Source organism: Nicotiana tomentosiformis, chromosome 1 (genome assembly GCF_000390325.3).
Source record: "Nicotiana tomentosiformis chromosome 1, ASM39032v3, whole genome shotgun sequence".
NCBI lineage: Eukaryota > Viridiplantae > Streptophyta > Magnoliopsida > Solanales > Solanaceae > Nicotiana > Nicotiana tomentosiformis.
Window position 1 is genome coordinate 23,150,252 of NC_090812.1, and position 72,089 is coordinate 23,222,340.

The 72,089-nt window shown below is 37.8% G+C and overlaps 3 protein-coding genes and 1 pseudogene across 4 annotated transcripts; 3 read left to right on the forward strand and 1 right to left on the reverse strand.

The window, feature by feature from the left end:
- The first annotated feature begins 21,957 nt into the window (after positions 1 to 21,957).
- On the forward strand, positions 21,958 to 24,219 carry LOC108943062 (disease resistance protein RPV1-like). The gene is made up of 2 exons (XM_018766743.1): positions 21,958 to 22,380; positions 22,489 to 24,219. The coding sequence occupies exons 1-2, from the start codon at positions 22,186 to 22,188 to the stop codon at positions 23,698 to 23,700; spliced, it is 1,407 nt and encodes a 468-aa protein (XP_018622259.1). The 5' UTR covers positions 21,958 to 22,185; the 3' UTR covers positions 23,701 to 24,219.
- Positions 24,220 to 26,241: 2,022 nt separating this feature from the next.
- Positions 26,242 to 28,460, forward strand: LOC138891396 (disease resistance protein RPV1-like; annotated as a pseudogene).
- An 8-nt stretch (positions 28,461 to 28,468) lies between these two features.
- On the forward strand, positions 28,469 to 31,035 carry LOC104121693 (uncharacterized). 2 transcript variants are annotated; one of them, XR_011409104.1, is made up of 4 exons: positions 28,469 to 28,603; positions 28,682 to 29,077; positions 29,193 to 30,104; positions 30,262 to 30,401. XR_011409104.1 is itself a non-coding variant. In XM_070179354.1 (4 exons), the coding sequence occupies exons 1-4, from the start codon at positions 28,601 to 28,603 to the stop codon at positions 30,817 to 30,819; spliced, it is 1,080 nt and encodes a 359-aa protein (XP_070035455.1). In that variant the 5' UTR covers positions 28,469 to 28,600; the 3' UTR covers positions 30,820 to 31,035. The 2 variants fall into 2 exon arrangements, 1 of the variants encoding a protein (XP_070035455.1); XM_070179354.1 differs by having other exon boundaries at positions 29,193 to 29,315; positions 30,262 to 31,035.
- A 6,472-nt stretch (positions 31,036 to 37,507) lies between these two features.
- On the reverse strand, positions 37,508 to 39,058 carry LOC138904473 (uncharacterized). Its single transcript, XM_070192972.1, has 3 exons — positions 38,602 to 39,058; positions 37,703 to 38,475; positions 37,508 to 37,657 (listed from the first exon to the last, which is right to left on the reverse strand). The coding sequence occupies exons 1-3, from the start codon at positions 39,056 to 39,058 to the stop codon at positions 37,508 to 37,510; spliced, it is 1,380 nt and encodes a 459-aa protein (XP_070049073.1).
- Between the last annotated feature and the right edge of the window lie 33,031 nt (positions 39,059 to 72,089).

The following is a 72,089-nucleotide window of genomic DNA, read 5'->3' on the forward strand; positions in this document are numbered from 1 at the left end:
TCTGTACTTGTGTTATTCTTATTATTCTGCAAACTAAAACCTTTGTGGTTTTGTGTACTCCCGTTTTGGAGAGTAAAGCCTTCGTGGCGTTTTGTTGGATATTAAAATCTACGTGATTTTTACTCCAGTTTGAAAACGTGTATTAAACGTTTGTTTGTGTCATTCTTTTACAGAAAAGATGATGACTGAAAACGAAAACCAAGCTGTTCCGATGGCGACTGCCAACGCAACGACAAGCCGAACACCGGCGTTGGCACCGGCAGAAAAACCCGGAAAATTTTCCGGGATTGATTTCAAACGCTGGCAGCAGAAGATGTTCTTCTACTTAACTACGTTATGTCTACAGAAGTTCATCAAGGAAGATGTTCCTGATCTGCCGGATAAAACTCCAGATAATGAACGCTTTCTCGTGATTGAAGCGTGGAAGCATTCTGATTTTTTATGCAAGAATTATATTCTTAGCGGACTGGATGATAATCTGTATAATGTATACAGTAGCATGGAGACATCCAAAGAATTGTGGAATGCGCTTGAAAAGAAATATAAGACTGAAGATGCCGGGATGAAGAAATTCGTTGCCGCAAAATTTCTGGACTACAAAATGATAGATAGCAAGTCTGTTATTACTCAAGTCCAGGAATTGCAAGTGATTATTCATGATCTACTTGCTGAAGGTCTTGTAATCAACGAAGCATTCCAAGTAGCAGCAATGATTGAGAAGTTGCCTCCGTTGTGGAAGGACTTCAAAAATTATTTGAAACACAAACGAAAGGAAATGTCCCTTGAAGATCTCATTGTTCGGTTGAGAATCGAAGAGGACAATAAAGCTGCTGAAAGGAGAGGCCGTGGAAATTCAACAATAATGGGAGCAAATATTGTTGAAGATAACAAAAAGAGGAAGAAGGCTTCTGGTCCGAAATACAACCCAAGCAAGAAACGGTTCAGTGGAAACTGCTACAACTGTGGGAAAACCGGACACAAATCTACGGAGTGTCGTGCTCCGAAGAAAGACAAGAAAAGGGGTCAAGCAAACATGGTAGTAAACCATGATGATGTTGATAACTTGTGTGCCATGCTTTCTGAATGTAACTTGGTGGGAAATCCTAAACTGTGGTGGTTTGATTCAGGAGCCACTCGCCATGTTTGTGCAGTTAGAGAAGCTTTTGCTACTTATGCTCCTGCTGGACCCGGAGAGACAGTTTATATGGGAAATGCTTCAACAGCAAAAGTTGAAGGATATGGGAAGATATTTCTGAAAATGTTTGCCTATATGTGGATGATATGCTGATAATGAGTAATGACATTGCCAACATAAATGCTACTAAGCGTATGCTCAATAGCAAGTTTGATATGAAAGACTTGGGAGTTGCTGATTTAATTCTGGGAATTAAGATCCATAAGACTCCTCAAGGTCTGGCATTGTCACAATCTCATTATATTAAGACAGTACTTGAAAAATTCAAGCACTTGGGCTTTAAAGTTGCAAAGACTCCAATTGACGTGAATCTTGCATTAGCAAAGAACAAAGGCCAAAGCATATCACAATTGGATTATGCTCGTGTGTTGGGATGCTTAATGTATATCATGAATTGTACACGACCAGATATAGCTTGTGCTATAAGTAAACTGAGTCGATATACGAGCAATCCAGGCCAATCTCATTGGATGGCAATGAAACGAGTTTTGGGATATTTAGAACATACCCAGAACTTTGAATTGCACTACAGTAATTTCCCTGCGGTGATTGAGGGATACTGTGATGCAAATTGGATTACCGGTTCAACTGATTCTAAGTCCACGAGTGGATATGTATTCACTATTGGTGGAGGAGCGGTATCTTGGAAGTCGTCCAAACAAACATGTATTGCCCGCTCTACAATGGAGGCTGAATTCATAGCCTTAGATAAAGACGGTGAAGAAGCTGAATGGCTCCGGAATTTCTTGGAAGACATTCCATTTTGGCCCAAACCGTTGGCACCAATATGCATACATTGTGATAGTCAAGCGGCAATTGGAAGGGCTGGGAGCATTATGTATAACGGTAAATCTCATCATATACGACGAAGACATAAAACCATTAGGCAATTACTCTCTAGAGGAATTATCACGATTGACTATGTAAAGTCAAGTGATAATGTGTCGGATCCACTTACAAAAGGCCTAACTAGAGAGGTAGTTGAGAAATCATCAAGGGAATAGGGTTATGGCCGAGAACAAGTCATTGTGGCGGTAACTCTACCTAGAAGACTGGAGATCCCAAGATCTAGGTTCAAGGAGATTAAACAAAGTCATTAATGACGGTTCAACAATGTCAAATAAAATTTTAGTCCGTTCTAGTGATGAGACAATGTTCAGTACCAAGGATAAAGCATTAAGGCTTTTTAATGATTTCTAAATTTGATACGCGGTATATCAAATAGTGCATCTACAGGATGACACGTTTAGGAATCACCTATGCAAGTGTGAAGTGTTAGCCGCTTCAAGGAGAACTTTGTAAGGCCAGTTCTCTATGCACTTATGAAACCAGGTGGTGTTCATGGCTGAATCGAACACAACAATGAGAACCAAAGACGGTTAAGGGTTGATTGTGTGACTTATGGTTGTCTAGGTATACACCAAAGATCGACGGTTCAAGGATATTAAATCTACCAATTGACCGAGTATATCCGATATAAGTTTACTACGGAAAGTTCAAAGGGAAACCTACTTATCCAGATGCGATTAATCCTTGCTTGTAAATCACACAGCTTTTCCATGCATACTTCCGTGATATAGCCATTTCCAATTCATGTGGGGGATTGTTGAGGTTTTTTGTTTTTAAGATGAAATAGTCTTAAAATGAGGGTGAATGGGAAATGGAGGGAAAATAAAATTTTTGAGTAAAATTTTAAGTTTCCCCTCTTGACAATGAGACATTGTCCCATATTGGAAGAGGAAAAGATTTTTGGTGGGTATATATGTAATTGCTCTTCTTGTAGCTCTTAAAGAGTTAAGAAGAAAGCAAGCCTCGCGCCGTCGCCATCGTCGTCGTCGCTCGCTCGGCTCGGCTTCGGATTTGGATTTGTATTTGGATTTGGTCAAATGATCGATTGATTGATTAATCTTTTGGACCAAATTTATTTGTTAATAGTAAATATTAACGTAAGATTATCCGCATTTGTAACGGATATTTTCCAATCCGTGTATTGACCACAAGGCAGCTGCCTAATGCTCTTCCCACCATGAATGTGCTTGCTCCACAAACAAGCTAATGCTTGCTCCACCATGGAGGGGGGACGATTGTTCTTCTTCAACACTGGCTGCTATATATATGTGCAGCAGCTGTTGAAGAAAGACACACACAATACACAAGACACAAAACTGAAATCGCTCAACAGATTTGGCTATACATTGCACTCCTTCCTCTCAGCATTTCCATACGATTTTCTGAGTTTCTACTCCTTCGTTCTGCATTGTTTTAACTTCAAACAAAGCAACTGTAAGTGTGATTTGCTACCGAACTTTGTGTTCGCTGAAACACTGGGGTTTGAAGTACCGCTACACCAGTGTGTGATTCGTTCTATCCTGGGAGGAAATAATCCATTACCTTGGGTACTAGGAGGGGATTAAATTCCTTAAGGAAACACTGTGAATTCAGTGGGCTCGAATTAATTACTGTTTCATTACGATAACTTATATTTTGCAGAATTATTATTCATAAATACAGCAATATTGGCGGGACTAACAATCTTAAGGAATTTAATATTTATTTCTGTATTTGTGTTATTCTTATTATTCTGCAAACTAAAACCTTTGTGGTTTTTTATACTCCCGTTTTGGAGAGTAAAGCCTTCGTGGCGTTTTGTTGGAGATTAAAATCTACGTAATTTTTACTCCAGTTTGAAAACGTGTATTAAACGTTTGTTTGTGTCATTCTTTTACAGAAAAAATGACGATTAAAAGCGAAAACCAAGCTGTTCCGATGGTGACTACCAACGCATCAACAACCCGAACACCGGCGTTGGCACCGGCAGAAAAACCCGAAAAATTTTCCGGGATTGATTTCAAGCGCTGGCAGCAGAAGATGTTCTTCTACTTAACTACGTTATGTCTACAGAAGTTCATCAAGGAAGATGTTCCTGATCTGCCAGATAAAACTCCAGAGAATGAACGCTTTATCGTGATGGAAGCGTGGAAGCATTCTGATTTTTTATGCAAGAATTATATTCTTAGCGGACTGGATGATAATCTGTATAATGTATATAGTGGCATGGAGACGTCAAAAGAATTATATTCTGTGCTTGAAAAGAAATATAAAACTGAAGATGCCGGGATGAAGAAATTTGTTGCCGCAAAATTTTTGGACTACAAAATGGTAGATAGCAAGTCTGTTATTACCCAAGTCCAGGAATTGCAAGTGATTATTCATGATCTACTTGCTGAAGGTCTTGTCATCAATGAAGTATTCCAAGTAGCAGCAATGATTGAGAAGTTACCTCCGTTGTGGAAGGACTTCAAAAATTATTTGAAACACAAATGAAAGGAAATGTCCCTTGAAGATCTCATTATTCGGTTGAGAATCGAAGAGGACAATAAAGCTACTGAAAGGAGAGGCCGTGGAAATTCAACAATAATGGGAGCAAATATTGTTGAAGATAACAAAAAGAGGAAGAAGGCTTCTGGTCCGAAATACAACCCAAGCAAGAAGCGGTTCAATGGAAACTGCTACAACTGTGGGAAAACCGGACACAAATCTACGGAGTGTCGTGCTCCGAAGAAAGACAAGAAAAGGGGTCAAAAAAACATGGTAGTAAACCATGATGATATTGATAACTTGTGTGCCATGCTTTCTGAATGTAACTTGGTGGGAAATCCTAAACTATGGTGGTTTGATTTAGGAGCCACTCGCCATGTTTGTGCAGTTAGAGAAGCTTTTGCTACTTATGCTCCTGTTGGACCCGGAGAGAGAGTTTATATAGGAAATGCTTCAACGGCAAAAGTTGAAGGATATGGGAAGATATTTCTGAAAATGACTTCTGGCAAGGTCATGACTCTGAACAATGTCCTTCATGAGTAATGACATTGCCAACATTAATGCTACTAAGCGTATGCTCAATAGCAAGTTTGATATGAAAGACTTGGGAGTTGCTGATTTAATTCTGGGAATTAAGATCCATAAGACTCCTCAAGGTGTGGCATTGTCACAATCTCATTATATTAAGACAGTACTTGAAAAATTCAAGCACTTGGGCTTTAAAGTTGCAAAGACTCCAATTGATGTTAATCTTGCATTAGCAAAGAACAAAGGCCAAAGCATATCACAATTGGATTATGCTCGTGTGTTGGGATGCTTAATGTATATCATGAATTGTACACGACCAGATATAGCTTGTGCTATAAGTAAACTGAATCGATATACGGGCAATCCAGGCCAATCTCATTGGATGGCAATGAAACGAGTTTTGGGATATTTAGAACATAACCAGAACTTTGAATTGCACTGCAGTAAATTTCCTGCGGTGATTGAGGGATACTGTGATGCAAATTGGATCACCGGTTCAACTGATTCTAAGTCCACGAGTGGATATGTATTCACTATTGGTGGAGGAGCGGTATCTTGGAAGTCGTCCAAACAAACATGTATTGCCCGCTCTACAATGGAGGCTGAATTCATAGCCTTAGATAAAGCCGGTGAAGAAGCTGAATGGCTCCGGAATTTCTTGGAAGACATTCCATTTTGGCCCAAACCGTTGGCACCAATATGCATACATTGTGATAGTCAAGCGGCAATTGGAAGGGCTGGGAGCGTTATGTATAACGGTAAATCTCGTCATATACGACGAAGACATAAAACCGTTAGGCAATTACTCTCTAGAGGAATTATCACGATTGACTATGTAAAGTCAAGTGATAATGTGTCGGATCCACTTACAAAAGGCCTAACTAGAGAGGTAGTTGAGAAATCATCAAGGGGAATGGGGCTATGGCCGAGAACAAGTCATTGTGGCGGTAACTCTACCTAGAAGACTGGAGATCCCAAGATCTAGGTTCAAGGAGATCAAACAAAGTCATTAATGACGGTTCAACATTGTCAAATAAAATTTTAGTCCGTTCTCGTGATGAGACAATGTTCAGTACCAAGGATAAAGCATTAAGGCTTTTTAATGATTTCTAAATTTGATACGGGGTATATCAAATAGTGTATCTACAGGATGACACGTTTAGGAATCACCTATGTAAGTGTGAAGTGTTAGCCGCTTCAAGGAGAACTTTGTAAGGCCAGTTCTCTACGCACTTATGAAACCAGGCGGTGTTCATGGCTGAAACGAACACAACAATGAGAACCAAAGACGGTTAAGGGTTGATTGTGTGACTTATGGTTGTCTAGGTATACACCAAAGATCGACGGTTCAAAGATATCAAATCTACCGATTGACCGAGTATATCCGACATAAGTTTACTACGGAAAGTTCAAAGGGAAACCTACTTATCCAGATGCGATTAATCCTTGCTTGTAAATCACACAGTTTTTCCATGCATACTTCCGTGATATAGCCATTCCCCATTCATGTGGGGGATTGTTGAGGTTTTTTATTTTTATGATGAAATAGTCTTAAAATGAGGGTGAATGGGAAATGGAGGAAAAATGAAATTTTTGAGTAAAATTTTAAGTTTCCCCCTTTTGACAATGAGACATTGTCCCATATTGGAAGAGGAAAAGATTTTTGGTGGGTATATATATAATTGCTCTTCTTGTAGCTCTTAAAGAGTTAAGAAGAATGCAAGCCTCGCGCCGTCGTCGTCGTCGCTCGCTCGGCTCGGCTTCGGCTACGGCTATGGCTTCGGCTTCGGATTTGGATTAGGATTAGGATTTGGTCAAATGATCAATTGATTGATTAATTTTTTGGACCAAATTTATTTGTTAATAGTAAATATTAATGTAAGATTATCCGCATTTGTAACGGATATTTTCCAATCCGTGTATTGACCACAAGGCAGCCGCCTAATGCTCTTCCCACCATGAATGTGCTTGCTCCACAAACAAGCTAATGCTTGCTCCACCATGGGGGGTGGATGATTGTTCTTCTTCAACACTGGCTGCTATATATATGTGCAGCAGCTGTTGAAGAAAGACACACACAATACACAAGATACAAAACTGAAACCGCTCAACAGATTTGGCTATACATTGCACTCCTTCCTCTCAATATTTCCATATGATTTTCTGAGTTTCTACTCCTTCGTTCTGCATTGTTGTAACTTCAAACAAAGCAACTGTAAGTGTGATTTGCTACCGAACTTTGTGTTCGCTGAAACACTGAGGTTTGAAGTACCGCTACACCAGTGTGTGATTCGTTCTATCCTGGGAGGAAATAATCCATTACCTTGGGTACTAGGAGGGGATTAAATTCCTTAAGGAAACACTGTGAATTCAGTGGGCTCGAATTAATTACTGTTTCATTGCGATAACTTATATTTTGTAGAATTATTATTTACAAATACAGCAATATTGGCGGGACTAACAATCTTAAGGAATTTAATATTTATTTCTGTATTTGTGTTATTCTTATTATTCTGCAAACTAAAACCTTTGTGGTTTTTTGTACTCCCGTTTTGGAGAGTAAAGCCTTCGTGGCATTTTGTTGGAGATTAAAATCTACGTGATTTTTACTCTAGTTTGAAAATGTTTGTTTGTGTCATTCTTTTACAGAAAAAAATACGACTAAAAGCGAAAACCAAGCTGTTCCGATAGTGACTGCCAACGCATCGACAAGCCGAACACCGGCAAAAAAACCCGAAAAATTTTTCGGGATTGATTTCAAGCGCTGGCAGCAGAAGATGTTCTTCTACTTAACTATGTTATGTCTATAGAAGTTCATCAAGGAAGATGTTCCTGATCTACCAGATAAAACTCCAGAGAATGAACGCTTTATCATGATGGAAGCGTGGAAGCATTCTGATTTTTTATGCAAGAATTATATTCTTAGCGGACTGGATGATAATCTGTATAATGTATACAGTGGCATGGAGACATCAAAAGAATTATATTCTGCGCTTGAAAAGAAATATAAAACTGAAGATGCCGGGATGAAGATATTCGTTGCCGCAAAATTTTTGGACTACAAAAAGGTAGATAGCAAGTCTGTTATTACCCAAGTTCAGGAATTACAAGTGATTATTCATGATCTACTTGATGAAGGTCTTGTCATCAATGAAGCATTCCAAGTAGCAGCAATGATTGAGAAGTTACCTCCTTTGTGGAAGGACTTCAAAAATTATTTGAAACACAAACGAAAGGAAATGTCCCTTGAAGATCTCATTGTTCGGTTGAGAATCGAAGAGGACAATAAAGCTGCTGAAAGGAGAGGCCGTGGAAATTCAACAATAATGGAAGCAAATATTGTTGAAGATAACAAAAGGAGGAAGAAGGCTTCTGGTCCGAAATACAACCCAAGCAAGAAGCGGTTTAGTGGAAACTGCTACAACTGTGGGAAAACCGGACAAATCTACGGAGTGTCGTGCTCCGAAGAAAGACAAGAAAAGGGTCAAGCAAACATGGTAGTAAACCATGATGATGTTGATAACTTGTGTGCCATGCTTTCTGAATGTAACTTGGTGGGAAATCCTAAACTGTGGTGGTTTGATTCAGGAGCCACTCGCCATGTTTGTGCAGTTAGAGAAGCTTTTGCTACTTATGCTCCTGCTGGACCCGGAGAGACAGTTTATATGGGAAATGCTTCAACAGCAAAAGTTGAAGGATATGGGAAGATATTTCTGAAAATGACTTCTGGCAAGGTCATGACTCTGAACAATGTCCTTCATGAGTAATGACATTGCCAACATAAATGCTACTAAGCGTATGCTCAATAGCAAGTTTGATATGAAAGACTTGGGAGTTGCTGATTTAATTCTGGGAATTAAGATCCATAAGACTCCTCAAGGTTTGGCATTGTCACAATCTCATTATATTAAGACAGTACTTGAAAAATTCAAGCACTTGGGCTTTAAAGTTGCAAAGACTCCAATTGACGTGAATCTTGCATTAGCAAAGAACAAAGGCCAAAGCATATCACAATTGGATTATGCTCGTGTGTTGGGATGCTTAATGTATATCATGAATTGTACACGACCAGATATAGCTTGTGCTATAAGTAAACTGAGTCGATATACGAGCAATCCAGGCCAATCTCATTGGATGGCAATGAAACGAGTTTTGGGATATTTAGAACATACCCAGAACTTTGAATTGCACTACAGTAATTTTCCTGCGGTGATTGAGGGATACTGTGATGCAAATTGGATCACCGGTTCAACTGATTCTAAGTCCACGAGTGGATATGTATTCACTATTGGTGGAGGAGCGGTATCTTGGAAGTCGTCCAAACAAACATGTATTGCCCGCTCTACAATGGAGGCTGAATTCATAGCCTTAGATAAAGCCGGTGAAGAAGCTGAATGGCTCCGGAATTTCTTGGAAGACATTCCATTTTGGCCCAAACCGTTGGCACCAATATGCATACATTGTGATAGTCAAGCGGCAATTGGAAGGGCTGGGAGCATTATGTATAACGGTAAATCTCATCATATACGACGAAGACATAAAACCATTAGGCAATTACTCTCTAGAGGAATTATCACGATTGACTATGTAAAGTCAAGTGATAATGTGTCGGATCCACTTACAAAAGGCCTAACTAGAGAGGTAGTTGAGAAATCATCAAGGGAAATGGTGCTATGGCCGAGAACAAGTCATTGTGGCGGTAACTCTACCTAGAAGACTGGAGATCCCAAGATCTAGGTTCAAGGAGATTAAACAAAGTCATTAATGACGGTTCAACATTGTCAAAAAAACTTTTAGTCTATTCTCGTGATGAGACAATGTTCAGTACCAAGGATAAAGCATTGAGGCTTTTTAATGATTTCTAAATTTGATACGGGGTATATCAAATAGTGTATCTACAGGATGACACGTTTAGGAATCACCTATGTAAGTGTGAAGTGTTAGCCGCTTCAAGGAGAACTTTGTAAGGCCAGTTCTCTACGCACTTATGAAACCAGGCGGTGTTCATGGCTGAAACGAACACAACAATGAGAACCAAAGACGGTTAAGGGTTGATTGTGTGACTTATGGTTGTCTAGGTATACACCAAAGATCGACGGTTCAAAGATATCAAATCTACCGATTGACCGAGTATATCCGACATAAGTTTACTACGGAAAGTTCAAAGGGAAACCTACTTATCCAGATGCGATTAATCCTTGCTTGTAAATCACACAGTTTTTCCATGCATACTTCCGTGATATAGCCATTCCCCATTCATGTGGGGGATTGTTAAGGTTTTTTGTTTTTAAGATGAAATAGTCTTAAAATGAGGGTGAATGGGAAATGGAGGGAAAATGAAATTTTTGAGTAAAATTTTAAGTTTCCCCCTCTTGACAATGAGACATTGTCCCATATTGGAAGAGGAAAAGATTTTTGGTGGGTATATATGTAATTGCTGTTCTTGTAGCTCTTAAAGAGTTAAGAAGAAAGCAAGCCTCGCGCCGTCGCCGTCGTCGCTCGCTCGGCTCGGTTTCGGCTACGGCTACGGCTTCGGCTTCGGATTTGGATTTGGATTTGGTCAAATGATCGATTGATTGATTAATTTTTTGGACCAAATTTATTTGTTAATAGTAAATATTAACGTAAGATTATCCGTATTTGTAACGGATATTTTCCAATCCTTGTATTGACCACAAGGCAGCCGCCTAATGCTCTTCCCACCATGAATGTGCTTGCTCCACAAACAAGCTAATGCTTGCTCCACCATGGAGGGTGGACGATTGTTCTTCTTCAACACTAGCTGCTATATATAGGTACAGCAGCTGTTGAAGAAAGACACACACAATACACAAGACACAAAACTGAAATCGCTCAACAGATTTGGCTATACATTGCACTCCTTCCTCTCAGCATTTCCATACGATTTTTTGAGTTTCTACTCCTTCGTTCTGCATTGTTTTAACTTCAAACAAAGCAACTGTAAGTGTGATTTGCTACCGAACTTTGTGTTCGCTGAAACACTGGGGTTTGAAGTACCGCTACACCAGTATATGATTCGTTCTATCCTGGGCGGAACTAATCTATTACCTTGGGTACTAGGAGGGGATTAAATTCCTTAAGGAAACACTGTGAATTCAGTGGGCTCGAATTAATTACTGTTTCATTATGATAACTTATATTTTGCAGAATTATTATTTACAAATACAGCAATATTGGCGGGACTAACAATCTGAAGGAATTTAATATTTATTTCTGTATTTGTGTTATTCTTATTATTCTGCAAACTAAAACCTTTGTGGTTTTTTGTACTCCCGTTTTGGATAGTAAAGCCTTCGTGGTGTTTTGTTGGAGATTAAAATCTACGTGATTTTTACTCCAGTTTGAAAACGTTTATTAAATATTTGTTTGTGTCATTCTTTTACAGAAAAAATGACGACTAAAAGCGAAATTCAAGCTGTTCCGATGGTGACTGCCAATGCATCGACAAGCCGAACACCGGCAGAAAAACCCAGAAAATTTTTTCGGGATTGATTTCAAGCGCTGGCAGCAGAAGATATTCTTCTACTTAACTACGTTATGTCTACAGAAGTTCATCAAGGAAGATGTTCCTGATCTGCCAGATAAAACTCTAGAGAATGAACGCTTTATCGTGATGGAAGCGTGGAAGCATTCTGATTTTTTATGCAAGAATTATATTCTTAGCGGACTGGATGATAATCTGTATAATGTATACAATGGCATGGAGACGTCAAAAGAATTATATTCTACGCTTGAAAAGAAATATAAAACTGAAGATGTCAGGATGAAGAAATTCGTTGCCGCAAAATTTTTGGACTACAAAATGGTAGATAGCAAGTCTGTTATTACCCAAGTTCAGGAATTACAAGTGATTATTCATGATCTACTTGCTGAAGGTCTTGTCATCAATGAAGCATTCCAAGTAGCAGCAATGATTGAGAAGTTACCTCCGTTGTTGAAGGACTTCAAAAATTATTTGAAACACAAACGAAAGGAAATGTCCCTTGAAGATCTCATTGTTCGGTTGAGAATCGAAGAAGACAATAAAGCTGCTGAAAGGAGAGGCCGTGGAAATTCAACAATAATGGGAGCAAATATTGTTGAAGATAACAAAAAGAGGAAGAAGGCTTCTGGTCCGAAATACAACCCAAGCAAGAAACGGTTCAGTGGAAACTGCTACAACTGTGGGAAAACCGGACACAAATCTACGGAGTGTCTTGCTCCGAAGAAAGACAAGAAAAAGGGTCAAGCAAACATGGTAGTAAACCATGATGATGTTGATAACTTGTGTGCCATGCTTTCTGAATGTAACTTGGTGGGAAATCCTAAACTGTGGTGGTTTGATTCAGGAGCCACTCGCCATGTTTGTGCAGTTAGAGAAGCTTTTGCTACTTATGCTCCTGCTGGACCCGGAAGAGACAGTTTATATGGGAAATGCTTCAACAGCAAAAGTTGAAGGATATGGAAAGATATTTCTGAAAATGACTTTTGGCAAGGTCATGACTTTGAACAATATCCTTCATGTTCCCGAAATGAGAAAGAATTTAGTCTCTACTGGACTTCTTGTTAAGCACGGTTTTAAGTGCGTTTTTGTGTCCAACAAGGTTGTCATAAGTAAGAATGAAATATTTGTAGGAAAAGGTTACCTCACCGAGGGCCTTTTCAATCTGAATGTAATGGTTGAGGAAAACAATAATAATATTTCAGCTTCTTCTTACTTACTTGAGTCAAATGATTTATGGCATATATGTTTGGGTCATGTCAATTATAAAACCTTGCGGAAAATGATTAACTTGGAAGTACTGCCTAAGTTTGAATGCGAAAAATCAAAATGTCAAACATGTGTGGAATCTAAGTATGTTAAATATCCTTATAAGTCAGTTGAAAGGAATTCAAATCCTTTAGACTTAATTCACACAGATATTTGTGACATGAAGTCAATACCATCTCGCGGTGGAAAGAAGTATTTCATAACTTTTATTAACGATGGTACTCGATATTGCTATGTTTACTTACTGAATAGTAAAGATGAAGCAATAGACGCATTCAGGCAATACAAAAATGAAGTTGAAACGCAACTTAACAAGAAAGTAAAAATGATAAGAAGTGATAGGGTGGTGAATATGAATCTCCTTTTGAAGAAATATGTTTAGAATATGGAATTATTCATCAAACAACAGCCCCTTACACGCCCCAATCTAATGGGATTGCGGAAAGAAAGAATCGCACATTAAAGGAGATGATGAATGCGTTGTTGATAAGTTCTGGTTTGCCACAGAACTTGTGGGGGGAAGCCATTCTTACGGCTAATCGAATATTAAATCGAGTGCCCCATAGCAAAACACAATCCATTCCATATGAAAAATGGAAAGGAAGGAAGCCCAACTTGAATTATTTTAAAGTGTGGGGGTGTTTGGCAAAAGTGCAAGTTCCTAAACCCAAAAGGGTAAAGATAGGACCGAAAACCGTTGATTGTGTTTTCATAGGATATGCGACAAATAGTAAAGCATATCGATTTCTGGTTCATAAATCAGAAAATCCCGACATTCATAATAATACGGTTATAGAATCAGATAATGCTGAGTTCTTTGAAAATATATATCCGTATAAAAAGGAATGTGAGTCGTTTGGTGAAGGATCTAAACGACCTCGGGAAGAAACAAAAGAAAGTACATGTAATCAGGAGGATCCAAGACGTAGTAAACGTCAAAGAACGTCTACTTCATTTGGACCAGATTTTGTGACTTTCATATTGGAGAATGAGCCTCAAACATTTAAAGAAGCTATGACTTCTTCGGAATCATTGTTTTGGAAAGAGGCAGTCAATAGTGAAATAGAATCCATATTGAACAACCATACATGGGAATTGGTTGATCTTCCTCCTGGAAATAAACCTTTGGGTTCTAAATGGATTTTTAAGAGAAAAATCAAAGATGATGGCACTATTGATAAATTCAAGGCAAGACTCGTAGTCAAAGGGTATAGACAACGAGAAGGTCTAGACTACTTTGATACATACTCTCCAGTTACAAGAATTACGTCCATACGGATGTTAGTAGCATTAGCTGCAGTGTATGGTCTTGAAATTCATCAAATGGATGTTAAGACGGCCTTCTTAAATGGAGAGTTGGAGGAAGAAATTTACATGGAACAACCTGAAGGGTTTGTGGTTCCAGGTAAAGAAAAGAAGGTATGTAGACTTGTTAAGTCTCTTTACGGACTAAAACAAGCACCCAAACAATGGCATGCGAAATTTGACCAAACAATGTTGTCAAATGGTTTTAAGATAAATGAATGTGATAAATGCGTGTACATTAAAAATGTTCCAAATCACATAGTCATTGTTTGCCTATATGTGGATGATATGTTGATAATGAGTAATGACATTGCTAACATAAATGCTACTAAGCGTATGCTCAATAGCAAGTTTGATATGAAAGATTTGGGAGTTGCTGATTTAATTCTGGGAATTAAGATCCATAAGACTCCTCAAGGTCTGGCATTGTCACAATCTCATTATATTAAGACAGTACTTGAAAAATTCAAGCACTTGGGCTTTAAAGTTGCAAAGACTCCAATTGACGTGAATCTTGCATTAGCAAAGAACAAAGGCCAAAGCATATCACAATTGGATTATGCTCGTGTGTTGGGATACTTAATGTATATCATGAATTGTACACGACCAGATATAGCTTGTGCTATAAGTAAACTGAGTCGATATACGAGCAATCCAGGCCAATCTCATTGGATGGCAATGAAACGAGTTTTGGGATATTTAGAACATACCCAGAACTTTGAATTGCACTACAGTAAATTCCCTGCGGTGATTGAGGGATACTGTGATGCAAATTGGATCACCGGTTCAACTGATTCTAAGTCCACGAGTGGATATGTATTCACTATTGGTGGAGGAGCGGTATCTTGGAAGTCGTCCAAACAAACATGTATTGCCCGCTCTACAATGGAGGCTGAATTCATAGCCTTAGATAAAGCCGGTGAAGAAGCTGAATGGCTCCGGAATTTCTTGGAAGACATTCCATTTTGGCCCAAACCGTTGGCACCAATATGCATACATTGTGATAGTCAAGCGGCAATTGGAAGGGCTGGGAGCGTTATGTATAACGGTAAATCTCGTCATATACGACGAAGACATAAAACCGTTAGGCAATTACTCTCTAGAGGAATTATCACGATTGACTATGTAAAGTCAAGTGATAATGTGTCGGATCCACTTACAAAAGGCCTAACTAGAGAGGTAGTTGAGAAATCATCAAGGGGAATGGGGCTATGGCCGAGAACAAGTCATTGTGGCGGTAACTCTACCTAGAAGACTGGAGATCCCAAGATCTAGGTTCAAGGAGATTAAACAAAGTCATTAATGATGTTTCAACATTGTCAAATAAAATTTTAGTCCGTTCTCGTGATGAGACAATGTTCAGTATCAAGGATAAAGCATTAAGGCTTTTTAATGATTTCTAAATTTGATACGGGGTATATCAAATAGTGTATCTACAGCATGACACGTTTAGGAATCACCTATGTAAGTGTGAAGTGTTAGCCGCTTCAAGGAGAACTTTGTAAGGCCAGTTCTCTATGCACTTATGAAATCAGGCGGTGTTCATGGCTGAAACGAACACAACAATGAGAACCAAAGACGGTTAAGGGTTGATTGTGTGACTTATGGTTGTCTAGGTATACACCAAAGATCGACGGTTCAAGGATATCAAATCTACCGATTGACCGAGTATATCCGACATAAGTTTACTACGGAAAGTTCAAAGGGAAACCTACTTATCCAGATGCGATTAATCCTTGCTTGTAAATCACACAGTTTTTCCATGCATACTTCCGTGATATAGCCATTCCCCATTCATGTGGGGGATTGTTGAGGTTTTTTGTTTTTAAGATGAAATAGTCTTAAAATGAGAGTGAATGGGAAATGGAGGAAAAATAAAATTTTTGAATAAAATTTTAAGTTTCCCCTCTTGACAATGTGACATTGTCCCATATTGGAAGAGGAAAAGATTTTTGGTGGGTATATATATAATTGCTCTTCTTGTAGCTCTTAAAGAGTTAAGAAAAAAGCAAGCCTCGCGCTGTCATCGTCGTCGCTCGCTCGGCTCGGCTTCGGCTACGGCTTCGGCTTCGGATTTGGATTTGGATTTGGTCAAATGATCGATTGATTGATTAATTTTTTGGACCAAATTTATTTGTTAATAGTAAATATTAACGTAAGATTATCCGCATTTGTAACGGATATTTTCCAATCCGTGTATTGACCACAAGGCAGCCGTCTAATGCTCTTCCCACCATGAATGTGCTTGCTCCACAAACAAGCTAATGCTTGCTCCACCATGGAGGGTGGACGATTGTTCTTCTTCAACATTGGCTGCTATATATATGTGCAGCATCTGTTGAAGAAAGACACACACAATACACAAGACACAAAACTGAAATCGCTCAATAGATTTGGCTATACATTGCACTCCTTCCTCTCAGTATTTCCATACGATTTTTTGAGTTTCTATTCCTTCGTTCTGCATTGTTTTAACTTCAAACAAAGCAACTGTAAGTGTGATTTGCTACCGAACTTTGTGTTCTCTGAAACACTGGGGTTTGAAGTACCGCTACACCAGTGTGTGATTCGTTCTATCCTGGGAGAAAATAATCCATTACCTTGGGTACTAGGAGGGGATTAAATTCCTTAAGCAAACACTGTGAATTCAGTGGGCTCGAATTAATTACTGTTTCATTACGATAACTTATATTTTGCAGAATTATTATTTACAAATACAGCAATATTGGCGGGACTAATATATGCCTCCTTCATCTTGTAACAATTTGCTTCTTTTTCCTGGTGCTCGTGCTCCCTTCAATGTCACTTTCTATGTCAGGTTACAGAATCTATTGAAGGGCTTGTTGAAATTGTCAAAAGTCCCACATCGGTGGATGACAATTTTGAATGGGAATTTCACCCTATAAAAGGAGGCCTAATGTTTAGGATTTAAACACACCTCTCATTTGCCTTTTATCTTCTTAAGGCATTTGTATCTTCTCTCTTTAGTATTATTTCACTTGTAATTTTAGAGTGGAATAAAATATTGATTGTGTCCGAGAAAGTAGGCAAAATTGGCCGAACCTCGTAAATTCTGGTGTTCTTTTATTGTTGTCTTATTGTCTTGTTTATTATTTAGTGGTTGTCATAATTTTTGGTATAGTAGTTGTGACTCATTCACACTATATACATTTGGCTTCCGCAACAATTGGTATCAGAGCCAAGGTACTGTCTAAGTATGCTCTGTGGTTGCAGCATAGTCTGATCTTCCACATCAGAAAAGATCTATCTTGGTAACTGAGTCAAGGTTCTGTCTGAGTATGCTCTGTGGTTGCAGCTTAGTCTGATCTTCCACACCAGAAAGGAAATAATCTTGATTTGTGTCGTCAGCTACTAAATAATATTTGTGTCAAAATGGGAGACAGTAAACAAGAAGAATCTACATCAAGTGTCAATAATACGTCATCGTTGGCATCTTCGCTTATGACAAGAATTGTGTCAAATGCGAAATTTGCGGTAGAAATTTTTGACGGGTCAGGACATTTTGGGATGTGGCAAGGCGAGGTTCTAGATGTTCTTTTTCAACAAGGGCTAGATCTTGCCATTGAAGAAAAGAAGCCAGATGTTATTGGAGAAGAAGATTGGAAAATTATCAATCGTGTTGCTTGCGGTACCATTCGATCCTACCTTGCTAGAGAGCAGAAATATCCATACACAAAGGAAACTTCTGCAAGTAAATTATGGAAAGCACTGGAGGATAAATTTTTGAAGAAAAACAGTCAAAATAAATTGTACATGAAGAAGAGACTGTTTCGCTTCACCTATGTTCCTGGTACCACAATGAATGAACATATCACCAGTTTCAATAAGTTGGTCACAGATTTGCAAAATATGGATGCAACTTTTGATGATGGTGACTTGGCCTTGATGTTGTTGGGGTCACTTCCTAATGAGTACGAGCACCTTGAAACTACTCTACTCCATGGAAATGACGAAATTTCTCTCAGAGAAGTTTGTTCGGCTTTGTACAGCTATGAACAAAGAAAGGGAGAAAAACAGAAGGACGGAGAAGGAGAAGCACTAATTGTGAGGGGTCGTCCTCAAAATCAAACGAGGACTAAGAAGGGAAGATCCAAGTCGAGATCTAGACCCAGCAAAGATGAATGTGCCTTTTGTTGAGAAAAGAGGCACTGGAAGAAAGACTGTCCGAAGTTGAAGAATAAGGCCAGACATAACAATGGAAAGGCCATTATGGATTCAAATGTAGCTGATTATGATGATTCAGACTTCTCATTAGTTACAACAGAGTTATAAACATCATCAGACATATGGTTGATGGACTCAGCTTGTAGCTATCATATGTGTCCCAACAAGGACTGGTTCGTGAATTTTCAAGAAGGAGAATATGGAGTCATCCACACAGCGGATAACAGCCCTCTTACCTCATATGGCATTGGTTCAATAAGATTAAGGAGCCATGATGGAATGATCAGAACATTAACAGATGTTCGATATGTACCGGGTTTGAAGAAGAATCTCATCTCTGTGGGAGCCCTAGAATCAAAAGGGTTCAAAATCATTGCAGAAAATGGAGTGATGAGAATATGCTCCGGTGCACTAGTGGTAATGAAGGCCAATCGGAAGAACAATAACATGTACTGCTATCGTGGTAGCACAGTTATTGGGACAGCAACAGTGACATCCAGTGATGACAAAGAGGCAGAAGCAACCAGGCTATGGCACATGCGCTTGGGACATGCTGGAGGGAAATCCTTGAAAGTTCTATCTAATCAAGGATTGTTAAAAGGCGTAAAGACTTGCAACTTGGAGTTTTGCGAGCATTGTGTCAAAGGGAAACAGACAAGGGTTAAATTTGGTACAGCGATCCATAATACTAAAGGCATTTTGGATTATGTACACTCTGATGTTTGGGGTGCTTCCAAAACACCTTCATTGGGTGGAAAGTACTATTTTGTAACCTTTGTTGATGATTTTTCCCGAAGAGTGTGGGTGTATACAATGAAGAGGAAAAATGAAGTATTGGGAATTTTTCTCAAATGGAAAACGATGGTGGAGAATCAAACAGGCAGGAGGATCAAGTGTATTCGCACAGACAATGGAGGTGAATACAAAAATGATCATTTCAATAAAGTCTGTGAAAATGATGGCATCGTCCGACACTTTACTGTCAGACATACACCACAACAGAATGGAGTGGCAGAATGTATGAACCGGACTTTACTGAAGAAGGTACGGTGTATGTTGTCCAATGCTGGCTTGGGCAAAGAATTTTGGGCTGAGGCAATTACATATGCATGCCACCTCATTAATCGTCTACCATCTGCTGCTATTGATGGCAAGACACCATTTGAAAAATGGTATGGAAAACCTGCTGTAGATTATGACTCTTTGCACGTGTTTGGCTCAATTGCATACTATCATGTGAAAGAGTCAAAATTGGATCCGAGAGCAAAGAAGGCTATATTTATGGGGATTACTTCTGGAGTCAAAGGATACCGCTTATGGTGTCCAGAGACAAGGAATATTATATTCAGCAGAGATGTTACCTTTGATGAATCTGCCATAACAGATAAGGTGACAGTTGAAGATGTCAAACAAACTGGTGGTGCATCAAAGCAGGTGGAGTTTGAGGGAAAATTTATTTTTCCTACACAAGAAGCAGAGGAGGAAACTCATGAAGATTACCCTCTGGAAGAAGAGCCAGTAGAGAGGGAGATTCCAACTCAGGAACCTCGACAACAACTTGAATCAATAGCAACCAGCAGGCCAAAAAGGACAATAACGAAACCTGTTCGTCTCATAGAGACGGTTGCTTGTGCAACCTCAATTGTAGCTGATGGTGTTCCTACCACTTATAAAGACGCAATCCAAAGTTCAGAAGAAGATAAGTGGAGGATTTTCATGAATGAAGAAATGCAGTCCCTTCATCAGAATCATACATGGAAATTGGCCAATCTCCCGAAGGGAAAGAAAACAATTGGGTGCAAATGGGTATTTGCAAAGAAAGAAGGATTTTCTAACCAAAAAGATGTTCGCTACAAAGCAAGATTGGTGGCCAAAGGATATGCTCAGAAGGAGGGAATTGATTACAATGAAGTATTTTCTCCAGTTGTAAAACATTCCTCCATTAGAATTATGTTGGCTTTGGTAGCACAGTTGGATTTGGAACTAGTTCAGATGGATGTAAAAACTGTGTTTTTACATGAAAACTTGGAGGAGGAAATCTACATGAATTAGCCAGAAGGATTCAAAGTTGTTGGAAAAGAAAATATGGTATGCAAACTTGAAAAATCATTGTACGGATTGAAACAATCTTCTAGACAATGGTACCAGCGATTTGACAAGTTTATGTTGCGGCAAGGGTACAAGAGAAGCAAATACGATCATTGTGTGTATTTGTGCAAACTTAATGATGGTTCCTTTGTATATCTTCTCCTATATGTTGATGATATGTTGATAACTTCCAAGAATTCGGAAGAAATTGATAAGTTGAAGATTCAACTGAAGGAGGAGTTCGAGATGAAGGATCTAGGTGAGGCAAAAAAAAATCTTGGCATGGAGATAATAAGAGATAGACGTTCAAAGAAACTCTGTTTATCTCAGAAAGAATATTTGAAGAGAGTACTACAGCGTTTTGGCATAGATAAGAAGACTAAGCCAATTAGTACGCCACTTGCTCCCCATTTTAAGCTAAGCACTACTATGTCGCCAAAGGATGAAACTGAACAGGAGTATATGTTAAGGGTACCATACGCAAATGTTGTTGGTAGCTTGATGTATGCAATGGTTTGTACGAGACCTGACATTTCACAAGCCGTTGGAGTTATTAGCAGATATATGCATAATCCAGGAAAGGAGCATTGGCAAGCTGTGAAATGGATTCTACGGTATATTCATAGTACTGTAGATGTTGGGTTAGTTTTTGAGCAGGAAGGCAATCGGTCTGTAGTTGGATATTGTGACTCAGATTTTGCGGGTGATCTGGACAAACGAAGGTCAACTACTGGTTATGTGTTTACTTTTGCAAAGGCACCAGTTAGTTGGAAGTCTACTTTGCAGTCAACAGTTGCTTTGTCTACAACAGAGGCAGAGTACATGGCTATTACAGAGGCTGTGAAGGAGGCAATTTGGCTTCAGGGGTTGCTAAAGGAGCTTGGTATTGAACAAAAAAATATTATAATTTTTTGTGATAGTCAAAGTGCTATTCAATTAGCGAAGAACCAAGTTTATCATGCAAGGACGAAACACATTGATGTTCGGTATCATTTCGTACGAGAAATCATAGAAGAAGGTGGAGTCACGGTGAAGAAAATTCATACTACGGAGAACCCTGCTGATATGCTGACAAAAGTGGTGACTGCGGCCAAGTTTCAACATTGTTTGGATTTGATCAACATTGTTGAACACTAAAGATTGAAGATGAAGACACAACCAAAATTTGTTATTGAGAGAAAATTGAAGATGTGAAATTTTGCCAAGGTGGAGATTTGTTGAAATTGTCAAAAGTCCCACATCGGTGGATGACAATTTTGAATGGGAATTTCACCCTATAAAAGGAGGCCTAATGTTTAGGATTTAAACACACCTCTCATTTGCCTTTTATCTTCTTAAGGCATTTGTATCTTCTCTCTTTAGTATTATTTCACTTGTAATTTTGGAGTGGAATAAAATATTGATTGTGTCCGAGGAAGTAGGCAAAATTGGCCGAACCTCAGTAAATTCTGGTGTTCTTTTATTGTTGTCTTATTGTCTTGTTTATTATTTAGTGGTTGTCATAATTTTTGGTATAGTAGTTGTGACTCATTCACACTATATACATTTGGCTTCCGCAACAGGGCTTACTCTTAAAATGCATGGATCAGATGAAAGCAAACCAGACAAACATGAAAATATATCAAAAAGACCTCATTGTGATGATTCACGGAGTACTTCAACACCGACTCTCAAGAAAAAATCATTTAAGAGGCTTTGCCTAGGCTTTTTCTCTTGGTGTCGAGTGAATTCTATTTCGGCAAGATCACAGAGTGTATGAAATGAAGCTGGAATAAGTACTAAAGCACTTTTTAAGATGCAAGAACTGAGATTTCTGGAGCTTGATAATGTGCAGCTTTCTGGCACCTATGAAGGATTTCCGATGAAATTAAGATGGATATGCTGGTATCGATCCCAATTAACTTCCTTTCCAAGTGGCTTTCCTCATGAAAATCTTGTAGTTCTTGAAATGAGTAACAGCAACCTGCATCAAACCTGGGATGGAGCAAAGGTTTGCTGACTTCCACTCATGTTTAATTTTGTGGCCGATTGTATTCTGGCAGACTTTTTGAAAATTTTTCTGCACTGACTCTCTACCTCTCTATCTATTATTCCTCAGTCTCTCCGATCATTGAAGATACTTGATCTTAGTCGCTCACGCCATCTCATGAAGACACCTGACTTCTCTGGACTGCCGAATCTAGAAAGAGTTATTCTTGAAGATTGCATAAGTTTGGTTAAGGTCCATGAGTCCATTGGAAGACTTCATAAACTTCTTGTTTTAAATCTGAGGGGATGCGAGAGCCTTAGGAAGCTTCCAAAGAAGATTAGGGAAATAAAATCCTTAGAAGAATTAACACTCTGTGGGTGCTCGAAGCTCAAGTTTTCCACGACAATGAGAAATCAAAAATTTTTGCAAGCACTTCCGCAGAATGTGACTAACAGAGATCAACTTGCCTCTAAGGGTGAAAAGCCAATATGCAGTGACTCTCTGCCTGCTAAATCGGTCTATTCAATCTTCTGGTCTTGGATGTCACCGTGGCCAAAGTCAGCACGTTCAATGTCAGAACTCTTTCAGATCACCTTACAAATTTTGGATATTTCACATTGCAATCTGACTGGCACTTTTATTCCCTATGATCTTTCTGTCTTGTCCTCCTTAAAATATCTGAATTTAAGAGGAGATCCCATTACTACCCTGCCAGAGAGCCTGAAGAGCCTAACTGTGCTGCAGTCCCTTCAGTTAGCTGACTGCACAAAGCTCCAGTGGATACCGGAACTTCCATTTAGTTTACAATTATTGAATGCACGTAACTGCATATCACTGAATAGAGTAACAAATCTACCCAACTTCATGAGGTTACTTGACTCGCACCTAGAGAATTGTGGAAACCTGGTTGAGGTTCAGGGAGTATTCAAGCTAGATCCTATTGAAGACATTGATGATATTGTTGATCTATCTTGCCTAGATAATTTGGAGGTCAGAGCAGTAGATGTGGAACTTTGCAACTATCTGACCTCAACGAAAAGCAAAGGTCCCGTTCAGGGACTGTATGAATTTGGTATACACAGCATTTTCATTCCTGGAGGCAAGGTTCCTACCAAGTTCAATAATATAAGCACAGGGAGCTCATTAGCTTTCTCTGTGCCTCAACTTCCTAACGTCAAGATACAAGGATTAGAGATATGCATTGCGTATGCAGAATGTTATGACGAATGTTTTAACGTAAGGCACTTCATAAAAGTGAGCAATAAGACCAAGGGGATCAAATGGATTTATGGTCAACAGTTTATGGGATTGCAGCTCCTGGTAATCCAATGCTATGGTTAAGTCGTTGGAAGTTTGGAGATCAGCTAGAAAGAGGAGATCAAGTTGTTGTTTCGTTAAGCATGAGTTGCTTGGTTAGGGAATTTGGTGCCCATCTTGTATGCAGTGAACAAAGGGAGGAAGATACCCTATCTGAGAATGCAAAGGAGGGATGTCGTCGTCCCTGCTATCCACTTGAGCATGCAATTGGAGGAGATTTGTCTCTTTATGAGCTAAGCTTAGGCGTCTATCACCTCTCCATTTATTCTTGAATCCTGATTGCAGAAAGTTTAGGTTCCCAATTCATTCAAGATGTCAACTTTACTTTCACCCATCAGCGCAGATGCAGGGATCATCAATCTTTGGGGTTGAAGTTAAATAAGCAGACATTGGGTCCACAAAAGGCAGTTTCTAATCTGTGGTTAAATGGAGAAAGGGGAGTGTAGATTTTCCATTCACTTACAAAGTTATCTAAGCTATTATTTGGTGTTATGATCCAGTTTTGTACTTATATTTCACAGCAGTATGGTGGCTTATGTGACACTGTTCTGGCCCTGAAGTCTGATATACTGAATAGATCAACAATAAGAATGAACTTTCCTACCCACAACCCACGTGTAAATGACACTAGGTAGCCATATTTTAAGCATGTTGTTTAAAACATATCTACAGTTTACAACGTATTTAAAGATTAGCCAATTTCGCTCAAATTTCAGGACACGACGTCCTAGAGTTTAAACCTCAAAGTTTAAACTTCAGGCCTAAAGTACGAAAATTATATCCAAAAGTTCGAATCTTATGTCCTGAATTTTAGATTAGTAGTTTAGAAATTCAGGACATTTAGTCTTGAATTTCAAATTAGTAGCTCAACAATTCAGAACACTAAGTTCTGAATTTTCAAATTCAACTTAGTCTGAAGTTTGGGTGAATTGACTAATGTTTAAAATATATTATAAATTATAAATATATTTTAAATAGTAGGCTTAAAAGTGGCTAATGGTGCACTTCCCCCACAACCACCACCATAACCAAAACTACCGTCAAACACCACCCACAACCACCACCGACTATCATAAAAAAATATTTTATTGATATAGTATTATATTAATTAGTATTTTAATCTAAAATTTCTATTTATTAATTTTTAAATAAAGATAAGTTATTAAATTTTATACTTCCAAATATTGAAAAAACAAACAATCTTGATTATTTATTTAGATATTAATTTTAATGCACATCTGAATATAACAGTATTTAACCTAACAGGAATTGCTCTAATCCGCTCCCGGAAAATATTGCCTTCAAATCCTACTTCTAGTGTAAAACGTAATAAAAATCACAGTATAAAACCTAACAGGAATTGCGGTAGCAAGCTAAATCAGCAGTAATTAATGGCGCTCGATATTCCAAGAAGGCTCAAAATTATCATTATCATTCATATACTCATAGTTTCTTCAATAGTACTATTTATCACTTTCATCAGCGGCACAGACGAGGAGGATGATAAGCTATCACTTACAGGGTTTTGTGTGAAGCACTATTTTGGTCCGAATCCGAAGCGGCCCTTGAAACAAAGGAGTGCTTATAATGCAATTCTCTGCAAAGACTTGTTTCGTCGTCTTACCAGGCTTCTTTGTATTACCGGAGAATTTGATCCTTCATACGTCAGAGCTCTCAGAAAATTTGTTCCTAAATTCAAGGACAATGAAGATGCCCTCAACAAATTCCTTAGCAACATAACTCGATGTCCGCCCTTTTATCCGTGAATATGGAAGAAGTTCAAGACTTGCAAAGGCTTTAGGATTTTATGCAGTTCAATTTGATTTTTTGTGTAAGAGCTCGAAACTATATATGGCTAGAAATTCTTTCATGTTTTTAGAATTTGATGATTTTCTTACTACAGTTTTTAGGTGTATTTATGCAACAAGCAGATCAGCATAATTAGCAGTTAGCTTTGGTTTTGAAATAGTTATCAAGTCAGGTTCACTTATGATACAAATTAGACCGCACCCCTCCCTTGACGATGTTTTGTTTTGTTCATAAGCAGATTTAACTCGAATCTTATTCTCCAAAATTCTGCAAAATTTAAATTTGTGGTGATGATATCTACCTGTAAGGCCAATGTTTTTCAGAAATTTATATTTTATTTTTATGGTATTGGCTTGGAGTATTGAATTTCCCAATTCAGACCATAAGATAGGTGGTTATTATATAGTAACATTAGATGCTTTATGCAGAAAATCAAATTGTCTGTCTGGAAAAAATAGTGGTCGGTGCAACTGATGAGTCCAAGCTGCAGAATCCTGAATAAACTAATCAAGAAGGATTAGTTAATTAAGCAGTAGACCCCTTTTATCTTATTTTGATAATCAAACAACATAGACTCCTAGACCATCTTTGATTAATTTAATTCTTTATCTGTGACGGAGGCAGAAGTAAGTGAACGATGAGTCAGATTTTGGACTCATGTTCAATGATCTAAGGCTGAGGATTTCACTCCTAATTAAATAAATAATAAGCATATTAATTTATTAGCAGATAAAGGAACTAGCCTAATTAGCTTTCTCTAGTCTGCATTTTCTTGTTGTTATTTCATACATTGGTTTGTAAAGCATTGTCTAATTATATAACCATTGAATCCTTATTCAGAGAATTGGTCAACTTGATCTGATGGTTTATGAAAAACCACAAACATCGTCCTCTTTTGTTTCTCCATGCATTTATCATGTTTTCTTGAGTTTCAGAGGCGAAGACACCCGCAAAACTTTTACTGATCGTCTTTATGCTGCTTTGGTAGGTGCAGGGTGGCGCACGTTTAAGGATGACAATGAGATTGAGAGAGGGGAAAATATTAAGACAGAATTAGAGCATGTAATCGTACACTCGAGGAGTTCAATAATTATCCTCTCGGAGAACTATGCTACTTCCACATGGTGCCTTGATGAACTTGTGAAAATCCTTCAACATAAGAGGACCAAAGGGCATGCAGTTCTTCCTGTCTTCTATCATGTGGATCCCTTTGCAGAAGCATTTAGAAGATATGAGCAGCAAATTGAAGCTGAAAGTGATGAAGGAAAGAGGGAGTGGATGGATAAGGTTCAAAAATGGAGAGCAGCTCTTGGAGAGGTTGCAGATTTGGGTGGTGTTCTAGTGAACAATCAAGAAGATGGGTAAGTTTTTCCCATAACCAGTAAATTCTTTGTGCTGCAACGTAGTCAAGAATTGATTGAGATTCAGTTTTCAAGTAACCTTTTTGAATTGTTCCTCCTTGCATATGCTATTTGAGGTGCATTTTCTTGAGGATCTTTTTTATAACCTTTTTATTAGGAAATTTAAAAATAATAATAGTGAAGCTAAAGCTATTTAAGGAAAAAAAGAAAAGGGAGAGAGTAAAATTGAACAATGGGCTCTTTCTTCGCACATTAATGTCTGGGAAATTTAAATCTACGTGAAGTCCCAAATATTAGTGACGTGTGGGTTGAGCATTTAAAGCTTAGGATCCTTTGGTACAAGCTAGTCCGCACATCAAAGCACTTGTATGGTACAAGCTGATTTCATTAAAAACGAAATGGAGTTAGAGGTTAAAGTATTTATATGAATAGGTTGGCATCGATGGAATTTCGTGCCGGACTAGCTGATTTTCTCTTTCTCTTGCTTTTTCACTTTCTGTTTTTGTGCAAGAGAAATGGTCATATAATCTTGATACTTCAGATTCAACAAATTGTTTGCTGATTGCACAGTTGTGACTTCGCTTGCTTGTATACAAAAGCCTCTGTGAGTTGGTTAATTCAGATGTGACACTATGCCAATAAATTTGCTTCTTAACAATTGATTAGGAAGGAGTCAAAGTTCATTGAAGAGATTCTTCAACTCATTGAGGATAAATTGAACCGCACAATCTCTAGTGTTGCGCCTTACCTGGTTGGGATCAGTTCGCGGGTCAAAAATATATTGTCATGGTTGCGGAATGGATCAAATGATGATAACATCATTGCAATTTGTGGGATGAGTGGAATTGGGAAGACAACTGTTGCCAAGTATATTTTTACTACGAACTTTGAAAGATTTGAAGGTAGTAGCTTTCTTGCAAATATAAGAGATATTTCTCAGCAACCTGATGGCTTAATTCGCTTACAGAAACAGCTCCTTTATGATCTTACTGGGAAAAAGAATAAAATACAGGATATTGATGAAGGGATCATCAAGATAAGAGATGCTATATGTTTTAGGAGAGTTCTAGTCATCTTAGATGACGTTGATCAACAAGAAGAGCTACACGCTATAATTGGAATGAAAAATTGGTTGTGTCCAGGAAGTAAAATAATCGTCACAACTAAGAATTCAAATTTGCTCCAGGTTCATGGAATTCAAAAAGTCCATGAAGTCAAGGAAATGGGTAATGATGAATCATTGGAGCTTTTCAGTTGGCATTCTTTGGGGAGGACCATCCAGCTGATGGGTACATGGAACTATCGACCAGGGTGGTAAAGCATTGTGGAGGGCTTCCTCTGGCACTTCAAGTTTTGGGTTCTTCTCTTCGTGGAAAGAATATTCATGTATGGAAAAGTGCACTAGACAAGTTGGAAGTGATTCCTGCAAGCCAGATAATTAAAAAACTAAAATTGGGGTTTGATTCGTTAAAAGATGACCATGATAAGAATTTATTCCTTGACATGGCCTGCTTCTTTACAAGGATAAAGATTATGTTATTGCAGTACTTGACGAATCTTATACTTACACAAAAGTTGGGATTCAGAATCTCGCAGATAGACTCTTGTTGACAATTGAGGGTAACAAGTTGATAATGCATCAAATGCTTCGGGACATGGGCTGAGAAATAGTCCGTCAAGAATCACCCAAGAAGTCTGGGAGACGTACCCGGTTGTGGCACTACAAGGATTCATTTAATGTATTGAGAGATGACATGGTAAGCATTTTCTTTCTCATGTATATAATTCCTTTTCCTTCGGATACTGCTAAGCCCTTTGTAAATAATTATTTTCAGGGCTCAGAGACAATTGAAGGTCTTTTCCTTGACATGAATATGGTAAAGGAAGATCAATCCTTCATGGGAAGTTCTAGCAGTGGAAGAAAGTCGCCGTTTACAGAAGTTAAGAGTTATCGGTTCGGTTTCTCCAGGAATCTCATCAAGTTTCCTGCAAGAACCTTAAATGTGATTGAATTGGGAACAAATATCTTTACAGTTATGAACAAGCTTAGACTGCTTCAGATCAGTTATACACATCTAAATGGTGCTTATAATGATTTTCCCAAGAACCTGAGGTGGCTATATTGGAGAGGTTTTCCTTTAAAGAGTATGCCAAATGATGTTCCATTGGAGAGCTTGGCTGTTCTTGACATGAGGAACAGCTGTTTGGAAAGACTATGGGATGGAGGAAGGGTATGGCACTAGTTTTTGTGTTATTAGTTTCCTCCACTTTTAGTGAAGTGTTACAGAATTAATATGGATAATAACTCATTACTCATCCTTTTCTTCTAATCTTTCTCATTTTTAGGTGCTTCTGCTGGTAAAATTTCTCAACCTCAGCCATTCTCGTTCTCTTGTCAGAACTCCTGATTTTTCAGGACTCCCAATGCTGGAGAAGCTTGTTCTTAAAGAGTGTGTCAATCTAGTTGAGGTACATGAATCCATTGGAACCTTAGAGGCTCGGCTCATTTTGTTAAATATCAAAAACTGCAAAAGACTTGAGAAACTACCCAGAGAGATTTGCAAGCTAAAAGTTCTTAAAACCCTCATAATATCTGGTTGCTCAAATCTTGTAGAGTTGCCAAGAGATCTATGGAGGGTGAAATCCTTGACAGTGTTTCTTGCTAATGAAATACCAATGAGTCAACTAGCGGCCTCTACGAGAAAGCAGAATGCAACATGGCATGCATTCATCCGGTCTTGGGTTTCTGAGCCAAAAAATGCTCTACAGCTTCCATGGGTCTCTTTGCCAAACTCTTTGGTTAGTTTAAGTCTAGCTGGGGCAATCTATCTGAAGTTGCTTTTCCGAGGAACTTGAGAAATTTAGTGATGTTGAAGGACCTAAACCTTAGTAAAAATCCAATCAGTTGCCTTCCAGATTGCGTCAGAACTCTTTCCAGGCTCAACACACTTGAATTAAGTTCTTGTACAATGCTTAAGTCTCTCATAGACCTACCTCGGGTCCATGATTTGCAGGTGAGATACTGCACTTCCCTGGAAAAAGTAACATATCTATCAGTAGGATGCCGTGCGAAACTTCACCCTTCAACTGGCTGTAAAAAACTCACTTAGATGGGGGGAAGCTTCCAGTTAGAAGCCATAAGAGGAGTTGAGAAAACAATGAAATCATTGGAATTAAGCACGTGGGATTCTGTGGGAAACTCTCAAGTGAAATTGTATAACAACTTAACTAATACAGGAAAGTAGAGGACCAGCAAAGGTACTTTCTCCTCTTCCATTTTCTCCTCCCTCCCTAGAGAGGGTTGGGGGATTTACTTTCATGTATTCGGTCAAACTTCTTCATGTAACATCTGTAGCTATTGGTTATTTGTTTTGCTCGTTTTCATATTTATTGAGTGTGATTCTTCATGACGCAGGCATTGTTTGAAAGAGGACTGATCAGCCTATTTCTTCCGGGGAGCAAGGTTCCTAATTGGTATTGTCACAAAAATGTAGGAGAAGCTATATCTTTCACTGTCCCTGCACTTCCTGATCTCAAGATCCAGGGCTTAACTGTGTGCTCAGTTTACACAATTGACTGGAAAGTCTGGACTGAGGGTATCCAATTTTATTTGATAATCCATAATGAGCAAAAGAATGTGAAACTGATTTATAGCCCGACTTGCTATGGTCTTCCTGAAGCCCACAAAGAAATGTTATGGTTCAGCCACTGGAAATTTCGGAGTCAGCTGGATACTGGTGACACACTGAATGTCACAGTGCTTACTATGACAGGTTTTAACATCAAGGAGATCGGTATTCACATAATGCATGGTGAGCAAGTAGACATGATTTCTGACTCAAACAGTCAAGAAATGCAGCGAGATTATCCTTATCAGGGGACAATCCCTGCCGAACGTCAAGGGCCTGTAGATTTATACTGCTTTGGCCATATGGGGATTGGATTGAACTTCATTTTGCCATATATACCATGAGATCCATGAGTGGGAATATACCCGATAAAATCTTTGGAGGAGTTAGATGCAACATATCATGTCTTCTTAGCCATCTCCACAAGTATATTCTTTTTTTTCCCCTCATTTGAAATTTTATTTTCTAGAAAAATTATTAATTTGGATTTGGATGACAGTCAGTACTTCTATTCTTATCTTATTCATAATTTTTTGTTTTAATGATAGACACTTCACTAATATCCAAGAAATATGTGCTTAAATACTTTATTAACTATATTATATAGATCCCCAAAGAGAAAGGATAGCAACTAAAATGAGATGTTCACTTTCATGAAATTACCATCTTTTGCATAAGGAAAGGTGAGAAGTTGATGAGTTCTCAAGTCACTTAACTCATAAAAAAATTCTGGTGTTTTGATAATTTTAATGCGGTCATTTGCCATTTCAAAGACAGGAAGAACACCATAGATTTTCTTTTCTACTTTTTATCTTTGATCCAATATAGTCCCTACTCCTAAGGAAGAAAACCTCTGCTAAGGAAAGTCTAAGGGGTCATTTGGAAGGGTGTATAAGAATAATGTTGAATATGGTGTATTAGTAATGCTTGCATTAGTTATGCTAACATATTTCTATCCATTGTTTGGTTTGATGTATTAAAGCATTGCTCAATTTTTAAGAGAATTGTTTGTTTACAAAAATACCCTCATAACTAATCCATCACTTTATTTTTTTAAAAGAAACATATGTTAAGGACTGTTTTTATATGCACAAGGTTTTAAAAAAATTATTTGATTTGTCTACCTATATTGTAGTATAGAACTAAATATTTATTTTTAAAAAAAGAAAATATGCTAAGTATTTATTTATTTACTAGGGATATAATTTTATTTTCCACTTTCTTGGATTATTTCAATTTTGCATTAATATAATAGCATATTTTAATCAAGCATAAATTTTGAAGGACAATTTTGTCTTTAACTAAGTTAATGCATGCATTAAAACTCATTGCATTGTTAATGCCATGGTTTCTTATGCATTAGTTATGCAAAGGATAATACCAAATAGGGTGTATAACTAATGCATAGTTCAAAAAGTGTACCAAATAAGGCATTATGAATACACAAAGCTAATGCATGCATTATTTTATCTAATGCATCCTACCAAACGACCCCTAAAGAGCTGGAAGTGAATTTGTCATAGTTCATGATACTCATTTTTCAATAAAGGGGATTGGATTTATATAAACTAGGGAAAACACAAAAACAAAAGGTAACTTTATCTAAAACATCTGAGATTGATAGAAACTAAGAGTCCACCAAACTCTATAGAGAACCGGGTTCTCTATCAGTTCCCACAGTAAGCAATAGAATGTAAAACCAAATAGTATAGGGAACCAACTTCTCTATCTGTTCCCACAGTAAATCGGCAGTAAATAAAGAACACGCGATATTTACGTGAAAAACTCCTTGCTCAAGAGATTAAAAACTACGACCTACCTTAGTAGGATTTCAACTCCACTAAACTAAGCAATCTTCAGATTACAACCTATTGCAATCTAGGAATTAAATTCTTAATCCCTCACTCCTTACAATAACTCTATTGTAAGCCCTTTGTAAAAACTCAATTACAAAGCAACAAACATTGACTAACTCTAGTCAATCTAGGAATTAAACTCTTAATCCCTCACCCCTTACAATAACTCTATTGTAAGCCCTTTGTAATAACTCTATTACAAAGCAACAAACCTTGACTAACTCTAGTCATGAAACTAAACCAGACAGTGGTTTAAACCTGTCTTACAAAGACACTTCTTGAAAGTAGTGTAGGATTACAAATGAAGAACAAAATAACAAAGACTCAACAAACCTAAGGACTTAAGATATCTTCAATCTTTGGATCTGGTCCTTGAAGTTACAACAACTTTGTTCTTGAGAGAGGTGAAGGCTAGTACTTGAGAGAATATGATATTTGGATTTGCAAGTGTTTGAGAGGTGAAATCTCTTGCCTCGTGTTGATAATATGTATGTGTGATGTCATCAAGGATGATGCAATAAAGTTTCCTTTAGTTTGGCCTTAGCAAGCTACAGTTGTGCTGTTGTACTACTGCCAGACGGTACAGTGCAGCAGCCTGCCATATGATACAGTGCAGCAACTTTTACAGCTGTAGAGTTGACTGCACAACGACTAGGGGAACTGATCCCTATCTGTTCCATGTACTGTTACCTTATCTGATTTCATTGAGAATTGAACCAGACATCTGACTAGTTATTCTGAACGCAAGGGAACTAATTGTATCAGGTTCCTTATCTGTATCTCTCAAGAAGTTTGTCAAATCATCAAAACAAAAGACGCATAACTTATCAATTTTCCCCTTTTTGATGATGACAAACTTAGAATTTATATTCTCCATGAGAACCAGATCTCCACATTGTTCCCCCTACGAATCAGCCATATTCCCCTGAGAACCAGACCAAAGGAACTGATCACAACTGGTTCCTCGAGATTATTTGGCAAATCATCAAAACAGAAAATAGCATAACTTATCAATTTTCCCCTTTTTGATAATGACAAACCCAGAATTAATATTCCCCTGAGAATCAGATTCCTTACAAGTACTGATCACATCTGGTCCCTACCTGGTTCCTCGAGAACATTTGGCAAACCAGATTCCTCACATGTTCCCCTTCTGATCAGACCGATAATCAACATGTTATCAGCAGCGTTCCCCATGCGAAGCAGAGCTATCTTTCATGCACAACACAACATAACAATTCGATTCTATCCCCCCCTGTTGACACCTATGTAACTTCCCCCTTTTGGCATCATTGAAAAGAATAACAGAAGAAGCACAACCAAAAAAAGTTCAGCAACATTAACTCATGTCACTTGAGTAACACAGCATAAACAATAACAAGAAGAACAACAAGTGAATGTCATTATACAGAATAGAGTGATTGCCCATAGTATAATAATTATAACAAAAGCACAGTAGTTTTAACAATATAGAATATGACAATTTTAACAACTAAAGTACCAATTTCATCAAACATAAGGATCAAAAGAAGATAGGAATTCGAGGAAATTTGGAAGGAGTGAAAGACATGGATCACTAGGCAGGAAGAAAAGTAAGGATCTAAGGCCTTGATGAGCCTGTTCATTCGTTCATTCACAATCCTTTGATCAATGATCATCTGCTCTCTCAGGTCCTCCACATGTTTCCTCAATCTTTCATTCTCACCCTTCAATTGAGCATTCTATCCTGCCAAGGGTCCACGGGGACCTGGTTCTCTACCTATCTGAGCAGGCTGAACCATCAATCAGATCACCAAGAATCTCCCCAAGCTTCTCTTTATCAAGAACAAACTTAGTCCCCGTTTTTACTTCTTCTTCATAAACGTTGGGACTTGGAGGAACAGAGAGGTGATTCTCTTTTTGGAACTCAACAATGTCAAGAAGTTCCTCTATTTCTTTCATTAATATCAGAGTCAACACTCTGCCTAACAACACTTTTTGACACTTCAAAGTCTTTTACCTCTCCAAACCCGATAACTCAACCTTTTACTTCTGTAAGGAACCAGGTTCCTCACTCACACTACCATTTCTTTTTCCTGAGTGGCCATGTCTCCCTCTTCTTCTTCTCAATCTGTTCACCCTTATCATTTGTTGCATCTTTCTCAGGCAACTTTCTTTTCTCCATTTTGATCTTCTTTTAAATTCTTTCTCACACGTGAAGATTTTTCGGCTTCATTCTCTCTTCTATATTCACCACATGAGCAGGTCACGCCACTTCATCATCAATAATCCTACTTTTCTTCAATCCTTTTTACTGGATCAGAAGTTCGTTTAAATACAAAGCTAAAAAAGAAGTCATGATACCAATTAATATCCTGATATATGCTAGAGGGATCAGGTCGCTCATTCAGTTCCCCTTTTTCCAGCACATTCACTAATTCCTCCATCCTTCAAGGCTTATATAAAACCCATCAACAATTTCAGCCCCACTCTCTAGAATATTAGATCTACTCTGTTCCCTTTCAGTTAAAGTCCCATCAAAATCTACCAAAGACTTTTTGGGGTTTTGATTCAGATGGAGTTAGGATTTTGGAAGATAGCATAGTTGGGTTCACTTGTAATATATTTGGAGATAAGGATTCTTTTTTAGACAAGGTTGATTTTGGTTTTGAAGAAAAGAATCGGTTTTGGTTGGGTGTAAGAGAAGGAAATGGTTTTTTGAGGAAACGGGTCAGTTCAGAAAAGGTTTAACATTCTGGACTTCAAAAATTTGGAAAGAGGTGGGAATAAATTAATGACATGACACTTTTGGCAGTTTAAAAAGGCATATAAGTATTGAAAAGACTACTAACCTGAGTCACGGAAACCAGGTTCCTTGACGGTTTTTGAAAATTTGAGCAAAAACTCCTAGAAGTGCAATGTCACTCTTACTTATTTTATCCTGAAACTGTCATGTATGTATACCTGTAACAATATAGATTTGAGTTAGATGTCGCCAAAAAATACTTTTTAGCAATGTACCTTTCCTTCTTAACATAGCCAATCATCGATGGACCAGGTCCTTAGTTAAGCTTGATCAACCCCAACTCCAGACGATTTCTTTTAAAGTGTTCCCTGCTCATCGCCTTGGTGAAGATGTCTACTACCTGGTCCTACATTTTCCAGAACTTCATACAAATCAAACCCTTTTCAACAGTATCCCTCAAAATGTGATGTCGCATATCAATGTGCTTCGTTCTCTTGTGATGTACCGGGTTCAAGCTGTAAATATACCAAAGTCTTCAAGATGTTGCTTGATCTATAGTAGTTGAGCACAACAAGAAGTAGCAACCACAGATTCAGCTTCAGCAGTAGAAAGAGCCACAAAGTTTATTTCTTTGTACCCCATGAGATCAAGCATGACCTAGAAAATGTGTCATTCCAGATGTGCTCCTTTTACCCACCAGATATTCAACATAATCAGCATAAGCATATCCAACCAAGTCAAAATTATCTCCTGAAAAATATATGAGGACCAGGTCCTGTGTTCCCTTAGGATACCTCAAAATTCCTCTGGCAGCCTTCAAGTGAGATTCTTTTGGGCCAGGTTTCACTCACTGTTCTGTCTGAAGGCCTATGGACCAGGTGCCATGCTTTGTTCCTCCCAAGATGATGGAGTTCTTATTGCATAGAAGCTATCCAGTTAGCATTTTTCAATGTTTCTTTGATGTTCTTAGGCTCGATTTTAGACAAGAAGGCTGAGAGGGCAAACCTGTTCCTTACCTTAGATCTAGGTTGAATACTAGAGCCTAAGAGTGTGATTACATTTTGAAGGGATGTGAACTCTTTTGCTTTTTTGTTGGATACTTAAACTTCAGAATTTGAAGGACCGGGTTCCTCAATATTTGGAACATCATTGACATCAACAGAATAATGACTTCTACTCCTTTGTTCTGCATCAGGAGTACCTAATGCAGCATCAACAACCCTATGTTCAACTTCAGTCGAGGTGATAGAGGGACCAGGTTCCTCTGTGCCTTTTGGAGATTCTACTGGATCTCCTTCATCGCTCTGCTTGACTTGACTCATCAAATCAATCTTTCCATTTGCAATATCTATAGCTTCACTAGGAGCATTTGTAAATTCTTCATCTTCATCTTCATCTTCTTTATTATGTGACCCTTTGCCACCATTGTTGAGAACAAAATATTTTGCATCCAAAGGCTCTCGGGTAAGTCAGCTTGGGTTTTCTCCCATTGAGCAGTTCATAGAGAGACTTCTCGAGAAGGGACCTGATCATGCACTTATTAATCAAGTAGCAGGTAGTGTTGAATGTTTTAGCCCAGGAACCAGGTCCTCCATAACCAACTTCTTCAGCAAATAAAAACTCGCATGCCTAGTCATTTGTGCCATAACTCTACATCATCATCAATGACACTTAGGCATGTTATATCACCACCATTCAGTGAATCAAGGTTTGCAACATAGATGTTCCTGAACCTTTTGGCTATCAATATCATTTCACCAGTTTTGAGATTGGTGAAAGTGCAAGATTTGGACAAGAACTTCACTTCATTTTTCCTTATCTTAGATTTGAGACACACCCAACAAGCTATATTTCAAGTCATTCACATAGTACACATTATCAATTGCATGGGAGAGTGTTTTGCCAATTTTGCCAACACCAAGAATATAGCCTTCTTGCCATTTTGAAAGGACACACTCCCACCTTGGAAGGCCTAGAGTGAGAGGAAATCATCCATTCTTCTAGTCATATGCTTAGAGCAGCCGCTATCTATGTATCATTTGTTTTTGCTACCTCTCACTCTAGCCTGCACACGAAATCATTGATTAAACTTAGGAACCCAAGCCAGCTTGAGTCCCTTATAATGATAGAACGGGCGGATCAAACTTCTTTTCGCCCATGCAGGCAACATATATTTTCCTCTTAGAGGACCAGGTTCCTCAACAATATGCTTCTTTTCAACAAAAAACTTTATTTTTCTGTAGAGACTGAATTTTAAATTTACAAGAATTCTTGTAATGACCAGTTTGACCATAGTGAGTACACAGCCAATTATCGGCCACAATTACATACTTGCTATGGGGATTATAGGAGGTTTTAGCCTTTTGGAACCCGATTCCTTGCATGTTTCCATCATTAATCTTGTACATAGATGTTATTATATCAGAGGACCGGGTCCATTTAAGTGACTTATCAAGATAATGTTTTAACCCTTTTCAGATCCTCCTGAAGTTGTCTATTCTTTTCAAGCTCAACAACAATATTTGTTTTAACTTTCTTAAGCTCACTCTCAAGCTCAAGTTGAGCCTCACTAGCCACTTCTTTACTCTTAGGGCTGTCCATCTATTTTTTCGTTTGTTTTTTAAACAAGTTATTTTCTCTAGTTACTTCTTCCACTTCTTCCTTCAAGTCTACAATGGAAACTACCATATCATCCCTCTCTTGTTCTATGTCACCAATTTCTTCTATTAAAGAATTTTTCTCATTAATAAGGCTATGATAGGCATCAATCAACACATTTGCTAAGGAAAACAATTTTTTCTTAGAGTAAGTTTTCAAATTTCTTTGAACATCAAGAAAACTTACCTCATCTTCCTTGTTGTCCTTATCATCATCAGATTTGGCCATGAGTGCAAAGATTGACTCATTTTTTGAAAATCCATTGTTATCAGCAACCATCATAGATGTATCTCCTTGGTTATCTTCACCTTCATATTTATTGGAGGAATCTCCCCAGGCAGCCAGGGCTTGCTTCACCATGTTGTCAGCAGCATCTCTTCTTTTGAACTTTCTGTCATGGACCCGGTTCCTCTTAGCCGCCTTATCAGTGTTGGTTTTGTAATGATCCTGCTTATGAAGAGGACAAAATTTAATGAAGTGTCCAGACTTTTCACACTTATGGCAGCAATCATTTCCATTGAAATTCCTGTTGGAACTTCCTTTCTTTGGAATCACACCATTTTTTCGAATCATCTTTTGGAATCTTCGAGTGAGATAGTCCATGTCGGATTCATCACTACTTGAGTCGTTGTTGCCAGCCTTGAGAACTAGGTTCTTCTCCTCCTTGGGCTCTCTTCTTTCAAGATCCTTCTTTCTCTTTATCTCATAAGTTTTGAGATTTCCAAAGAGTTCATCAATGGTCAGCTTCTGCAGATCCTTGGCTTCAGTGATAGCATTCAATTTACTTTCTCAAGAACCTGGTAAAACACTGAGTATTTTTCGGACCAACTTGTTTCTTGGGATGACTTGTCCAAGGGAGTAAAGCTCATTGATAATAGAGGTGAAACGTGTGTGCATATCTTTAATAGACTCATCCTCCTTCATCTTGAAAAGCCCATACTCAGTAGTAAGCATATCAATTTTGGACTGCTTAACTTGAGTAGTTCCCTCATGGGCAGTTTGAGGAGCTTCCCAGATCTCTTTAGCAGATTGACAAGCTGAGATGTGGTTGTATTCATCTGGTCCGATGCCACAAACAAGAATCTTCTTTGCCCTGAAATTCTTCTCAATAGCCTTTCTATTAGCATCATTGTACTCTTTTCTTGTTTTTGGGATTGTAACTGTTCCCTCACCAACAGTTTTCATGGGAACAAAAGGTCTATCATAGATTACATCCCACAACTCTGAGTCCTCAGCCATGATGAAGTCATGCATTCTTGTATTCCACCAACTATAGTATTGGTCATTGAATCTTGGTGGTCTGTACATTGATTGTCCTGCCTCGAAGTTTGGTGGAGCAGCCATGTAGATCCTTTCTAGATGTTAAACGTTTAGAAGGAACCTGCTCTAATACCAATTGATAGAAACTAAGAGTCCAACAAACTGTATAGAGAACCAGGTTCTCTATCAATTCCCACGATAAACAACATAATTTAAAACCAAACAGTATAGGGAACTAGCTTCTCTATATGTTCCTACAGTAAATCGGCAATAAATAAAGAACACACAATATTTACGTGAAAAACTCCTTGCTCAAGGGATTAAAAATCACGACCTACCCTAGTAGGATTTCAACTCCACTAAACCACGCAATCTTCAGATTACAATCTATTGCAATCTAGGAATTAAACTCTTAATCCCTTACTCCTTACAATAACTCTATTGTAAACCCTATGTAATAACTCTTTTACAAAGCAACAAACATTGACTAACTCTAGTCAATCTAGGAATTAAACTCTTAATCCCTCACTCCTTACAATAACTCTATTGTAAGCCATTTGCAATAACTCTATTACAAAGCAACAAACCTTGACTAACTCTAGTCAAGAAACTAAACCAAATAGTGGTTTAAATCTGTCCTACAAAGACACTTGATGAAAGTAGTGTAGGATTACAAATGAAGAACAAAATAACAAAGACTCAACAAACCTAAGGACTTAAGATATCTTCAATCTTTGGATCTGGTCCTTGAGGTTGCAACAGCTTTGTTCTAGAGAGAGGTGGTAGCTAGCACTTTAGAGAATATGATATTTGGATTTGCAAGTGTTAGAGAGATGAAATCCCTTGCCTCATGTTGATAATATGTGTGTGATGTCATCAAGGATGATGCAATAAAGTTTCCTTTAGTTTGGCCTTAGCAAGCTACAACTGTGATGTTGTACTGCTTTCAAATGGTACAATGCAACAACCTGCCATACGGTACAGTGCAACAACTTTTACAACTGTAGAGTTGACTACACGACGACCAGGGGAACTGATCCCTATATGTTCCCTCTATTGTTCCCTTATTTGATTTCATTTAGAATTGAACCAAACATCTGACTAGTTACTCTGAACGCAAGGGAACTAATTGTATCAGGTTCCTTATCTGGTTCTCTCATGAAGTTTGTCAAATCATCAAAACAAAAGACGCATAACTTATCAAGATGATAAATTGTATTCTGTTGTTTCACTTTTTGGGTAAGGAAAATTATGTGAATGATGAAGAATCGATTTTAGACATCATAGAATCGTTGTAAGAAGAACAAGGATAGGTTCTGGCTTCTTTTGAATCTGTAAATGGGTTACCAACACAACCTTTGTGCTGGGTTTCTTTTTTTATAATACATAATTGTTACCTTTGTAAAAAAACATCTCAGATGATGCAGAGAACCCACTACTTGATCAATAATTCTCATCAACCTCATTATTCCCTACAAAGGTTAACATGAACTAGGGAATTCACGGAAACATCTTATCATCTCCTTGAAAGGGAGTCTCCATGTAATCTATAGGTCACGGGTTCGAGCCGTGGAATCAACCACTGATAGTTGCATCAGGGTAGGCTGCCTACATCACACCCTTTAGTGTGCGGTCCTTTCGTGGACCGTGCGTGAACTCATGATACTCCGTGCACTGAGTTGCCCTTTTTATCTTATCATCTCCTTGTTTTAGAATCGAACCAGAAGTTGCAGCATCTGTATTTGTATCTTCTTCAGAATCCTTGAACAAGAAATCCAACCAGCCATTGATACGCCAACCGTCATTCGTTGAGTTATGTTGGTAGATATCAATATCATGATGACAAAGGAAGTAAGGACCTGAAAAGCAGATATACCAACTCCATCAATGAGATGATGTTGATTGTTGAGACTGATAAGAAAATATTTGTCTAGCATCCTCCTCATCATCCTCATACACAATTTGGACTCCGAACTTCTCCAACTGTAACTTATACATCAATGCAACAGAAATCTTGACTTTGTCACCTCTATCCAGGTACTGTCCTATCTTCCAGTGGTTTAACCATGTTATACCTTCGCCGTAATATGGGATGCCCATTATCACTGGACTGTAGGTCCATTTTATTTCCTTAATCTCATTATTAATGGATTTTCATTCCAAGAGATTCGTTAAGGGCGTGTTCATTGTCCTTAAATTCTGGAATAAATTTTCTGAGAGCCCACACATATTCAGCTACAAATTTTCCCGTTATATAATGGTAAATAATAATATGACGAAACTTGTCTTTGCATATTTGTCTATCAAGTGTTGACCACGGTTCATCAATTTGACGAAATAGTTTTGTTTACCCGTAAAACGGTACACTTGAATTTGTTTGTGGTTTCTAGACAAAAGAATTAATTTGATCCAAAAAGTAATGAAACAACTGATGAGATATAAAATACTTAGCCTTAGAACGTAGATGGAATGACAAAGCTGATGAGTCCGAGATCAGGGTTTCCGGGCACAATAATGATGAGATCAAAAGTGAGAGAATAAAATTGTATTAAAATGATGTATAGAATATAGCGTAAGTTAGCCAGAATATTCCCCCCTTACAATGATAACTGAGCTCTCTATTTATAGCTATGTAAATGGAAGGAAGTTCTAGGATCATGCCCTTCTTTAATGTCAATTATGAGGTTCATTGATGAAGATGTAACGCTAGACATAAATGAAAAATTCCTTGTAACGGGCCATCATCCTTAATGCTTCCAAATATTCTGTATTAAGTGTTACCCGGCGCAAAGCATTTAATACCCCCTTTTTTGATCGTTATTCCTTCTGGTGACAAGAGGAATAGCTATGTTCGGTGGTCACCTCCATCTTGTGTTCCACGTGTCCTTCCTTTAAGCGACCACGTGTCATGTCGTATTTTTCTCTATACAGATAGTCCATGTGCTTTCCGGTGACACAACTTTGTGTTTCCAGGAAGTTGGTAGAAACACTCTTTTGGCGGAAATTACTATAATTCCTTTTGAAGGCCACTAACGGTTGATTAGACGCATGTCTCTCCGCATTTAATGCCCCGAACACGTGTCTTCCCATGATTTAGCACGCCTTTTGCCAATTATCGAGGTAATCTTAGCCAAGGATTTAGCCGCCAAAACTTTTACTTATACGCATCAACTTCCCCCTTGCATTCCAACTTCTTTCATCTCATTTCGTCTACTAAGTCTTCATCTTCCTCAAACTAAAAACCTTTTCTCTTTTTCGATGGCTTCCTCCTCAAAACGTACTAGTTCTTCGAAAGGCAAAAACAAAACCGATGACTTTGTCGCCCCAACCGTAGATTCCATCATACCAAAAACACTCAATACTGCAAAGGATTTTGAGGAGAAATTCCCTTCTGCTAACCTCGTACATGGGCTGTTAGCAGGTACCCTTCTTCCATTCACCCTTCCAGTATTCCCAATGTGAAGGAAGATTGTCGTTGCCATGAATTGGATATCATCGCTCCCGATCTATCGGAGCGAGTGATCATTCCCAAGGAAGGTTTTACATACTTTTACACGTATACATTTACTTTGGGTGTGTTCTCTTTAAGTGGAGAGCTTGATTCCGTGATTGCATAATTTTGCCTTCGCTACCAAGTGTGCTTGGCACAGGTAAGCTCTTCAGTATGGAGGACGGTTGTCTGCCTTCGACGCTTGTGCGAAAAAACTGGAAAGGAGCTAACCCTAGCTCATATGATGAATCTTTATTCCCCAAAATCTTCCGCGGGGGAATGATAAACCTTTGCAAGCGTGGACTCCATGCTTTACTGTATAGCATGGATGATGACAACGACTGTAGGTGGATGGAACGGTTCGTTGCAGTTTCCACCAGTGACATTATTCCAACAACGACTTCATCCTTTCCGGTTGCTTGGAACCGCTCTCGTAAGTTCCGTTTAATAAACTTTTTCCTACTAAATATTCTTTCATGCTCGTAATGATCCTTCAACCTTCGTTTGTTACAGTGTGTCGATGGATCCCACCGGTGGTAGAAGGCTTAGACCGGTAGGTTCAGAAGATCTTGGACATCACAACGCCCGAAACTCGTTTGTGGAAAGAGTTATCCCTTTAATACGGGTGGAAGGCCAAAAATCATGGTAAATTTATTTTACCTAGTTTCCATTTTTTGTATATGAAGAACTTGGTTGAACCCTTCTGACTTATTCACGAAATTAGGTCTACATGCGGGCTCAGTTGATGTCCTCGAGGAGGATGTTTTGGCTGACCTTGCTGATGCGGCGAGGCTGCTTAAGGAGGCACTTACTCGAACAAGTATCTTCGGGCCTGTTTCGAACGCAAACGTTTCTTCACGAAGTCCCTGGCCAGAGAACAAGCAACCAAGAGAAGACGCTCCTCTGCGGCCGGGGAAAATAATAAGAAGGCGAAGATTGCTGTCCCCGAGCTATCTCCGGTGGCGATCACGCCTAGTCCTCCTTTCGGGCCGGTCATAGACACTGTGATGATTGATGATGATAAAGAAGGTAGTGATGAGGGAGCTTCTCTTCATAGAAGGCGATGATCCTTATCATCTCAACAAGATGCTCAACCTGTTGAGACAATCATACCAACCGAGGATGATGTCTCGGCACTTTGGGGAGAATTTGATTTGGTAGATAATGCCAACTCCCGTTCTCGGGCCCCAATTGTTGTTCCCAGTACTGCGAGGCAGAGTACCGGGTCCTTGCCGTCTTCGGTTGGCGAGCACCCAACATCCAGTGTTGCTTTTGACGTAGTTGTTTCTCATTCTTCTACCCCATCAGCTTCATCACCACCTTCTCCAGCACCAGCAATCGCTACATCACTTCCATCTTCATCCACTCTTCCACCAGCAACATCATCTTCATTGGCCGCACCTAACCATGAAGAAGGTATCCCTCCTCCTTAGTCCCCAGTTCATGGGAATTTGGGGCAAAATTATGTTGCCCCTTCTGTAGATCGACAAAGGAGGAGGAGTGTTACCGTTTCGGCCTCCACCGGGTGCAACTTGCTTTCGAGGCCGGTGGAACTTGCTAACTATCTAAAACGTTTGGCTTTAGAAAAAGACTAGGAGAAGATTCATACACTCTCGGGGAGTGTTTGTTGAACAATTCTATGCATAACGCCGCATCAGTACGTTTCTTTCTTTCTCTATCATTTCCCCTACTTTTGAATGAATGTATTTTGAATTTTACCTCTTCTTGTTTTGCAGGCCAATTTTCTTGCATCTGAGGGACTTCAAAGGATGATTCGTGAGAAGGAAGAACTTACTTCTGAACGGGATTAGCTTTTGGCGGAGTGGGACTAGACTGTTCTCCACCTCTAGGAACTGGAAACCAGAGCCACCAAGGCCGATGTTTTGGAAGCTCGTTTGCAGCAAAGCGAGCAAGAAGTGGTAACCCTTAGTCAAGAAGTTGGCCCCCTGAGGGTTAGATTTGATGAAGCCAAGGCTAAATGGGCTGAAGTACAGGACGCCATTCTTGCTTCAACCGAGCGTGAGGCTGCCTCCGCTGAAAGAGTGATTAATTTGGAAGCAGCCTTAAACTCCAAAAGTGAAGAGCTTGCTGCTATGGTGGCGAAACATGCCCAGCTAGAAGAGAAGTACAGAAATACTACCGAGCATAGTAGTCTCTTTAGTTCAACTGTCCGTGAGCTCGACTCAGTCTCAAGTTTGCTAGGTCCGCCCGGGAAAACCTTTCCGCCGAAATTACTCAGCTCAAAGAAGAACTCAAGCGCTGAGCGACTTCCCTCATTGTTGAAAAAACTTATTCCATGTATAGTATGAGGAGAAAAACCTTGGAAGAGGCCAAGACTGTTATTATTCGCATTGATGTCGAAATTGCTAAGGCCCGAGAGCTTGAGTTGTGTCACGACCCAAAATCTCACATGTCGTGATGGCGCCTATCTCAATAATAGGCAAGCCAAAAATCTCAATAAACCACCATATCATTTAAATTTGAACACAAAATAATTAAATTCAGTGGAAGAAATCTCACAATTGCAAATATAACACTCCCAAAAGAACCACCCATTCCGACTCTCTATGACCATTTAACGGAAACTAGTAATTTAAAGGCTAAACATTTTCAAGTTTGACCATGGGGTTGACTTTTTGATATCGGAGTCAGAATCCAATTTTGAAATTTTTCATAGCCCCGTTATATCATTTATGACTTGTGTGCAAAATTTGAGATCGATCGGATTTGATTCGATAGGTTTCGGCATCAAATGTAGAAGTTGGAAATTTCATAAGACTAAAGTTTCGAGTGAGTTCCCGCAAGACCTAACTTCAAATGATCATAACTCTAATTATATGAAGTATTATATGGTGTATTACCTATTAAATTAAAATATCTTTGAGTCTAGTTTCTAACGCTTCAAACCGTTCGTCATTTGGACATTGCTACAAGAAGTTATGATAAAATTACCAAAAGCTGGAAAAATGCGATTTTGCGGCAAATTGTGCGATCGCATAATCATTATGCGATCGCAAAATGGGTCGCAGACCTGTCCAGCGCAGCCCAGTTTTTGGCATCGATTTTGCGGTGCATTGTGCGACCCGCATACCCATTGTGCTGTCCATTGTGCGACCGCATACCTGAGTTCGGAGGGTCCATTTACCTATTTTCATAACCCGACCCCATTTTGATAAATAGGTGTTGGGGCATATTTTTGGGTAATTACCTGATGATTTTAGAGACAAGTGAGAGTGTTTTAGAGAAAGGAAGAAGCTCAAGTATTTTGTTCATCAAAAATCTTGTTCAAGCTTTGAAATCCAACAAGAAATCCCTCAAGTTCTTCATCAAAGAGGTAAGGTTCTAACCCCTAATCTTCAATTTCGAGTTTGGGTAATGATGAGTGATTAAGAGTATGATTCTTGGGGTAAGTGTTCCTTATTCTATATTGATTATATTTCATGATTACATACTCATTTACATCATGAATCCGTGAATTTAGGGAAGAAAAATTAGATTTTTTATAAAATCTTCCAAAAACGAAAATTTAAGATTTGCATGTCCATTTGATATCGGAATTGGATAATTTTTGTATGGTTGAACTCGTAGCAGAACGGGTGTTCGGATTTTGTGAGTTTTTCCGGGATTTAAGACATGGGTCCCACTGTCGAATATTTAAATGAATTTTGAATTTTTATCCGGAAAATTTGTAAATTCATATGGAATTAATTCTTATGATTCGTATTGAGTATATCGAATTATTTGTGAATAGATTTGAAGCTTTTGGAGACAAATTTAAAAGGAAAATCTGTGGTCGAGTAATTGATTAGAATTTGCAAAGCGAGGTAAGTGTCGTGGTTAACCTTGACTTGAGGGAATAAAATCCTTATATTATTTTTTATGTGAAATGCATGTGAACGACGTATAAGCGAGGTAACAAGGGTCTATACGTCGTCAAATTAATTGTTTGCCTACTTACTTGAAAAATCATAAATTATTTTAAATCATGAATTAATTGTTATAATAATTGTTTCTCTCCTATTCTTTGTCAAATATTAATTCTTGAATTCCTGCATTTAATTGTTACATGCTATTTGAATTATGTGTCTTAATTGTTATTTGACATTTAGCTTATTAGTATTAAACTGCCTATTTTCTCCCTGATTCCCATAATAACTTGCTATTTGTCATTGTTTGTTTCATAATTAAATCATAATTATTGTATGCTTGTTGTCTTATAATTTTATATTAATTGTTGCATTTATTGGAAAAATTTCTTCTATTGACTTGGTAAATGTATATATTGGAGGAGCGGGTTACACGTCGTAACAGAATTGATCGAAATGAATATATTAGAGGATCGGGTTGCACACCGTAACAGACTTATTAAAAATCACTAGGTGCGATGTCATAGTTCACCACGTCCGATGATCCACAATATTAACCTTCAAAGCTCGTATAAATCAACCAGATGCCAAGGTCCGTTGCACCCCTCACATGATTCACTGGGTGATCTCTCAATACGTCTGCATCTTCAGTTGGAACCATACGTTGAGGCAATGTTGAGCATCTCTGGCTCCCTCGTAGTCCATATGCGGCATTACGAACCATCGACGCACAACTGATACTGAGTGCACAATTTCATACACGAGTGGATACAAAGTAATATGAGATATATGTTTCAAGATAAATCAATGTTATACGATAAGGAACGAAAGAAGTAGAATTATTCCTAAACTCTGTAGCCGCTGGAAGATAAGTACAAACATCTCTGTACCGATCCTTCAGACTCTACTAAGCTTGCTCATGACTCGTGAGACCTAAGTAACCTAGTTCTCTAATACCAACTGTCACGACCTGAAATTCCCACCTTCGGACCGTGATGGCGCCTAATATTTCACTTGCTAGGCAAGCCAACGTTAGAATAATATTATCCGTTTTAAAACAATTTTTAAATTTATTAATAACAAAAAAACAAATGCGGAAGTAAAGTCTGAAATATAGTGAATAATCAATAAAAACAACGGTGTCTAAATATCATCCCAGAATTGGTGTCATAAGTGCACGAGCTTCTAGAGTAATACAAATAAAGATTTGAATAAAATAAAGCTATCTGGAAACAAACACACAGCTAAGGTAAAGTAGACTAGGATTTCAGAACTGCAGACGCCGTGCAATTATACCTCAAGTCTCCTCTGATAGCTGAAATCCGAGCAAATCTATGATACGCCGTTGGGACTAACTCCGAAATCTACACAAGAAGTGCAGAGTATAGTATCAGTACAATCAATCTCATATACTGGTAAGTGTTGAGCCTAACCTCGATGAAATAGTGACGAGGCTAAGACGGTTCACTTACATTAACTTGTACGCAATATTAGTAACAACAACAAATAATAGAAATAAATCAGGCAACTCATTTAAAATAATTGAAGCCAACTCAACAGTCATAATCCATTATTATTTCAACCAATTTCCGTTATAGCGTGCAAACCGCTTCCACAATATATTCATTTTCAATCCTCTCGTATAATTATTTTTAATCAAGTATATATTTACTTTTAAATAAGTCTATTGCGGCGTACAATCCGATCCCCCAAATATTGACTTTTAATAAGTCTGTTGCGACGTACAACCCGATCTTCCAATATGGACTTTTTAATAAGTCTGTTGCGGCGTGCAACCCAATCCTCCACTATGGACTTTTTAATAAGTCTGTTGTCGCATGTAACTCGATCCTCCAATATGGACTTTTTAATAAGTCTGTTACGGCGTGCAACCCGATCCTCCAATATGGACTTTTTAATAAGTCTGTTGCGGTGTGTAACCCGATCATCCAATATGAACTTTTTAATAAGTCTGTTGTGGAGTGCAACCCGATTCTCCAATATGGATTGCGGGGTCATGTGTTATATCAGTTTTGGCCTGAAATGTACATATGTGGTACTGAAAGGTTCTCCAAAATTTACACATGTTTAAGACCTAAGATTTTGTAGAGGATAAGGTTGGGACTTGCGGTACGTCCGCCTACTTAATAATCCTATACTTCGGTACCAAAGGAGTTAGAGAAATAACTTTAATTTTCAGAAAGTCTACTCAGCGTGGACATTATGGTTGCGGATTTTGGGGTGCTTCGGAGGAAGTACAGTGGTTGATGAGATTCTGGACTATGTGGTTCGTGCCAAGATTTGTCTGTATAGAGCTCTACTTTTGTGATCGTTGTGTATAAATAGGGGTAAGGGTTACCCCAAAGAAAAAATGAAGAGTATGTTAAGAAATGGGTTAGGTCAACAGTGTTGAGTCAGCATAACAAAAGAATAAATTGGCCTTGGGAGAGATAATTCTCCACAGGTGTCTGTGGCAAGCCTATGAAGAGGGCAGATCAGCTAATGCAACACCGCCCACTTGGCTCAGTTCTCAAAAACGCTTTTGAAAGAGTTTGTTCCCGGACTCTCCGTAACGTGTGGCGCATAGGTTTTGAATAGTTGCGTCAGGCCACCATGACGGTGTCATAATATGCCATCAGGTTCTATTAGGTAGCCCGTCATATTCCTACTTTGCTTCCTACAGTCAGAGAGCGAGTCCACAGACTCATTGAAGGACTCAATTATAATAGTAAAATTTTGTACGACTCGGGAGCTACAGGCTGATACTTCATTTTCGCTAGTGGTAGAAATTGCCAAGATATTAGAACGTGTTCGGGGTGAGGAAAAGGAAACTAAGGAGACCAAGACGTCTAGAGGTTCTGGGGATTTAGGGGATTCTACTCTGCAAGTATAAATCATTATAGTGGGGGCTCGGGCAGTCAGCCAGCCCAGTCCGCACATCGGATTACTCGGGGTGATCCAGTAAGTTCTTTTAATGCACCACCGACATGAGTTTCCTACAATGGTTATTCTAATTATCTGGCACAAACTCAATATGAGCATCCAAACCCGCAAAGGGGTTTTTATGAATACAGTGATACTAGGCACATCATGAAAAAAAATATCCCCAAACTTGGGAGAGACATATTTTATCAAAGTACTCAGGCTACGTACCCCATTGCAGTTACTACACCACCCACACGGCCAGTTAGGGATGGAGGACATGCGAGTAGAAGGCGTCCTAGAGGTGGAGACCCAGCCGTTGATATATTTGTTTTATGGTATGGCGGAGGTCGCTACATCAGATGGTGACGTTACAGGTACGACCTCGATTTAATATAAAGGAATAATTTCCTTAACTTGATTCGATTATGAGTATCGAAACGAGTCCTCCTATTGTGCTCCACTTATGAGTGAGCTTCGTAATTCTATAATCTACTTATGTGTTTACTCATGTTGGGAGATTCTATGGAGATAACTACGCCTATCATTCCATGTTGGTCACTAATAAGAGCTGTGAGGATAAAGGTAACTTCCTATTACCCATTTCGGTAAGTTTTGATGTAATTTTCGGATAATTAATTACAAATTATGAATTATATGCCCTACCGGTGTGGGGTTCATTATGTTTTGTGATTTTGTGTAACCGAAATTATTTAAAAAGAGAAAATGGAAAATTTTGATTGGCACGATGTGCATATTACTTGTGATCCAGAACTGAGGACGAGATCCTCGCATTTTTAATATAAATCAATATGAATAAATCGGGCTACGAGCTGCGGTAAAAGTTATATAAGGACAAGATCCTTATGACAAAAATTCTTGTGTTTAGGTTCTCCCTTGTGAAATTAAATTTATACTATAGTAATAATAAGGGAGTCATGCATGTTAGGCTTATTTGAAAATTCTTGTATGAAATTCTCTGTGCATACTTGCCAAATTCGTGTTGTAATTATTGAGTTTTAACCTACGAGGTAGGAGCCCGCCCAGGTGGCGTTAAAGGTAACTCGTTAATTCGGGTAAATAATTATGAGGTCTTCATGCCTCGCATCTCGTTATCAGTATTGTGAAGGTGTGAAATGAGTTTTTTGTTAACATGAAGTTATTTGGCGATTATATAATTGATTATGAACAACTATTAAGACCAGATTGACCCAGAAGGGTGCCCCATTTAGATGGTCAGACGAGTGTGAGTTGAGCTTTCTGAAGCTCAATACCGCTTTGACTACATCACCGGTGTTAGTATTACCCACAGGTTCAGGATCTTATACGGTGTATTGTGATGTATCTCACGTTGGGCTTGGTGCAGTATTGATGTAAGATGGCAGGGTGATTGCATATGCGTCACGGCAATTGAAAGTTCATAAGAAGAATTATCCTGTTCATGACTTAGAATTGGCGGCCATTGTTCATGCGCTGAAGATTTGGAGGCATTACCTCTACGGTGTCTCGTGTGAGGTATTTACCGATCATCGTAGCCTTCAGTATCTTTTCAAATAAAAAAATCTTAATTTGAGGCAGAGAAGATGGTTGGAGTTGTTGAAAGACTATGATATCACCATTTTTTATCACCCCGGAAAGGCCAATGTGGTGGCCGATGCTTTGAGTAGAAAGGTTGTAAGTATGGGCAGCCTTGCTTATATTCCGGTTGGTGAGAGACCATTAGCTGCAGATGTTCAGACCTTGGCTAATCAGTTCATAAGGTTAGATGTTTCAGAATCTAGTCGGGTTCTAGCTTGCACAGTCGCTCGGTCTTCCTTATATGAGCACATCAAAGAGAGACAGTATGATGATCTTCATTTACTTGTCCTTAAGGACACGGTGCGGCATGGTGATGCCAAACAGGTTGTTGTGGGGGAAGATGGAGTTCTGCGAATGCAGGGTCATATTTGTGTGCCTAATGTTGACGGGATTCGTGAATTAATCCTTGAAGAGGCACACAGCTCCAGGTATTCTATTCATCCAGGTACCACCAAAATGTATCAAGATTTGCGGCAACATTATTGGTGGAGGAGAATGAAAAAGGATATAGTTTCATATGTAACTCGGTGTCTGAATTGTCAGCAAGTTAAGTACGAGCATCAGAGACCTGGTGATTTGCTTCAGAAGTTAGAAATTCCTGAGTGGAAATGGGAGCGTATCAGTATGGATTTTGTTGTTGGACTCCCACGGACTCAGAGAAAATTTGATGCAGTTTGGGTTATTGTGGACAAGTTGACCAAGTCAGTACATTTTATTCCAGCAGAAGTTACCTATTCTTCAGAAAGGTTAGCTGAAATTTACATTCGTGAGATTGTCCGCCTTCACGGTGTGCCCGTGTCTATTATTTTAGATCGAGGTATGCAGTTTACCTCACACTTCTGGAGAGCTGTACAACGTGAGTTAGGCACACGGGTTGAGTTGAGTACAACATTTCATCCACAGACAGACAGACTGTCAGAGCGCACCATTCAGATATTGGAATATATGCTTCGCTCTTGTGTTATGGACTTTGGAGGTTCTTAGGATCAATTATTTCCACTTGGTGAGTTTGCTTATAATAATAGCTACCAGTCGAGCATTCAGATGGCTCCATATGAGGCATTATATGGAAGGCGATGCCGTTGGCCAGTTGGCTGGTTTGAACCGGGAGAGGCTCGGTTGTTGGGTACCGATTTAGTACAGGATGCCTTGGATAAGGTCAAAGTTATTCAAGATCGACTTCGCACAGCTCAGTCTAGGCAAAAGAGTTATGCCGACCGTAAAGTTCGTGATATTTCATATTGGAGAAAGAATATTGCTCCGGGTTTCACCTATGAAAGGTGTAATGAAGTTCGGAAAGAAGGGCAAGTTGAGCCCTAGGTATATCGGACCCTTTGAAATTCTTGAAAGGGTGGGTGAAGTAGCCTACAGGCTTGCATTACCACCTAGTTTATCAGCGGTTCATCCAGTGTTCCATGTGTCTGTGCTCCGAAAATATCATGGTGATCTGTCCCATGTGTTAGATTTCAGCTAAGTTCAATTGGACAAAGATTTGACTTACGAGGAAGAGCTGGTGGCTATTCTAGCCCGGCAGGTCCGTCAATTGAGATCTAAGAGTTATCCTTCAGTTCGGGTACAATGGATAGGTCAGCCGATTGAGGCAGCTACCTGGGAGTCCGAGTCGGACATACGGAGTAAATACCCACACTTATTCACCAGCTCAGGTACTTTTTCTAACTTCGTTCGAGGACGAACGTTTATTTTAGAGGTGGAGAATGTGATGACCCAAAATGTCATCTTTAAATTTGATAATTAATTCTGTATTCTAAGACCTCGAAAAGCATTATTTGTCACTCCTCGACTTGCATGCGAAGTTCGTATAATTTTCTGAAAAGTTAATAAGACTAAAGTTTCAAGTGAGTTCGCACAAGACCTAACTTCAAATAAGCATAACTCTCATGATACGAAGTGTTATAGGTATATTACCTATCAAATAAAATATCTTTGAGTTTAGTTTCTAAATCTTCAAACCGTTTGTCATTTGGACATTCCTACAAGACGTTATGACCAAATTACCAAAAGCTGGAAAAATATAATTTTGCGGCAAATTGTGCGATCGCAAAACACATTGTGCGACCGAAAAATGGGTCGCAAACCTGTCCAGCGCAGCCCACTTTACGGCATCGATTGTGCGGTCCATTGTGCGACCCGCATACCTATTGTGCGGTTCATTGTGCGACACGCATACCCATTGTGCGGTCCATTGTGCGACTGCATACCTGAGTTCGGAGGGTCCATTTACCTATTTTCATAACCCGATCCCATTTTGATAAATAGGTGTTGGGGCATATTTTTGGGCAGTTACCTGATGATTTTAGAGAGAAGTGAGAGTGTTTTACAGAGAGGAAGAAGCTCAAGTGCTTTGTTCATCAAAAATCTTGTTCAAGCTTTGAAATCCAACAAGAAATCCCTCAAGTTCTTCATCAAAGAGGTAAGGTTCTAACCTCTAATTTTCAATTTCGAGTTTGGGTAATGATGAGTGATTAAGAGTATGATTCTTGGGGTAAGTGTTCTTTATCCTATATTGATTATATTTTATGATTCCATACTCATTTACATCATGAATCCGTGAATTTAGGGAAGAAAAATCAGATTTTTATAAAATCTTCCAAAAACAAAAATTTAGGATTTAAAGGTCCATTTGATATCGGAATTGGATAATTTTTATATGGTTGAACTCGTAGCGGAACGGGTGTTCGAATTTCGCGAGTTTTTTCGAGATTTGAGACGTGGGTCCCACTGTCGAATATTTAAATGAATTTCGAATTTTTATCCGAAAAATTTATAAATTCATATGGAATTAATTCCTATGATTCGTATTCAATATATCAAATTGTTTGTGAATAGATTGGATGCTTTTGGAGACAAATTTAAAAGAAAAATTTATGGTCGAGTAATTGATTGGAATTTGCAAAGCGAGGTAAGTGTCGTGGTTAACCTTGACTTGAGGGAATAGAGCCTTTAAATTATTTGTTATGTGAAATGAATGTGAACAACATATAGACAAGGTGACAAGTGTCTATACGTCGTCAAATTAATTGTTTGCCTATTACTTAAAAAATTATAAATTATTTTAAATCATAAATTAATTATTATAATAATTATTTCTCTCCTATTTTTTGTCAAATATTAATTCTTGAATTCCTGCATTTAATTGTTACATGCTATTTGAATTATGTGTCTTAAATGTTATTTCACATTTAGCTTATTAAATATTAAACTGCCTATTTCCTCCATGATTTTCATAATAACTTGCTATTTTTCATTGTTTGTTTCATAATTAAATCATAATTATTGTTTGCTTGTTGTCTTATAATTTTATATTAATTATTACATTTATTGGGGAAATTTCTTCTAATTGAATTGGTAAATGTGTATATTGGAGGAGCGGGTTGCACGTCGTAACAGAATTGATCGAAATGAATATATTGGAGGATCGGGTTGCACACCGTAACAGACTTATTAAAAAGTCCATATTGGAGAATCGGGTTGCACTTCGCAACAGACTTATTAAAAAGTCCATATTGGAGGATCGGGTTACACACCGTAACAGACTTATTAAAAAGTCCATATAGGAGGATCGAGTTACACGCGGCAACAGACTTATTAAAAAGTCCATATTGGAGGATCGGGTTGCACGCCGCAACAGACTTATTAAAAAGTTCATATTGGAGGATCGGGTTGCATGCCGCAACAGACTTATTAAAAGTCAATATTTGGGGGATCAGATTTTACGCCGCAATAGATTTATTTAATTGTCAATATATACTTGATTAAAAATGATTATATGAGAGGATTAAAAATGAATATATTGTGGAAGCGGTTTGCACGCTATAACGGAAATTGGTTGAAATAATAATGGATTATGACTGTTGAGTTGGCTTCAATTATTTTAAATGAGTTACCTGATTTATTTCTATTATTTGTTGTTGTTACTAATATTGCGTACAAGTTAATGTAAGTGAACCGTCTTAGCCTCGTCACTATTTCGTCGAGGTTAGGCTCAACACTTACTAGTATATGGGATCGATTGTACTGATACTATACTCTGCACTTCTTGTATAGATTTCGGAGTTAGTCCCAACGACGTATCATAGATTTGCTCGGATTTCAGCTATCAGAGGAGACTTGAGGTATAACCGCACGGCGTCTGCAGTTCTGAAATCCTAGTCTACTTTACCTTAGCTGTGTATTTGTTTCCAGACAGCTTTATTTTATTCAAACCTTTATTTGTATTACTCTAGAAGCTCGTGCACTTGTGACACCAATTCTGGGATGGTATTTAGATACCGTTGTTTTTATGGATTATTCACTACATTTCAGACTTTACTTCCGCATTTGTTTCTTTGTTATTAATAAATTTAAAAATTATTTTAAAATAGATAATATTATTCTAATGTTGACTTGCCTAGTAAGTGAAATATTAGGCGCTATCACAGTCTGAAGGTAGGAATTTCAGATCGTGACATTATGACACCTTAAACGCGACTATTAAAAACTTGGTATGCTAACTTGAACCAGTAGTCTCCACATTAACGTCAACCTTGCAGCTGGCTCTCCCCTTTCGTCCTGTAAGCAGAACATTATATTTTTGGATAAGAAAAGTAATAATGATTTGTCACTACCTGATACACAGCTAATGTGTTATAAACTTTCACCTTAAGTATAACAAATTCACTATTTTTGAGTTGGTCAGCCAATGTGTTTCACTGATTCAGCATATTATTTTACTAATTTCTGACCACGTGTGTTGCACGTGTATATTATGTAAATTGATATTAATTTTTAAAAATCAATATATTGTGAAAATATGTACCTGACCATTACAAAAATAAATATAAAAGACGTGCAAGCTCAAAATCATGAACTGATTTTATTTTAGTCATCGAAACAACCAAATATCATCTCAACATGCGAAGGTGAACACTCAAGCTCTCAACCAAATATATTGATCCCATTGTCTCTTCATTTGATCTCAGGCTTAGGTTATTTGAACTTTATGTGTAACAACTCAAGTGTACATATTTCTAGAATTGTATAATAATGACACGTTGAAAGAGATTCAGTTACTTTTAATATATATTGAATTAGAAATTGCAACTCTTCATGTTCTCCATATTTTTAGGTCAGAGAATATCAGTTAATGCATTAGTTTATGAAAGAAATTTTTATTTACTAATTTCTGAATACGTGTGTTGCACGTCTATCCCATATCAATCATTATGTAGCTTGTAATCAAAAAAATAATATAATAACTATTAACTCCATATAAGTTCCAAAACGTTTTGAGTTAAAAACATAACTTATAGTATACAAAATATTCTTTGTAGTTATATTTTTATTATTTTATTAAGTGCATAAATGTTATTGGTTATATATAATTTAATAATTTCTTATAAACGATGCTCCTCATGATTATCTCAGTTGAAATCTAGTTGATCTTAAATAAAAATAAAAAAAAGACCAGCCAACTATTGCTAGGAAAATTATATTGTTCATCTTCCTTCTTCCCAAATATCTTGATGGAGACCACCTTCCTTTCCAATTTATGTGTTCTTTTAATATAAAGTACACTGCAATATTTGAATGAGAAAGTAAAATGATGAAACATGTTCACACAATATTTTCAGTGCTAGATTTCTTAAGCTCTACCAAGATGAATAAAAGATAGGCCATGAACATCTTCTTCAAGAGCATGTTTCAGTTGCCCTAGTTTTGATAGATACTCATCAAATGTCGAGAAAAAACTGCTTAAGACCTATGAATTTCGAAGAATCACTGAGAATACTTGTTATCCTACAAAAAGTTATAGGTTTTAAAGCTATTTTTCAAAGGTAAAATTAATTGTGAATGTCAAAGATGAAGAGAAGAGACGACATGGTGAAGATAGCTAAGTAGAAAAATTTATATTGTCCAAGCTATCATTTGATAAATACTCCAAATGCACATGCAACACTAAAGAGAAGACAAATATGAAATAAAATAGTAGCATTTGACTTTAACTCACCAAAGTCAAACTCTCTAATTGCGTGAAGAGAAAACATATTAGTACTTAGTACCATGAATTTTGCTTTCCATAAAAGATCGCAAAGTGCTTATTTGACTTTGGAGCACATCAATATAAGTGCAAAAAAATTCAAACCAGCAAAAGGAAGAATTTCATAATGTTACTGCCAAATTAATGGGAATGACTCCAACGAAAGAAGGCTATAAAGCCACAAGTTTATCTAAGCAATCATTAGCTTTTCCTATTCCTTTTTCACCAATGTAACCTCTGCCCCTTCGTTCCCCCTGCATTTCTTGTGGTTAGAATGAAATGAAACTATTAATTGCGACACTAATATTTCGTAATCTCCAACTGTAAATTCTTAACAGATACACTCTCAAACTTTGTACATTGTACGTATTTTATTGTTGAATGAATTATTAATTACCATTAACATGATAAAGGATATTTATGATGAAATATTTTTACCTTTTTATACAATAGTTTAACTACAATAAGAAATTATTTATTTATTTACTAAGGGTATAAAAGTCCACTAATTTTTTATGAATATTTTAGTAATTCAATTTTGACTTAGGTGCTTCCCACTTATAATATAGCATGATGATAATGAGTTTTCTAAGGGTATTATAGGCATTCAATATTTAATGGTCAATTTAGTAATTCAACTTTGACATTTGAGGTTCCACTTTCAGTATAGTATATATATATATATATATATATATATATATATATATATATATATATATATAGTAGTTCTTGAACATGTGCGTTACACGTGTTTCCTATGTTAATTAATATAGATTAACAACAAAGCTTATAAATTTTGGAATCTGCAATCATGGTTGTGAAATATTAGCAATTACTATGTATATTGGATCTCTCAACCATTTGAGATCCCTCCAAAGAATTATAAAAATGAACTGCTTTGTACTTTTTTTTTTTGGTGTAAAAAATGTTTGTTAATAATATAGACTCCATACTTAACAGTTGACATCATAGAATCCCTGTAAGTTTTTGTTATCATAAAATCTCTGTAAGTTTTTCTGTTTTTGTTTTAGGGGAATTCTTATCTTTTGTTTTTTCTTGGAGTATGTATCTTGTCACTTCTAACTGCACACTGTTCTTTTTATAAAATTGTAAGCATTTTCAAAAAACAAAAATAGTACTATAAACAATTTCTCAGTGTTGTTAAAGGCTCATTTGAGACGCGCTCAAGCCCTAAAACTCAAAAAAACTCAAGGTATGCACGTCACCTCGCTTAGGTTGCGATTTAGTGTAGACAAGGCACTAAGGCCCATGCCTTATTGCCAATAAATTCTATCTTCAATAGAGTGGTACAAAATAATAAATATTGGTTAAAAGATATTATTAATTTTTAAGGAAATCAATATGAGTGAAATTTCTTCTTGAGCCGAGGGTCTTTCGGAAACAACATCTCTACTCCCCGGGGTAGGGGTAAGGTTTGCATACACACTACCCTCTCCAGACCCCACTAGTGGGATTTCACTGGGTCGTTGTTGTTGTTGTTGTAATATGAGTGAAATTATTACCTTTTTTTTCTTGCATTACATATATACTTCTATTTTTTTCTTCGTTGCGCCTTTTTTTAACTAAAGCTCACACTTTAATTGTGTATTACGATTAAAGCCCTAATAGACCTGGATCACTTTTTTGCGCTTTTCGCCTTTGACAACACTGCATTTGTTAGTCCCGCCAATATTGTTGTATTTGTAAATAATAATTCTGAAAATATAAGTTATCGTAATGAAACAGTAATAAATTCGAGCCCACTGAATTCACAGTGTTTCCTTAAGGAATTTAATCCCCTCCTAGTACCCAAGGTTATGGATTATTTTCTCCCAGGATAGAACGAAAAATACACTGGTGTAGTGGTACTTCAAACCCCAGTGTTTCAGCAAACACAAAGTTCGGTAGCAAATCACACTTACAATTGCTTTGTTTGAAGTTAAAACAATGCAGAACGAAGGAGTAGAAACTCAAAAAATCGTATGAAAATACTGAGAGGAAGGAGTGCAATGTATAGCCAAATCTGTTGAGTGATTTCAGTTTTGTGTCTTGTGTATTGTGTGTGTCTTTCTTCAACAGCTGCTGCACATATATATAGCAGCCAGTGTTGAAGAAGAACGACCGTCCACCCTCCATGGTGGAGCATGCATTAGCATGTTTGTGAAGCAAGCACTTGGCCATGGTGAGAAGAGCATTAGGCGGCTTGTTGTCACAGTTGGTGGTCAGTACACGGATTGAAACATATCCGTTACAAATGCGGATAATCTTACGTTAATATTTATTATTAACAAATAAATTTGGTCCAAAAAATTAATCAATCAATCGATCATTTGACCAAATCCAAATCCAAATCCAAAGCCGAAGCCGTAGCCGAAGTCGAACCGAGCGAGCGACGACGACGACGGCGCGAGGCTTGCTTTCTTCTTAACTCTTTAAGAGCTACAAGAAGAGCAATTATATATATACCCACCAAAAATCTTTTCCTCTTTCAATATGGGACAATGTCTCATTGTCAAGAGGGGAAAACTTAAAATTTTACTCAAAAATTTTATTTTCCCTCTATTTCCCATTCACCCTCATTTTAAGACTATTTCATCTTAAAAACAAAACCTCAACAATCCCCCACATGAATGGGGAATGGCTATATCACGGAAGTATGCATGGAAAAACTATGTGATTTGCAAGCAAGGATTAATCGCATCTGGATAAGTAGGTTTCCCTTTGAACTTTCCGTAGTAAACTTATGTCGGATATACTCGGTCAATCGGTAGATTTGATATCTTTGAACCGTCGATCTTTGGTGTATACCTAGACAACCATAAGTCACACAATCAACCCTTAACCGTCTTTGGTTCTCATTGTTGTGTTCGTTTCAGCCATGAACACCGCCTGGTTTCATAAGTGCGTAGAGAACTGGCCTTACAAAGTTCTCCTTGAAGCGGCTAACACTTCACACTTACATAGGTGATTCCTAAACGTGTCATCCTGTAGATACACTATTTGATATACCCCGTATCAAATTTAGAAATCATTAAAAAGCCTTAATGCTTTATCCTTGGTACTGAACATTGTCTCATCACGAGAACGGACTAAAATTTTATTTGACAATGTTGAACCGTCATTAATGACTTTGTTTGATCTCCTTGAACCTAGATCTTGGGATCTCCAGTCTTCTAGGTAGAGTTACCGCCACAATGACTTGTTCTCGGCCATAGCCCCATTCCCCTTGATGATTTCTCAACTACCTCTCTAGTTAGGCCTTTTGTAAGTGGATCCGACACATTATCACTTGACTTTACATAGTCAATCGTGATAATTCCTCTAGAGAGTAATTGCCTAACGGTTTTATGTCTTCGTCGTATATGACGAGATTTACCGTTATACATAATGCTCCCAGCCCTTCCAATTGCCGCTTGACTATCACAATGTATGCATATTGGTGCCAACGGTTTGGGCCAAAATGGAATGTCTTCCAAGAAATTCCGGAGCCATTCAGCTTCTTCACCGGCTTTATCTAAGGCTATGAATTCAGCCTCCATTGTAGAGCGGGCAATACATGTTTGTTTGGACGACTTTCAAGATACCGCTCCTCCACCAATAGTGAATACATATCCACTCGTGGACTTAGAATCAGTTGAACCGGTGATCCAATTTGCATCACAGTATCCCTCAATCACCGCAGGAAATTTACTGTAGTGCAAGTCAAAGTTCTGGGTATGTTCTAAATATCCCAAAACTCGTTTCATTGCCATCCAATGAGATTGGCCTGGATTGCTCGTATATCGACTCAGTTTACTTATAGCACAAGCTATATCTGGTCGTGTACAATTCATGATATACATTAAGCATCCCAACACACGAGCATAATCCAATTGTGATATGCTTTGGCCTTTATTCTTTGCTAATGCAAGATTCACGTCAATTGGAGTCTTTGCAACTTTAAAGCCCAAGTGCTTGAATTTTTCAAGTACTGTCTTAATATAATGAGATTGTGACAATGCCAGACCTTGAGGAGTCTTATGGATCTTAATTCCCAGAATTAAATCAGCAACTCCCAAGTCTTTCATATCAAACTTGCTATTGAGCATACGCTTAGTAGCATTTATGTTGGCAATGTCATTACTCATTATCAGCATATCATCCACATATAGGCAAATAATAACTATGTGATTTGGAACATTTTTAATGTACACACATTTATCACATTCATTTATCTTAAAACCATTTGACAACATTATTTTGTCAAATTTCGCATGCCATTGTTTGGGTGCTTGTTTTAGTCCATAAAGAGACTTAACAAGTCTACATACTTTCTTTTCTTTACCTGGAACCACAAACCCTTCAGGTTGTTCCATGTAAATTTCTTCCTCTAACTCTCCATTTAAGAAGGCCGTCTTAACATCCATTTGATGAATTTCAAGACCATACACTGCAGCTAATGCTACTAACATCCGTATGGACGTAATTCTTGTAACTGGAGAGTATGTATCAAAGTAGTCTAGACCTTCTCGTTGTCTATACCCTTTGACTACGAGTCTTGCTTTGAATTTATCAATAGTGCCATCATCTTTGATTTTTCTCTTAAAAATCCATTTAGAACCCAAAGGTTTATTTTCAGGAGGAAGATCAACCAATTTCCATGTATGGTTGTTCAATATGGATTCTATTTCACTATTGACTGCCTCTTTCCAAAACAATGATTCCGAAGAAGTCATAGCTTCTTTAAATGTTTGAGGCTCATTCTCCAATAAGAAAGTCACAAAAGCTGGTCCAAATGAAGTAGACGTTCTTTGATGTTTACTACGTCTTGGATCCTCCTGATTACATGTACTTTCTTTTGTTTCTTCCCGAGGTCGTTTAGATCCTTCACCAAACGACTCACATTCCTTTTTATACGGATATATATTTTCAAAGAACTCAGCATTATCTGATTCTATAACCGTATTATTATGAATGTCGGGATTTTCTGATTTATGAACCAGAAATCGATATGCTTTACTATTTGTCGCATATCCTATGAAAACACAATCAACGGTTTTCGGTCCTATCTTTACCCTTTTGGGTTTAGGAACTTGTACTTTTGCCAAACACCCCCACACTTTAAAATAATTCAAGTTGGGCTTCCTTCCTTTCCATTTTTCATATGGAATGGATTGTGTTTTGCTATGGGGCACTCGATTTAATATTCGATTAGCCGTAAGAATGGCTTCCCCCACAAGTTCTGTGGCAAACCAGAACTTATCAACAACGCATTCATCATCTCCTTTAATGTGCGATTCTTTCTTTCCGCAATCCCATTAGATTGGGGCGTGTAAGGGGCTATTGTTTGATGAATAATTCCATATTCTAAACATATTTCTTCAAAAGGAGATTCATATTCACCACCCCTATCACTTCTTATCATTTTTACTTTCTTGTTAAGTTGCGTTTCAACTTCATTTTTGTATTGCCTGAATGCGTCTATTGCTTCATCTTTACTATTCAGTAAGTAAACATAGCAATATCGAGTATCATCGTCAATAAAAGTTATGAAATACTTCTTTCCACCGCGAGATGGTATTGACTTCATTTCACAAATATCTGTGCGAATTAAGTCTAAAGGATTTGAATTCCTTTCAACTAACTTATAAGGATGTTTAACATACTTAGATTCTACACATGTTTGACATTTTAATTTTTCGCATTTAAACTTAGGCAGTACTTCCAAATTAATCATTTTTCGCAAGGTTTTATAATTGACATGACCCAAACGTACATGCCATAAATCATTTGACTCAAGTAAGTAAGAAGAAGCTGAAATATTATTATTGTTTTCCACAACCATTACATTCAGATTGAAAAGGCCCTCGGTGAGGTAACCTTTTCCTACAAATATTTCATTCTTACTTATGACAACCTTGTTGGACACAAAAACGCACTTAAAACCGTGCTTAACAAGAAGTCCAGTAGAGACTAAATTCTTTCTCATTTCGGGAACATGAAGGACATTGTTCAAAGTCATGACCTTGCCAGAAGTCATTTTCAGAAATATCTTCCCATATCCTTCAACTTTTGCTGTTGAAGCATTTCCCATATAAACTGTCTCTCCGGGTCCAGCAGGAGCATAAGTAGCAAAAGCTTCTCTAACTGCACAAACATGGCGAGTGGCTCCTGAATCAAACCACCACAGTTTAGGATTTCCCACCAAGTTACATTCAGAAAGCATGGCACACAAGTTATCAACATCATCATGTTTTACTACCATGTTTGCTTGACCCCTTTTCTTGTCTTTCTTTGGAGCACGACACTCCGTAGATTTGTGTCCGTTTTTCTCACAGTTGTAGCAGTTTCCACTGAACCGCTTCTTGCTTAGGTTGTATTTCGGACCAGAAGCCTTCTTCCTCTTTTTGTTATCTTCAACAATATTTGCTCCCATTATTGTTGAATTTCCACGGCCTCTCCTTTCAGCAGCTTTATTGTCCTCTTCGATTTTCAACCGAACAATGAGATCTTCAAGGGACATTTCCATTCGTTTGTGTTTCAAATAATTTTTGAAGTCCTTCCACAACGGAGGTAACTTCTCAATCATTGCTGCTACTTGGAATGCTTCATTGATGACAAGACATTCAGCAAGTAGATCATGAATAATCACTTGCAATTCCTGGACTTGGGTAATAAAAGACTTGCTATCTACCATTTTGTAGTTCAAAAATTTTGCGGCAACGAATTTCTTCATTCCGACATCTTCAGTTTTATATTTCTTTTCAAGCGCATTCCACAATTCTTTTGACGTCTCCACACCACTATATACATTATACAGATTATCATCCAGTCCGCTAAGAATATAATTCTTACATAAAAAATTAAAATGCTTCCACACTTCAATCACGATAAAGCGTTCATTCTCTGGAGTTTTATCTGGCAGATCAGGAACATCTTCCTTGATGAACTTCTGTAGACATAACGTAGTTAAGTAAAAGAACATCTTCTGCTGCCAGCGCTTGAAATCAATCCCGAAAAATTTTTCGGGTTTTTCTGTCGGTGTTCGGCTTGTCGATGCGTTGGCAGTCACCGTCGAAACAGCTTGGTTTTCGCTTTCAGTCATCATTTTTTCTGTAAAAGAATGACACAAACAAACGTTTAATAAACGTTTTCAAACTGGAGTAAAAATCATGTAGATTTTAATCTCCAACAAAACGCCACGAAGGCTTTACTCTCCAAAACGGGAGTACACAAAACCACAAAGTTTTTAGTTTGCAGAATAATAAGAATAATACAAATAGAGAAATAAATATTAAATTCCTTAAGATTGTTAGTCCCGCCAATATTGCTGTATTTGTAAATAATAATTCTGGAAAATATAAGTTATCATAATGAAACAGTAATAAATTCGAGCCCACTGAATTCACAGTGTTTCCTTAAGGAATTTAATCCCCTCCTAGTACCCAAGATTATGGATTATTTCCTCCCAGGATAGAACGAATAACACACTGGTGTAGTGGTACTTCAAACCCCAGTGTTTCAGCGAACACAAAGTTCGGTAGCAAATCACACTTACAGTTGCTTTGTTTGAAGTTAAAACAATGCAGAACGAAGGAGTAGAAACTCAGAAAATCATATGAAAATGCTGAGAGGAAGGAGTGCAATGTATAGCCAAATCTGTTGAGCGATTTCAGTTTTGTGTCTTGTGTATTGTGTGTGTCTTTCTTCAACAGCTGTTGCACATATATATAGCAGCCAGTGTTAAAGAAGAACGACCGTCCACCCTCCATGGTGGAGCATGCATTAGCATGTTTGTGGAGCAAGCACTTGGCCATGGTGGGAAGAGCATTAGGCGGCTTGTTGTCGCAGCTGGTGGTCAGTACACGGATTGTAACATATCCGTTACAAATGCGGATAATCTTACGTTAATATTTATTATTAACAAATAAATTTAGTCCAAAAAATTAATCAATCAATCATTTGACCAAAGCCGAAGCCGAAGCCGAAGCCGAAGCCGTAGCCATAACCGAAACCGTAGCCGAAGCCGAGCCGAGCGAGCGACGACGGTGCGAGGCTTGCTTTCTTCTTAACTCTTTAAGAGCTACAAGAAGAGCAATTATATATATACCCACCAAAAAAATTTTCCTCTTCCAATATGGGATAATGTCTCATTGTCAAGAGGGGAAACTTAAAATTTTACTCAAAAATTTCATTTTTCCTCCATTTCCCATTCACCCTCATTTTAAGACTATTTTATCTTAAAAACAAAACCTCAATAGCATTTACTATTCATGCATCACGTTATATAATTTTTTTGTATACAGTCAACAATTCCATTTTTATTTTTATACTGATCTTCTTCTGTTTGCAAAGTGTCCCGCTTAATAGTTACTATTAACAAATTACCACCACTCAAAGTAGTAGAATAACACAAAAGTCAACCAATCATTGTTACAACAAAGATATAATAGTAACAACATCAAATAAGGCTACCAAAGATTGCAACAATCTAAATTTCAGCTTTTGGACCATTACACAAAACATACCAAAATGGAACAGAAATCAGACATCAGTAAATAAAGAGAAGAAATCAAGAAAAATTCAAAAATTAAACCTGTGATATGTTGCAAAATGAAGTACGGAAAAACAAATGGATATTTTTAGGGAAAATGAAATTTTTGACAGAACCAAGAGAAATGATACAGCGATTCAATTTGTTGTGCATTTTTATAGAGTAGAATAAAGAATATAGCAAAAATATTGCACCACTATTGCCCTAGAAGATGAAAGAAACAAAACTGAAATATGAAAACTATATGGCTTCCCATCAATAATTACAATAAATAAATTGAGTAGTTAATATATCATTTAAGATTGCAAGAATCAATGCTCCCACGTAATAAATTAAAAAAAAAAGTTCCCACATAATTCTATATTTATTGTATTTTCATATTCATATACCTTGTATGTGAAATGGTGTTTAGTAGATTAATAAATTTATTAAAATGTACATTTACATTTTTGTACAAGTGTTATAGAAATAGTGTTTGTTTGAAGGGTATAATGTTCATTCAATTTTTGATGGGTATTTTGGTAATTCAAGTTTCTGCTTTGGGGCTTCCTACTTATAATATAACTAGTTCTGGCCATGCGCGTTGTGTGTATACTTTAATATTAATTAGTATTAACTTTTTTAAAATCATATAAATATATAACCTTGACGTAAAAATTCTATATTTGTTGACAACAACAACAATAAGTAAAAAGATGGAGAAATTAGAGAGCAATCACGAGAGGAATAAATGTGAAGTGCTCCTAAGGTTCATCGACAACAGATATAGTTCTATCTTTTCAACGAGTAAAATAAGTAAAAATTCGGAACCAAGTCCATCAGTGAGAATTGAGAGCAATGACTTAATATTTTTTTTTTGTTTTTTGTTTTCTAGATATGTCTCCAATCTAATATATTCCATCGAACTAAACTGCTATATAACTAATTTCCTCCATGTGATATTAGAACTACTGGATTGGTAACAATTTGAATCATGTTCGACATAGAACATATATCATATATGTTGCAATGTCGCACATTATTATAAGAAAAAAATATTTATTAGTTTTCACTAAATAAAATTTTATTATTCAGATTTGGATTTAAAATTTTAAATATATACAACTGCTCCTAAACATTCAAAATAAGTTCAGCGTACATTATGCATTCAATTTATTTTTAAGAAAACGAGCTAAGAAGTGACAAATACGCAATCCTCTATTTATACAAACACGTATTTTCATATTCAACCTATTCCACTGGTCCACTCTTCTCCCTGATCCCACCCCCTCATCTTTCTTGCTTACTATTTGTCACGACCCAAAATCCTTACCTGTCGTGATGGCGCCTATCTCGATACTAGGCAAGCTGATAATCTCGATAAATCACAATTTCTCTTAAGTTTGAAAATACAATAATTTAATACAATACAAAATCCCACAAATACCGACACGAACACTCCCCAAAATCTGGTGTCACTGAGTACATGAGTATCTAATATGAATACAGTCTGAAAAAATACGGTCTATAATAGTCTGAGACCAAATACAGAAAATAAGGAGATAGAGAAGGAGAGACAAGGCCTGCGTAATACGGCAGCTACCATAAAATCTCCTGAAAATTAACTGCACGAAATGATCAACACCCACTATGTCCGAATCTGCACACGAAATGCAGAGTGTAGTATGAGTACAACCAACTCAGCAAGTAATAATAATAACTAAGGAACTGAAGATAATGACGAGCTACACAGTTATAGTTCACTTTCAGTAATTCCAGCAAAGAATAAACATGCTTTCAAATCCGACAGTTTAAGTCAAATCAATTTTATACAGTTCAAATTCATGAAATTCGGATATAAAATCTTTCAGAGATTTCACAACAATGACAGATAGCATCCAAGTGCAACAACAAAGGCAAAGCAAGTACAGCCTCTCAGGCAACAGTCACTCAACTCATCACAACAGCTCAACCACTCGGCTCTCAGTCCTTAGCACTCACACTCAATGGGTACCCGCACTCACTGAGGATGTACAGACTCCGGAGGTTCCTACAGCCCAAGTGCTATAATCTGTACGGACAACTCACGTGCCATAATATAAATATCTAGATTCGCACGGCCAACTCACGTGTTGCACGGCCAACTCACGTACTATAGTAGAATATATGGATCCGCACGGCCAACTCACGTGCTGCACGAACAACTCACATGCTGCACGGCCAACTCACGTGCTATAGTAGAATATATGGATCCACACGACCAACTCACATGCTGCACGACCAACTCACGTGCTATAGTATAATTGTAACGACCCGACTTGTCATTTTAAGAATTTACGCCACGTTCAGTGACTTAAGGTCTCGAGCAGCCTCGCAATATGTATTATGACCCGTGTGTGTGGTCGAGTTTGATTTATGGATGATTCGGAGTGATTTGGGACACTTAGTCCCTAAGACGGAAGCTTAAGTCTTAGGATTTTGACCGTAGTCTGAACTGTATGAAGACGACTCCGAAATGGAGTTCCGTCGGTTCTGTTAGCTCCGCTGGTTTGGACTTAGGAGCGTGTCCGGACTGTGAATCTGAGGTCTATAGCCAATTTAGGCTTGAAATGGCGAAGGTCAAAGTTTTGGAGAATTGGACCGGAAGTGGACTTTTTGATATCGGGGTCAGAATCCAATTCCGGAAGTTGGAGTAGATCCATAATGTCAATTATGACTTGTGTACAAAATTTGAAGTCATTCCGGATTGATTTGATGTGTTTCGGCACAAGTTATAGAATTTGAAAGTTCAAAGTTCATAGATTTTGAATTGGGATGCGATTCGTCGTTTTGATGTTGTTTGAGGTGATTTGAGAATTTGACTAAGTTCATATGATGTTTTAGGACTTGTTGGTGTATTTGGTTGAGGTCCTGGGGGCCTCGAGTGTGTTTCGAGATGGTTTCGGATCATTTCAGGCTGTTTCTGAAATGATGTATCTGGTATCTGACTTCCTTCTTCGCGAACGCGAAGAGAGTCACGCGAACGCAAAGAGGAGTTTTGAGGGCTGCTGGGATTTGGCCTTCGCGAATGCAAAGGAGGGCTCGCGAACGCGAAAGAGGGCTCCTGAACGCGAAGGTATGCCTGAAGAACCTACGCGAACGCGAGGGGCCAGTCGCGAATGCGTAGAAGGAAGGAGGGGACTGGGCCTGCAGTCATCAGCCTTAGCCAACGCGAAGCAGTAGGACCTGAGTGCATCGCGAACGCGAGAGCTTGAATGCGAACGCGATGATATGCATGGCAGGCCTTCGCGAACGCGACGCTGGTAACGCGAATGCGAAGAAGAATTTTAGGCAGCGAGTTTTTGGCCTTCGCGAACGCGAGACAGAGGTCGCGAACGCGAAGAAGGCCTATCTGGGCAGAATTAAAAGTCCCAAAAATGGGGGTTTGAGTTCATAACTCAAAATCAAATTTCGAACTCAGTAGAAAGCAATTTTTGGAGAGATTCTTGTATGGGTGTTTGGGGTAAGTGATTCTTATCCAGTTTTGATTAATTTCCATGATTATATCTTTGAATCCATCATTTAATTCGGATTTAATGGAGGAAAATCAAGATTTTTGTAAAATCTTCCAAAAACAAAAATTTAAGATTTGGAAGTCGAGTTGTTATTGGAATTTAATAAAATTGGTATGGTTGAACTCGTATCGGAATGGGTGTTGGGATTTCATGAAAATTATGTCGGGTTCCGAGAGGCGGGTCCCGCATTGACTTTTGTTGACTTTTCGGAATAAATTTTTAAGTCGACATATTATTATCCGAAATTTGTTTCCGATGAATTTTAATGAAGTTATACAATTAATTTGGATAGATTTGAGCTGTCCGGAGGTCAATTCAAGCAAGAAGGCTATTTTAAAATATCGGCCTAACTTCAAAAAGATAAGTGTCTTGCTTAACCTTGAGTGGGGGAATTTTCCCTTAGGCATTGAGTCTTATGTGCAATTTGTGTGATTGAAAACCATGTACGCGATGTGACGAGTACGTACTTGGTTTATATATGCAAATTTTATTGAGTTAAAGTCTTGAGAATATTGTGTAGTAAAATGGATAATTGTTGGCATATATTTAATCATCTACTTGTCGTGCCTAAATCCTTGTTGTTGACTCTGTTGTTATATGACAATGTAATGTGATTGTTATTTGATTATTTATGAAATTTTGTGAATTTGCTGGTTTGATAATTATTGGAATTTAATTTTATTTTGGATTTTCCCCTCTGCAAACAATTAATTAAATGAGCTTAAGAAGAGGTGTTTATATAATTATTGAAAATTTGATTTTTATGGAGACTTTGCTTTATGTTGAGTAATTTCTATCTCTAATGATTTTTTTGGGTGTTGTACACATTGTGTGGAGCTTTTGGCTATTTGTTGTGAAATTAATTGACTTGGTTGTAGCTTTCTAACTTGGTTGTGGCCATTGGGCAAATTGTGATATAAATTGATTTTTGTTATATTGTTGTGATAATTTTTTGTGTAAATTGTTGTGTTGTGTGAGTTGTTATTTTGGGAAGATAAGGGTGGCATTTCACCGTTGATATTATGTGATTATAAGGGTGGCATTTCACTGTTGTTGTGTTTGTTGGAATATTGTCTGGGCGGAGCGATAATGGTGGCTATAGGAGCGATAAGGGTGGCAATAAGAGCGATAAGGGTGGCTATAGGAGTGATAAAGGTGGCAATATGAGCGATAAGGGTGGCTATTGTCAGGGACGATATGTGATGATGTGGGGTTGTGGTGTTGATGATTTTTTATGTGATGTGATTTTTCTTGTGTTTATTTTTATGCCTTGTGCAATTGGTCTTGTTGATAGTAAATTGATAACAATCTATTTTATGTTGAAATTGAGAACCTGTGGCTATTGCCAGGCGGATTAAAAATTGAAATGTGGGCACGAGATGCTGTGAGTAAATAATGATGATATTTGGCACGTGAATTGTCCGTGCAATTATGATATGAAATGTGGGCACGAGGTGCTGTGATGAAATGGTAATGATATTTGGCATGGAATTGTTTGTGCAGTTGTGAGATGAAATGAGGGCACGAGGTGCTAGGGAAATATGATAATTTAATTATGGGCACGAGGTGCCGTGAAAATATAAAAATGGGCCGAGACCTGTGTTTACAAAAAATATGAAAATGGGCTGAGACCCATATTTTTATGATTATGAAATGAGGTGTCACATAATGACTTTTTAATTGAAAGAATTATATTCAAAATATTTATTTGGAAGGATTTTTACTTAGAAAGTATTATATGAAAGAATTGTATTTGAAGGATATTTATTCAAGGGAAATTATATTTGAAAAGATTTATTGAAAGAATTATATTTGAAAAATAATTATTTCAGAAAATTATATTTAAAAGAGTTATCTGGAAGAATTATATGTGAAAGACATTTATTTGAAAGACTTGATTTAATTGGGTGTAATTGTTCTTATTAATTGTTGAGTGATATTAATTGTATTCTTGTTGTCTGTTGTGCATATAACTGGTTGCTTTATCCTGCCCTTATTATTATTATTTGTTTTCTATTATTTTATATATTATATTGCACAGATTATTAGGCTAGCGAGTGTCTTGACGGTATCTCGCCTCTACTCCATTGAGGTTAGTCTTGATACTTACTGGGTACCAACCATGGCGTACTCATACTACACTTCTGCACATTTTTGTGCAGAGCCAGGTATTGAAGATAACAAATTTGAGCGGAGTTAAAACGGGATCGTAAGGATTCAAGGTAGAGCTATTTGGTCGTTGCAGTCCCGTGGAGTCTTTTTATTTCATTGTACTGTTAACTTGTAATCAAACAGTATTGTATATCCGGTCCTCGTGATCATTCCATGTATTCAGTTAGAGTTCGTGACTCAGTACTACCAGTCTTGGGAGGTTGTGTATTGTATTTATTTCCGCTGTTAGTTTTTATAAAAACAAATGGCTTCAAAAATGTAATGGAAATCGGCTTACCTAGTCTTAGAGACTAGGTGCCATCACGACGCCTGTGGTGGGATTTTGGGTCGTGACAATAATATAAGAATCCGTACAGACAACTCACGAGCTATAATAATATACCTCACAATCAGGCCCTCGGCCTGGCTTAGTCATAAATCTCTCTAGTCTCTCGGGCTCTCAGAAATCATGAAAATCACCCCAAACAACAATGATATGATGCAACAATAATGAATAATAGAGACTGAGATAAAATAATCAAGTAAACTGTGACTGAGTATAAACAATAATTAAGCAAATAGTTCAACATGTACACGACCTCTGTGGGTCCCAACAGTACCAACATATAGCCTAAATATGGTTTCTAGTCAAATTTCCACAATACATAGAGAGCACATAGCTAACAATAAGTTATTCAACTTTGCAGTCACACGGGACTGATCAAGTCACAATCCCCTCGGTTCACGCCCACACGCCTGTCACCTAGCATGTGCGTCACCTCCAAAGTAATCACATGATACCAAATTCCGGGGTTTCATACCATGAGGACCAGATTAAAAACTGTTACTTATTTCAGACCGTGAAATTCTTATTCCGCTAAGCCCTTGCCACGTGAATTGGCCTCCAAACGCCTCGAATCTAGTTACAAATAATTCGTTTCAGTCGATAAAATTTATTGGAATTAATTCCATAAGAAAATACAAATTTTTCATAAAAATCCAAAT

Excerpts from the sequence above, each read along its gene's own strand:
- LOC108943062 (XM_018766743.1), top strand. The coding sequence starts at position 22,186 with ATGCAAGAACTGAGATTTCTGGAGCTTGATAATGTGCAGCTTTCTGGC. Across the intron at positions 22,381-22,488 it reads AAACCTGGGATGGAGCAAAG|TCTCTCCGATCATTGAAGAT; the intron begins GTTTGCTGACTT and ends ATTATTCCTCAG.
- LOC104121693 (XM_070179354.1), top strand. Across the intron at positions 29,078-29,192 it reads GACTATGGGATGGAGGAAGG|GTGCTTCTGCTGGTAAAATT; the intron begins GTATGGCACTAG and ends TCTCATTTTTAG. Across the intron at positions 29,316-30,261 it reads AGTGTGTCAATCTAGTTGAG|GCATTGTTTGAAAGAGGACT; the intron begins GTACATGAATCC and ends TTCATGACGCAG.
- LOC138904473 (XM_070192972.1), bottom strand. The coding sequence starts at position 39,058 with ATGGCTGCTCCACCAAACTTCGAGGCAGGACAATCAATGTACAGACCA. Across the intron at positions 38,476-38,601 it reads TATTAAAGATATGCACACAC|CCAAGGATCTGCAGAAGCTG; the intron begins GTTTCACCTCTA and ends CTATCACTGAAG. Across the intron at positions 37,658-37,702 it reads TGAAGGAAGAAGTGGAAGAA|ATGGACAGCCCTAAGAGTAA; the intron begins GTAACTAGAGAA and ends ACGAAAAAATAG.